Below are 71607 nucleotides of genomic sequence, written 5' to 3' on the forward strand. Positions count from 1 at the left end.
CTAGTTACACTTGATAACCATTTACTATTTCTAGTTGGAAAACAAAACAAAAACAAATTCTAAAACATTTAGTAAAACAGTGATTTTACGCTGATGTAGGCTGATGACCGAATATAAATGCTTCAGTTATTTGTCATGTCCTTAACCAGAGAGAAATAAAATGTTTAAGTTGTTTGATCCACAGGCTGTATTTGTGTAGAGCAGCCATTCTGACAGAGAGCCAGCAGAGGTCGCTGTTTATCTCTCAGCCAATTGAGTCAAAACAAAATGAGAAGAGATAGCTCTGACCTTCGCTGCCACAACTAATGCCCTACCTCCTTCCCTGCCAATGGACAAGAGGAATACGAGTTTAAAGGTCATTGCTATTCTAACAACAAAAATTAAACCAAAGCTAACTGTAAAAAAATATCATAATACTATTCCTTTCATTCGGCTGAATGAAACAATGATATGGCATTTTCACCTATTGTCCCTGAATCATGTGCTAGCATACTGTATTTTTCAAATCAGATATTTGCTGGAAATTCAATACCACCAATATAATACTGTCTGATGTATCAGAACTTTTTTTTTCATTAAATTATTGATTGTTGAGCAACATGCCTTGAAAGTCACTCAGGATTCCACTGTGAAGAGGAGGTCATGACGATGTTTTAGGCATAACAAAGATCCCACAGGACTATTTCCATAATAAACAGATATATATATATATATATATATATATATATATATATATATATATAAATAAAACACACACACACACAGTACCAGTCAAATGTTTGGACACACCTACTCATTCAAGGGTTTTTCTTTATTTTTACTATTTTCTACAGTGTAGAATAAAAGTGAAGACATAACTATGAAATAACACATATGGAATCATGTAGCAACCAAAAAAGTGTTAAACAAATCAAAATATATTTTATATTTGAGATCCTTCAAATAGCCAGCCTTGATGACAGCTTTGCACACTTTTGGCATTCTCTCAACCAGCTTCACCTGGAATGCTTTTCCAACAGTCTTGAAGGAGTTCCCACATATGCTGAGCACTTGTTGGCTGCTTTTCCTTCACTCTGCGGTCCGACTCATCCGAAAACATCTCAATTTAGCTGAGGTCGGGAGATTGTGGAGGCTGGGTCATCTGATGCAGCACTCCATCACTCTCCTTCTTGGTAAAATAACCCTTACACAGCCTGGAGGTGTGTTGGGTCATTGTACAGTTGAAAAAGAAATGATAGTCCCACTAAGCCCAAACCAGATGGGAAGGCGTATCGCTGCAGAATGCTGTGGTAGCCATGCTGGTGCCTTGAATTCTAAATAAATCACAGACAGTGTCACCAGCAAAGCACCCCCACACCATAACACCTTCTCCTCCATGCTTTACGGTGGAAAATACACATGCGGAGATCATCCGTTCACCCACACCGCATCTCAGAAAGACACGCCGGTTGGAACCAAAAATCTCAAATTTGGACTCCAGACCAAAGGACACATTTCCACCGGCCTAATGTCCATTGCTCGTGTTTCTTGGCCCAAGCAAGTCTCTTCTTATTATTGGTGTCCTTTAGTAGTGGTTTCTTTAAAGCAATTCGACCATGAAGGCCTGATTCACACAGTCTCCTCTGAACAGTTGATGTTGAGATGTGTCTGTTACTTGAACTCTGAAGCATTTATTTGGGCTGCAATTTCTGAAGCTGGTAACTCTAATGAACTTATCCTCTGCAGCAGAAGTAACTCTGGGTCTTCCATTCCTGTGGCGGTCCTCATGAGAGCCAGTTTCATCATAGCGCTTGATGGTTTTTGCAACTGCACTTGAAGAAACTTCCAAAGTTCTTGACATTTTCCAGATTGACTGACCTACATGTCTTAAAGTAATGATGAACTGACATTTCTCTTTGCTTATTTGAGCTGTTCTTGACATAATATGGACTTGGTCTTTTACCAAATAGGGCTATCTTCTGTATACCCCCCCCTACCTTGTCACAACACAAGTCATTGGCTCAAATCCATTCTTGTCAAATAAATATGCTTATTCATTCATGATTATGGATACATTTTGCAATGAGTTTATCTGGCTTTGAATCTGCAACAGAACATGTCAACAAGTTAGTTCTGAATTGCTTTAATACAGCGCATTCTGACACCATGAATTGAAATAGATTTCACCTCGTTCATATAGTTGGCCGAAATTCTAAGGGATTAAATATAGTCCTCCACCGGCTGAAGGAGAAGAGGATCTAGTAAAATAAGGGCATGTCACTAAATATCATCTAGGTAGGTAGCTTCTTTGCAAAAGCTAGCCTAGTATTAATGGCACATTGTCAATATCTGACTGCTACTATGATAGTACAAGACACAAGACCAAAAGCATAAATAAGTCAACAAGTATTAGTTAAAAAATATGGAACAGTAAATGAAAATGTTCAATATCTTTCGTTTTGGTTAAGGTAGCTAGTAGCTAGCTAGATAACAACAAAGGTGTCAGCTAGATATGACATGCAGGAGCATGCAGGGATCTTGCGTGTCTACGTTTATGCTAATTTGTATTTTCGAATCTGAGCGTAAATGGAGCCAAATATATTGATAAAAGTCACCAGGTCCGAGAGAGATTTACATAGTTATCAAAACGTCACGCCAGGGGAAAGTCTACATGAAACAAACGCCTTGTTTGAAGTGGTTCTAAAATCCCTAATGGAAAAAATAAATGGTGAAAAAATTATTGGAACCATTTCCGTGTTTGACCACTAGGTTTTATGGGTATTATGACACGTCCACTGTGGTGTAAAGAGGGGTTGGTTGTTTAGCAACAAAACCGGCTTAGATTGTTGACAAAATATAAACTATATTTTTTCTCCAATGTTTATTGAAAACATACATACATTTACACAATGAGCACTTGTTGACGCTCAAATACTGCTTACAGTTGTTGGTAGCTAACTACAGAATTGTAGCCATATTAGCATTGCTATGAAATCAGTCAAAACACCTCAAAACAAGACATTGTATCAAGAACAAATATGAAACTAACTGAGACGAGTCACTTACGATTCCCCACATGGCAGTTTCGTGTCATTGTTGGTAGCTAGCTATCTGGCCATCCAGAATCACAACTCAGAGACTTTTTCCCCATTGAAGCGTCCGTATCGTTTTCGTGACGTTGTCAGCTAACCCAGCTATGGGCTGTCTGATTGATCTCTACACTCATGAGTCAATGACAGAAAATGGGCGGTCCGAAAACTAGCGTAAAGCTCCTCCAATGTTGTCATTTTGAGATTGCAGCGCGGATTGTATGATTGATGTCCAGTTATTTCCAACCCACATTTTGAACAAAATCTCACTGTCTTCTTGATATTTTATTAGGCGTAACCGGATTTAAAGAACCTCTGGCATCATGAGTAAAGTGCAAGGTGGGATGAAATGCGTGAAATATATCCTTTTTGTTTTCAACTTCATATTCTGGGTAAGTGTTGGTCCTACTATCGATCAGTTAATATACAGTTATTAAATCATAAACATGGTTGCATGTGTGCATAATTGATCGTGATGTATAGTGACTCCTTATAAATTGCGGATGCATTTTGCAGCAAGTGAATCTCGCACGCTGGTCGTAGCCGATTAATTTATATTGTTATGTCGGTCTGCAGGGAAACTTAATTTCGTTTTAGGTCTATCTCAGCAATGTTCTCAGATTTTTATCAGTGTTATCAACATAACACGTTTCTTTTTTTTGCACGTATGTTGTTACCAATAGTAGTCTTATTCTGACGGCTGAGATAGGATTCTCTCACACACACACGCACGCACGCACACACATGCACACACACATACCCTCTCTCTATGGCATCCTTCTTTAACCATGGTGTGGCACATTGCACCATCTGAAGTTCATGTTTAATGTCAACAAAATGTGTGAATTAACCTCTAAGGGAAATGTTATTTAAATATTAATGAAATTGTTTACTATGTTAACAACTATTATATGTATGCAAAAAGTATGTTGCTGTAGACACTGTTATTCCCTGGTGTGAGTCAAACATAGCATAGGCCTATGAATTTGTTGCAGAACTGCAGTTTGTTGCTACATTTCCAACATAGCTATCTATGATCATAGAGATCCTATTAAATAACTAGATGGGCTTTGTCTTGAAACCTCACAGTTCCAGAATGGGGTGAAAATGGCAGCCATATTGGTCAGGGAGAAATCCAAACCTGTCTAATTGGAATGAATGGCAGTAGAGGCATAATCTTGATTATTCTTATGCAGGAAAATAAAAGTGAGGCATGTGATATATCAGACATTGTGTAATAGAATTATTGTCAACCTAAAATATTAATTAAAATATAGTTTCTACAGGTTTTATACACATTTTCCGATAAATAGCCAAAAATATGTAAGCAGACCATAAATGTCTCCATGTTTTGTTTAATTGGAAAGCTGTGAGTACTATTATGTAATACAATATCAGTACTTGTTGCATTTACAACTTGTCTAAGTCCTATCATCAACTGATTTCAGCCAGTGTATGGCTGTGGATGGACTGCATTGTTTGAATGGAATGTTGGCATATAGTCCCAGTCGGTATTAGAACGTCGCAGCCCTGCCCGCCTATGGGGAAACAACCAGTGGTTACCTAGGTTACCCCATTTGCTCACAGCAAAAACATTACCTTTTTCAAACACAGTTTTCTTGTTGTCTGCTTGTTTTAGTTAATTACCAAAACTACATTTAAGAAAAGTACAACATGTCTAAAGATCACTTTTCAACATTGCCTGCTCTCGGGCGTTCTCACTACTTAAACGTAATATTGTAGGGCTTCCCTCATGCCCCTTTTCATGACGGTGCTAGCAGCCATGTGAGTGAGTGAGTGCTAGCTAGCTACCAACCAGAACATTAAGCTAGCCAAGACCAACAACACAAACAAACTCACTATACAGCTACAAGTAGTGAGTGGAGTTACAAACAAACTATACTAAACAAGTTAAATGTCTTACCTTTGACTAAATGTTTTCCACACACATAGCTACGTGTAGCCTAATTGGACACCAGGTCCTCACATTTCCCACTCTCTGACGACGAATAGCCTGATGCCACAGGGCTCTTCTCGCAGGCTCCATTTCCCTACGTGGGCGCATTGCAAGCCGTAGGTCGGGATTTTTGACCTGGTTGAACGGCAGCTTTTCGGCACTTTTTGTTATTTCTGTATAACAAAAAATCGACTACGAAGTTGGCTCTTTTACACTGGGGGTCAATGTGAAAGAATGTTTGTTTCCCTCAATTTGTGGGTGTGGGCGAATATCGACTCAGACTATTAGCAGTGAATTTGAAACATTTATGGAATTATTCCTCTAAAGATGGCTAGCAAGCTATCAAACATACAGTGCAGATACATTCTTAAAATGCATTATTTTACACTATCTTATCACAGAACTGGCAAACCATGGTTGACCAACTCCCTGACCAAAATGTCTGACATTTAGGCCATCATAAGAAGGTTCATGTTCATTCTAGTATTCGAATTCCTCATTCTATGGCACCACATTTCCGATCCCCCTCCCACGAACAATTTGGCATTGTGATGTGAGTGATGTGACTTTTTTTGGGGGGGGGAGAGATGTGTTGAGTTTTGTCTCGAGGGGGGGGTGGGTGGGATCTGTTTTGGCCACATCTTAAAGTAGTTTGTTGTTATTTTAAAACGGATGGGCACAGGCACTGCTCATTCTCGGAATATCAAGGTTATATTTGTTTATTGCCTGTAAACCTGACGTTGAATTGCATTGAATTCTAGGGAAGAAATTACAGTTTGAATCAGGCAAGTTTCCTCTCACGACCTCTGCAAGCCAGAATGTTGAATAAAATGATATTTTAACATACTTTACCGGTTGTCCGTGCAGTTGGTCCTTTTGGCGGTGGGAATGTGAAACTATATCCACAGGAAAGTATAATTACATAAACTTTTCAAAGCGCTGGTAGTGTGTTCAGATTTCTATCACCTGAAGTGTGCGCACAAGATCAAAATACATGAACAAGACTCATGCATACTTGCCGAGCTCATGAACGTGTTAACATGGTTCTGCGCATGCTGAAGGTGATAGAAATCTGAACGCATTGCCAGCGCTTTAAAAAACGTTGGATATATTGTCTCATATTCCTACCAACTGTACGGACAACCTGTAAAGTATGTTAAAATATAATTGTATTCAACATTTTGGCTTGTAGAGGTCGTGAGAGGAAACTTGCCTGATTCAAACGGTAATTTCTGTCGGGTTTCCAGGTAAATTTGCTTCTATACATGTCAGCAGACTCAGCACACATTTAGGCCTTTTACACAAAGAATAAGGGAACAAGGCTGTCAGATGTTATCTAACAATTGCTAAGATATGTGTACTTATCAAAAGTTTTTTTTTTTACCTGTTTTCATATTGTTTTCTACAATTAGATTTTTTGACCAACGTGTCACATTTCTGAAACTGAAATACAAATACATTGTTCTTGATGGTATATGTAATATAATGGCTATTTGAGTATCTCTGTTCCCAACAGCTCTCTGTCCTCGGTAAGACAATTGGTCGTCCCCAGAGTGGTGTCACTTTGTCAGACAGCAGCCCTTTGTGCTCAGTTAAGAGACAAAAAGCAGCAGCCTTGTGAGCTGAGTCAATGAGGGCAGGGTGGTAGTGGTGAGGAGAAAGCCAATGAGGGCAGGGTGGTAGTGGTGAGGAGAAAACCAATGAGGGCAGGGTGGTAGTGGTAGCTGTAGGCACAGATTTAGGATCAGTTTACCCTCTGCCTATCCCTCTGCTTCTCCATCACCATTATGGCGTTAAAATGCAACACTGATCTTAGGTCAGAGTCTTGGGGCAGTGTCTACTCTGGCTGCCCCTCTACATGGTGCTCTGAAGGCCAAAGGCCCCAGACGTTAAAGGCAGACTAGTTAGCATTTATTACTTTTTTATTACAACATAATACCATTAGATTTCTACTATGTGCAGTAATGGTTGAAAACAACTGTTTATGGTGTATAGGTTTTTAATAGGACACAGAGGACACAAGGGCTATGGTTAGTTGTGAAGTCAATTATTTTCATACTGGATGTTCCTTTTAATGAAAACAGCTATTTTTGACAGTTGTTGTTTTCAGAGTAAAACATTTTATTGAAGAGTCTGCCCAAGAGTAGCTGCTCAGCCTCTATGTAAGGCCAGGCACCACATGGATGGAGTACCACCTTGTATTAGTGGGTTTCAATCAATCTGTTATTCTGGTAAAGCTCTCATGGGGATCAATGCTGTGCAGTGTCCTGATCTGTTCTCAAGGTCAACTCTAGACATTGCTATTATAAATAGACACCAATCAGTCTGTATCTCATCTATAGTATGCAACATCATGTTTTAATAAGGGTTAAGGTTCATGTATACAATATTGTGCTGAATGGGTTAATTGATTGCCAATGTGTTGCATTGTTATACAGTGAATATCTGTTGTATATTGTTGATTAATGAATACATGTATTTATTTATTTCCACTAAATGTTATGCAGTGAATATTGGTGTATGTTGTTGATTAATGAATACATGTATTTATTTATTTCCACTAAATGTTATGCAGTGAATATTGGTGTATGTTGGTGATTAATGAATACATGTATTTATTTATTTCCACTAAATGTTATACAGTGAATATTGGTGTATGTTGGTGATTAATGAATACATGTATTTATTTATTTCCACTAAATGTTATACAGTGAATATTGGTGTATGTTGGGGATTAATACTCCTGAATACTCCTGAGTGGCGCAGTGGTCTAAGGCACTGCATCGCAGTGCTAACTGTGCCACTAGAGATCCTGGTTCGAATCCAGGCTCTGTCGCCGCCGGCCGCGACCGGGAGACTCATGGGCGGCGCACAATTGGCCCAGCGTCGTCCAGGGTAGGGGAGGGAATGGCCGGCAGGGATGTAGCTCAGTTGATAGAGCATGGCGTTTGCAACGCCAGGGTTGTGGGTTCATTTCCCACGGGGGGCCAGTATAAAAAAAAATCTGTATTCACTAACTGTAAGTCGCTCTGGATAAGAGCGTCTGCTAAATGAAAAAATAAAAAATAAAATAAAATAATTAATGAATACATGTATTTATTTATTTATTTCCACTAAATGTTATGCAGTGAATATTGGTGTATGTTGGGGATTAATGAATACATGTATTTATTTATTTCCACTAAATGTTATGCAGTGAATATTGGTGTATGTTGGGGATTAATGAATACATGTATTTATTTATTTATTTCCACTAAATGTTATGCAGTGAATATTGGTGTATGTTGGGGATTAATGAATACATGTATTTATTTATTTCCACTAAATGTTATGCAGTGAATATTGGTGTGTGTTTATGCTTTTCTGCTCCCCAGCTGTGTGGCTCGTTGGTGTTGGCGGTGGGATTATGGCTGAGGTTTGACCCAGAGACAGTCCAGCTCCTGACTGGAGAGGAAGCCCCTGAGACCTTCTTCATAGGTGAGTCCAGTCCACAGTGAGACCAGGAGCCCAGACCAGCTGAACACCCTCCCCACTGTTCTATTGGAATTAGTTACCAGTCTTGTGTTTAGTATGGCACAACGTAACCATAGCGAAATGCTAACATCTCCTCTGTTTCAAAACATTTCCTCACATTTCCTTGTACAGAACACAGCCCAGCTACCTACAATGTTCACTAGGGTAGGAATACGTTAGAAGTACAGTATTTAATGGGTGGCTATCTTTGTGTTGTTGAAGCATTTCCCATCAATCTGTTCTTGTTCTTATCTCATATGAACATACACTGAGTGTACAAAACATTAGGAACACCTTCCTGATATTAAGTTGCACCCCCTTTTGCCCTCAGAACAGCCTCAATTCGACAGGGCATGGACTCTACAATGTGTCGAAAGCATTCCACAGGGATGCTGGCCCATGTTGACTCCAATGCTTCCCACAGTTGTGTCAAGTTGGCTGGATGTCCTTTGGGTGGTGGACCATTCTTGATACACATGGGAAACTGTTGAGTGTGAAACCCAGCAGCGTTGTGATTCTTGACACACTCAAATCAGTATGCCTGGCACCTACTACCATACCCCGTTCAAAGGCACTTAAATCTTTTGTGTTGCCCATTCACCCTCTGAATGGGACACATACACAATCCATGTCTCAATTGTCTCAGGGCTTCAAAATCCTTCTTTAACCTGTCTCCTCCCCTTCATCTACACTGATTGAAGTGGATTTAACAAGTGACATCAGTAAGGGATCATAGCTTTCACCTGGATTCACCTGGTCAGTCTATGTCACTCAGCTATGACAGGAACCGTACATTTTTGATGGATTATTCTATTAGAGAGTCAGCACTCCCTCCCTCTCTCCCCCCCTCCTTCTCTTCCCCCCTCCCTCCCTCCCTCCCTCTCTTCCCCCCTCCCTCTCTCCATCCTCCCTCTCTCCCCCCTCCTGCTCTTCCTCCTCCCTCCCTCTCTCCCCCTCCCTCTCCCCCTTCCCTCCCTCTCTCCCACTCTCCCTCTCTTCTCCCCTCTCTCCCCCTCCCTCCCTCTCTTCCCCCCTCCCTCCCTCCCTCTCTCCCCCTCCCTCTCTTCCCCCCTCCCCCCTCTCTCTCCCCCTCCCTTCCTCTCTTCCCCCCCTTCCCTCCCTCTCTCCCCCTCCCTCTCTTCCCCCTCCCTCTATCCCCCCCTTCCCCCCTCCCTCTCACCCCCCCTCCCTCTCTCCACCCTCCCTCTCTTCCTCCCTCCCTCTCTTCCTCCCTCCCTACCTCTCTTCCTCCCTCCCTCTCTTCCCCCCCTCCCTCCCTCTCTTCCCCCACTCTGTAGGACATAATCATAGGTTTATTCTTGCAACAACAAACATATTTCCCACAAGAGCTCTTTGAAGAGAAAGTGCATGGAGGGCATTTTCCTGAGCGTCCAATTAAATGAAAACTACACTTTTAAATAACATTCACACAATGTGTCATGTCACAATCAATATTAAACATTGTATATGTATTCAAATACTCTGTCTTGTGTTTCAAGGGACCTCTCAACGTTCAGTATTAAGTACACTTCAGTGTTCCATACAATAGCCTCTCTCTCAATGGGTCTCCACCATGGATATTAGTAGAATGCAGCCTATTCTTCTTACTCCCATTTAGAGCGTGACCTAAAATGGTGACTTCACTTTATCAGCTCTTCACCATGCCTTCACCCAGTTGGCTGCTGCCGTCAGGGTGCTCTGAGGCTACGGTCTCCTAGTGACCGCCACTCCCATCAGCCAGAAAATCATGATATCATCAAACATTGCGTCATTCATTGCACATTGTGATATCGACATCTGGTGCCAGCTTCTTGATTCAATCCTAGTTAAATGTTGTTCAAGGAGATCTGGCTAGATGCCCAAGCCTTGGGATGATGTATGCAATGTAGCTGGTTATAATAACACAATCAAGTTCATTTTGGCTTTCAATGCAAATGTCATACCAGCGCTTGCCTGGGCATCCAAACCATGTGGTACAAAGAGAGCTGCCTACCCAACATAGTGACTTCTAAGTTTGGTAATATATTTTAGAAAAAAAGGATTCCAAAAGGGTTCTTTGGCTATCCCCATAGGAGCACCCTTTTGGCTTCCATGTAGAAAGGGTTCTACATGGAACCCAAAAAGGTTCTACCTGGAACCAAAAAGGGATATCTTATGGGGACAGCCGAATAACCCTTTTAGGTTCTAGATAGGACCTTTTTTTTATTTTTTCTTACATTTACATTTTAGTCATTTAGCAGACGCTCTTATCCAGAGTGACTTACAGTTAGTGAGTGCATACATTTTCATACTGGCCCCCCGTGGGAAACGAACCCACAACCTTGGCGTTGCAAGCACCATGCTCTACCAACTGAGCTACACAGGGCTTCTTAAGAGTGGATTGGCTGTAGCCAACAATACATGCATAACCTTGTGTTCTTATCCATTTAATTTCACATTTAATGAGGAGACATTGCAAAAACATAGCACTACGATTGATCATGCTTTATCATATTGCCTTGGCAACACAAGATGCATATTACCTTGGGCTGCATAAGAACCACACCTTATTGCAGCTGTACCGACGAGACATGACCAGACTGAACAGACAGAGATACCATATAGGGGCAAGGTGGCAGCATTCTCTACGGATGATTCACTTTCCATTCTGTCACCTCTGTGTCTGTCTAAGCTGAGACAAGCCTATGGGGAGCAGCCACAGTAGATTTGCACACTGAATGCTCAAAGATTTGCATTTCCCATTGATAACCTCCACCAATGCTGGGCCAGCACAGAAGTGCAAATGCTTAGATATGGCAGATATTGATAAGGATGAGTGCTGTACATGTGTTGGAAAGGTCTCTCTTATCAACGTCGCTAGCTTTGTTTGTGTAAAGCAAGGTACCTGTCTTGTCTCATGGTGTTTTCCATTGCTAAGCAGGAGATCAGCTTTGAGCCCACCCTGCCCTCTTGTTCCCCGTTTCCTCCCCCAGCCACAGCGCAGCCACAGCGGACCACTTCGCTTCACCTCCTGCCTATTGTTCTTAAGCAACGAAAACACCTTGGCGCGCCACGGGCCCCCATGTGGTTTAATTAGGCAGCCATAGCAGTTCCTGCCTGTGTCGTTGATTAAGCCCTGAACACGGAGCATGGGGACCGCCCAGGTGTACCATTACTACCCTATCACAGGGCTGGTAGTGAGGGAGGGGGGGACATCACAGGGCTGGTGGTGAGGGGGGACATCACAGGGCTGGTGGTGAGGGGGACATCACAGGGCTGGTAGTGAGGGGGGTGGACATCACAGGGCTGGTGGTGAGGGGGGGACATCACAGGGCTGGTAGTGAGGGGGGGGGACATCACAGGGCTGGTGGTGAGGGGGGGACATCACAGGGCTGGTAGTGAGGGGGGTAGACATCACAGGGCTGGTAGTGAGGGGGGGACATCACAGGGCTGGTAGTGAGAGGGGGACATCACAGGGCTGGTAGTGGGGGGGACTTCACAGGGCTGGTAGTGGGGGGGGTGGACATCACAGGGCTGGTGGTGGGGGGGGGACATCACAGGGCTGGTGGTGAGGGGGGTGGACATCACAGGGGGCTGGTGGTGAGGGGGGGGACATCACAGGGCTGGTAGTGAGGGGGGACATCACAGGGCTGGTAGTGAGGGGGACATCACAGGGCTGGTAGTGAGAGGGGGGACATCACAGGGGCTGGTAGTGGGGGGGACTTCACAGGGCTGGTAGTGGGGGACATCACAGGGCTGGTGGTGAGGGGGGGGCATCACAGGGCTGGTAGTGAGGGGGGGACATCACAGGGCTGGTGGTGGGGGGGACATCACAGGGCTGGTAGTGGGGGGGGACATCACAGGGCTGGTAGTGAGGGGGGGGACATCACAGGGCTGGTAGTGAGGGGGACATCACAGGGCTGGTGGTGGGAGGGGGGACATCACAGGGCTGGTAGTGAGGGGAGGGGACATCACAGGGCTGGTAGTGAGGGGGGGGACATCACAGGGCTGGTAGTGAGGGGGGGGACATCACAGGGCTAGTGGTGGGGGGGACATCACAGGGCTGGTAGTGAGGGGGGGGGGACATCACAGGGCTGGTAGTGAGGGGGGGACATCACATGGCTGGTGGTGGGGGGGACATCACAGGGCTGGTGGTGGGGGGGACATCACAGGGCTGGTAGTGAGTGGGGGGACATCACTGGGCTGGTGGTGGGGGGTGGACATCACAGGGCTGGTAGTGGGGGGGACATCACAGGGCTGGTGGTGGGGGGGGACATCACAGGGCTGGTAGTGGGGGGACATCACAGGGCTGGTGGTGGGGGGGACATCACAGGGCTGGTAGTGGGGGGGACATCACAGGGCTGGTGGTGGGGGGGACATCACAGGGCTGGTGGTGAGGGGGGGACATCACAGGGCTGGTAGTGAGAGGGGGGGGCATCACAGGGATGGTAGTGAGGGGGGGGACATCACAGGGCTGGTAGTGAGAGGGGGGACATCACAGGGCTGGTAGTAAGGGGGGGGCATCACAGGGCTGGTAGTAAGGGGGGGGCATCACAGGGCTGGTGGTGGGGGGTGGACATCACAGGGCTGGTGGTGAGGGGGGACATCACAGGGCTGGTGGTGGGGGGGACATCACAGGGCTGGTGGTGAGGGGGGACATCACAGGGCTGGTAGTGAGAGGGGGGCATCACAGGGCTGGTAGTGAGGGGGGACATCACAGGGCTGGTGGTGGGGGGACATCACAGGGCTAGTAGTGAGTGGGGGAGACATCACAGGGCTGGTAGTGAGGGGGAGGGGGGCATCACAGGGCTGGTGGTGGGGGGGGCATCACAGGTCTGGTGGTGGGGGGGACATCACAGGGCTGGTAGTGAGGGGGGGGACATCACAGGGCTGGTGGTGGAGGGTGGACATCACAGGGCTGGTGGTGGGGGGGACATCACAGGGCTGGTAGTGAGTGGGGGGACATCACAGGGCTGGTGGTGGGGGGTGGACATCACAGGGCTGGTGGTGAGGGGGGACATCACAGGGCTGGTGGTGAGGGGGGGGGACAGCACAGGGCTGGTGGTGAGGGGGGGACATCACAGGGCTGGTGGTGAGGGGGGGACACACAGGGCTGGTGGTGGGGGGGACATCACAGGGCTGGTGTTGGGGGGGACATTACAGGGCTGGTAGTGAGGGGTGGTGATGATCTTTCCTGCTCCTTGTGTTGAGAGGGGTGTGTTGCTCAGGCATTGAAAGGGGAATACCTAGTCAGTCGAACAACTGAATGCATTCAACTGAAATGTTTCTTCCGCATTTAATCCAACCCCTCTGAATCAGAGAGGTGCGGGGGGCTGCCTTAATGGACATCCACGTCATCAGAGCAGCTAACGAGGACATCCACAGGCCTCTGAATATGAGTGTTGTGTTGATGAGAGACATTATAGAGAAATGTACTGCTGCAAATTCAGCAAAGTGGAGCATTGGATTACCTTAGCAACACCAGGATATTCAAGGTATGCAAAATATATTCAAATCAACCAAGAGGCACTTTGAATAATGTGCAATGAGCACTTTGAAGTGGGAAAGTACCTTGTTTTAATGACACTTTTCACCACTGTCAGGATTTTGCATCTCCTTTCAGCTCCTGTATTTTCCACATCTGACACTTCAGAATGTCAACATGTTAGCTGTCTTACATATGGGAAATTACTACACTTCAGTTTGCAGTTATCTAGTGTGTTGCTGCATGGTTTGGTCCATGTGCAACAATCTTGCTTAATGCTGCCACCATCTGTTGATTCACTGAACTCCCCCAGTCCCCTTCCCCAGTCCCCTCCCCCCTCCGCTCACTCTCTGTCTCTGTCTCTATCTCTCCCCAGCCGTGTACATACTGATTGGTGCAGGTGGGGGCATGACGCTGGTGGGATTCTTTGGTTGCTGTGGAGCTGTGAAGGAGTCACAGTGTCTCCTTGCGTCGGTGGGTAATTGGTGGGAGTTTTACCTTAGGCACCTAGCCTCAGGTTGTCTCTGTTCAGTGGAATGGAATTTTAACTAAGCTCTACCCAACCATCTTGACTCAACACAAGCCTCCCACTGGGCACAGACGTCAATTCAACATCTATTCCACGTTGGTTCAACGTCATTTCATTTAAATTACGTGGAAACAACATTGATTCAACCAGTATGTGCCCAGTGGGCTTCTCTTATGAGTATACTGTTAGCAGGCCCTGAGTTTTTACTGACCATATGTCCTGATCTGGGAAAACTCCTGGCCATATGTACAGGATACTGTATGGTAGGCTATGCATTAATATGAACTGGGTGGTTCAAGCCCTGAATGCTGATTGGCTGACAGTCGTGGTATGTCAGACCGTATACCACGGGTATGACAATATTTCTTTCTACTGCTTTAGTTATGTTGGTAACCAGTTTATATTAGCAATAAGGCACCTCGGGGATTTGTGGTATATGGCCAATATACCACGGCTAAGGGCTGTATCCAGGAACTCCGCGTTGCGTTGGCTTAAGAACAGCCCTTATCTGTGGTATATTGGCCATATACCACATTCCCTCAGGCCTTATTGGTTAAATATGCCACTGCCCTCTCTGTTTTGCAGTTCTTTGCCTGCCTTCTTGTAATCGTTGGTGCAGAGGTTGCTGCAGGTGTGTTTGGATTCATAAGCAAAGACAAGGTATATCCACTCCAATCAATGTTCTGATATTAAACTTGAATGAAAGACAACTTATTAATACTGCAATCTCGGACTAATTTTAATTCATCCTTGATCTATGTTTTAGATCATTGAAGATGTTCAAAAGTTCTACAGTGAATCTATTTCAGAAGGTTCTGAGAATTCCAACCGCACTGCTATAGCGGCCATTTACCACGATGTTGTGAGTTAAACTAAATGTTTCTTTATGCTCTCATTATGTACTTGATCATGTCACATTGTCAATGTTGTCCCTTTCTATGTTTTGATATGCTATATTTATTTGTTATATTCTGTTTTATTTCCATTTGTAGCTGAATTGCTGTGTGGACTCCGTGAGTAACCCGTCTCAGTGTCTTGACGCTGATGAAGACCGCAAGGTACAAACAACCCTTCTTTGTGCTCTTAAGCTGCAGTATCATACATTCCTCTAGGGAGCAGTATAACACCATTGAAAACAACATTGTTTTACCATAGGTCTACTAGCTATTACTGTAGGCCTGCTGTTGTCTATTTGACCTAATTTCACATTACATTATTAATATCTCAAATAAAATCAAATTGTATTTGTCACATGCGCCGAATACAACAGTGAAATGCTTACTTACAAGCCCTTAACCAACAATGCAGTTTTAAGAAAGAATACCAAAGAAAATCACACAAAAAAATACAATACAAAATAAAAGTAACAAATAATTAAAGAGCAGCAGTAAAAATAACAATAGCGAGGCTATATACAGGGGGTACCGGTACCGAGTCAATGTGCGGGGGAACCGGTTAGTCGAGGTAATATGTAAATGTACATGTAGGTAGAGTTATTAAAGTGACTATGCATTGTTTTATAGGCTAGTTATAGTACAGTAGTACCTATAGCTGTGCTTAGAGCATGGGTTTAAGAGATAATGTATGCTCTATATAGGCTAATGAATATACCCTCAATGTTCTCTTATTAAGAAAAAGTGAATAAAGGTATTGTGACATTAACCTATATGCTATGTCTGTTTCCAGGACTGTCGGAATGCAATAATGGACTTTTTCAATGAAAAGCTCTACATTATCGGATATGTGGGGATTGGTGTTGCAGGAGTAATGGTAAGAATCTTACTGACACTCGGGCACAAATTACATTATGTTACATATGGTAACTCGTTATATAATTATTTACAATATGTTACAATAAATCTGTATTACAAGCTTATAGCCTACTAATACAGATGTTTTTTTGTTCTCTTCTCAGGTCATTGGTATGATCTTCAGTATGGTCCTCTGCTGTGCAATTCGGAACAACAGGGAGGTGATATAAAAAGAGCCAGTAGCTTCTCCCACCCTGCAGGCTTAATACAGACTCACCAGCTCTTTATAATCACAATGCCTGAACAATGAGGGGACATCACATCTGGGACGGTGGACAGGGGGAGCCTTTTTTTTTTACACAAACGTTCTGAGTCCAGGGGTCAATTTAGTGGTGCGGGTGTGATATCACAACACTCAAATTATCACAGGGATTTCCCCTTCCCCTGGACAGAGGCAGTTAGACCAGACCACCTCTGTCTTCTCTGGCATCTCTGTAACCTGAATAACTGGCCTCTCACTGCACGCCTCTCCAAGCACAACGTGGCTCAGCATTTGGCACTACTCTGAGACATTCCCAATTTTTAGCATCCTCTAACACTGCTAGCATTCCATGTTCATGTAAACTCTTCCACTTTGACGCAGGAATGTGATGGGTGAAGAGCATTGCTGTAAATACAAACTCCTTTGTGTGCTGTTTTTAACGTTATTTATCCAATATCTTGTAACCTCAGTTTAAGGGTTAATTGTGTGTACAGAGCTACTGTAGTCATCCATCGCCTGCTTGTAAATCTGTATTTAGGTCAGTAATCTTAACTCCAGGCCTTGAGTTTTACATAACTGTTTTTGGGACTTGCGCCTATGCATCATACATTTCATTACTCACTAAATGCCTCAAATGTGCATCTTTGTACAGACAAGCCCAAGCAACCTATTCCTACCACAGCTGCATATTTTACTTTAACAACCTGTATGTTGTTGTCCTTTATTTGGCCCATCAGCAAAGTGTTGCTCTGCTAGAATTATTCCCTGTTGGAAAAGAGCAGGTTTCAGCTGGACCGACTTTCTGAATAACTATTGTCATCAATATTCTGTGTCAGGGAGGCAGCTACATTTTATGAAGTACTGTTCTGTCATTCTGTCAATGTCCAACCTCCTGATGTCTGGATGTTCAAGCTTTTTGCATTGTCCTGTGTGAGGTCTCAGAGAACACAACGTGTGAACTGTTCCAGTGAGTTAGTGTATATTTTGAGTGAATTCTACTGGGTGTTAATATTGTGTGCACATAGTCGGCTACACTGTTGTAGATCCAGGTTATGTATGCTAATAATGTCAAACAAAAAAGAAACCATTGAATGCTTTTATTTTATCAGCTTGTCCATTTTGTAGCTGTTGCCTGTAAAATACAGTGCTATGAAAAAGTATTTGCCCCCTTTCTAATTTTCTCTACTTTTGCATATTTGTGATACTGAATGTTATCAGATCTTCAACCAAAACCTAATATTAGATAAAGGGAACATAAGTGGACAAATAACACAACAATTACATATTTATTTCATTTATTTCATAAACAAAGTTATGCAACACCCAATTCCCCTGTGTGAAAAAGTAATTGCCCCCTTACACTCAATAACTGGTTGTGCCACCTTTAGCTGCAATGACTCCAACCAAATGCTTCCTGTAGTTGTTAATCAGTCTCTCACGTCGCTGTGGAGGAATTTTGGCCCACTCTTCCATGCAGAACTGCTTTAACTCAGTGACGTGTGGGTTTTCAAGCATGAACTGCCCGTTTCAAGTCCTGCCACAACATCTCAATTGGGATTAGGTCTGGACTTTGACTAGGCCATTCCAAAACTTCAAATAAGTTGCTTTTTAGCAGATGTTCATGTAGACTTGATTGTGTGTTTTGGATCATTGTCTTGCTGCATGACCCAGCTGCACTTCAGCTTCAGCTCACAGACGGATGGTCTGACATTCTCCTGTAGAATTCTCTGATACAGAGCAGAATTAATGGTTCCTTCTATTAAGGCAAGTCGTCCAGGTCCTGAGGCAGCAAAGCATCCCCAAACCATCACACCACCACCACCATGCTTGACCTTTGGTATGATGTTCTTACTGTGGAATGCAGAGTTTGGTTTTCGCCAGGCATTACTGGAACCATGTCGTCCAAAAAGTTATACTTTTGAATCATCTGTCCATAGAACGTTCTTCCAAGAGTCTTGATGAGCATCCAGGTGCTTTTTGGCAAACTTGAGTCAACTTTTTGGACTAGATGGGTCCCATTATGCCTGGTGAAAACCAAACACTGCATTCCACAGTAAGAACATCATACCAAAGGTCAAGCATGGTGGTGGGGGTCAGTTGTTTGTTCACCCGCAATTGATAATAACCCATCCGCAATCTCCCGACTATTTGTGATAATGGTCAAATCTGAGGCCCCACCCTAACCAGCAAATTTAGAAAATGCGCAGTTCTGTTTTTTTCTCTTGAACATTTATTTATTGAACAATTAGGTTTTCCATACAGTTAGGCCCTAAAGTTTAGGCTTACGCACTAATGCCAGATAAAAATGATGAAAAACCGGTAACACTTTACTTGACACCCAGCGTCATAACACATTATGAAACGGTCATAATAACCATGTCATAATATGTCATAACAGCTGACATAACTTGTCATGACACATATTTGAACCTTTTGTGACATATATTGCATTATTTTATGGCTGGTTATAACACCTACATAAGAGTGTCAAAACCCACAAAATCTACCACAGAAGGCAAAACATTCCATTACACCATAGCCTACTTGTCAACAGTATGTTTATGTTATATAACATTTTATGAAATTGACCATATTAAATTGTCATTGTAATTGCGCACACATTGCTGTCAAACATGCACCTACCCAAATGCTCTGTTGCTGATGACTGGAATGAATGCAGGAACAGATTTCAGGAGCAGGACAAGACACCCTCTTTTTGACTGATGACTGACATAAAGTCATGTACGTGATAGGCCTATCTGGCTCATATGACTAGGATGGTCATAATTCTTCTTGACAGTATCATAAAGTGTATTTTCTACAAGTTCTTTAAAATATGATGAAAAAAAACATGACTGTAAATAATTCATTACAACAACAAAGGACTTAAGAAACAAACTTTCAAAAGAAAGGAAACTTCTTGGCAGGGAAAGAACACATTTGAATAAGTGTGGGTTTTGACACTTCTGTAGGTGTCATTACCAGCCATAAAATAAGGCAGTATGGTGTTATGACCATATGTCCGCAGTTATGACATACACTACATGACCACAAGTATGTGGACACCTGCTCGTCCAACATCTCATTCCAAAATCATGGGCATTAATAGTTAACCCACTGTTCTCCAGGCGCCGATGACATGGATGTCGATTAAGGCCTTCCCCAAACTGTTCACACAAAGTTGGAAGCACAGAATTGTCTAGAATGTAATTGTATGCTGTAGCGTTAATATTTCCCTTCACTGGAACTAAGGGGCCAAGCCCGAACCATGAAAAACAGCCCCAGACCATTATTCCTCCTCCACCAAACTTTAGAGTTGGCACTGCATTGGTGCAGGTAGCGTTCTCCTGGCATCCGCCAAACCCAGATTCGTCCGTCGGACTGCCAGATGATTAATCAATCCGGAGAAAGTCCAATGGCTGCGAGCTTTACACCACTCCAGCCGACGCTTGGCATAGCGCATGGTGATCTTAGGCTTGTGTGCGGCTGCTCGGCTATGGAAACCCATTTCATGAAGCTCCCGACGAACAGTGCTGACGTTGCTTCCAGAGGCAGTTTGGAACTTGGTAGTGAGTGTTGCAACCGAGGAGACTATTTTTATGCGCTTCAGCACTCGGCCTTCCCGTTCGGTGAACTTGTGTGGCCTACCACTTCGAGGTTGAGCCGTTGTTGCTCCTAGACGTTTCCACTTCACAATAACAGCACTTACAGTTGACTGGGGCAGCTCTAGCAGGGCAGACATTTGACCAACTGACTTGTTGGAAAGGTGGCATCCTATGACGGTGCCACGTTGAAAGTCACTGAGCTCTTCAGTAAGGCCATTCTACTGCCAATGTTTGTCTATGGCGATTGCATGGCTGTGTGCTTGATTTTATACACCAGCAACAGTGTGGCCGAAATAGCCGAATCCACTAATTTGAAGGGGTGTCCACATACTTTTGTGCATATATAGTGTTATGACGCTGCATGCTAAGTAAAGTGTTAGTGAAAAAACTCAATGTAAACTATAGATATGACCGCACAAGAAGTATACATGTATTGATTTTTTTTAATTCATTGTTCTGTTTATTCAAACCGCCCTTCATCCACACATTTCATAACCCTAAACCTGCCCATCCCGTGGATATAACCGTCGGGACTGCAGGTTATGAGTCAACCCGGGCATCACTAAAACATATACAAAACAAAATTAGGACATACAACATACAAAGTGATGTAACAGTCATTTCCTCTGTTAGATGACCTGGTGCAGATAGTATCAGTGATGCTACTTGGCAGGCTCAGTCAGTCTCGATACGGTATCACTTACTTGGAGTGAGAAATGCCTATCCACTCGGTTAAGGCAAATACAAAACCAGTTGCGTTACATTTAGCGGCATGTCATTAATACAAAGAAACTAAAAGTGTTGAACTATTGTCTATAGCCTTGAAGTAACGTGGACCATACCAGAACACTTCACAACCCTACTGTATGAATTTTCATAAATATGCATAATATAAATACCATACGTAAAACTGTATGCACACATGACTAAGTCGCTTTGGATAAAAGCGTCTGCTAAATGGCATATTATTATAAAAACATAGAAAAAAGGTTAACAGTGCTAATAATTTAATATACTAAGATGTGAGTGTCTGTGGCAGCAAACTCTTAGGCGCTTGGTCCCTCTGTCTCAAACTAAACCTCAGTGAAATGTGAGTTGAGGTTTCTTTTTAAAAAAGGTTAAAAAGCTAATTCTATTGTATTTCTAGAGATGTTTCTTTGCCCTCAGTTGACCACAGTTAAATTAACAATTAAAATGTGTGAATCGGATTAATTGAAGGCTTGAAATCACATGACTGCAAATACATGACCAACGCTATGAAATACCTAAACCAGTGGAGGCTGACGGGAGCACGGCTCATAATAATGGCTGGAACGGAACATTTGGAATGGCATAAAACGCCTGGAAACCATGTTTGATGTAATGATACCATTCCACCGATTCCGCTCCAGCCATTACCACGAGCCCGTTCTCATTTTACATTTAAGTCATTTAGCAGACGCTCTTATCCAGAGCGACTTACAGTTAGTGAGTGCATACATTTTTCATAATGGCCCCCCATGGGAATCGAACCCACAACCCTGGCGTTGCAAGCGCCATGCTCTACCAACTGAGCTATAGGAGGCCTCCCCAATTAAGGTGCCACCAACCTCCTGTGACCTACACAAATCTTTACACCACACTATGGCATTCAACCAACAGCACAAAAGTAGAATTTTAAATTATCAAAAATATTTTTAGATAAACAATGAATAAAGAAAACAAAAAACTGTGAAAAATTCTTCAGTTGTGTTGAAGTGGCCCCTCACAGAGGGAGAGGAAACGGGGAAGACTCCCCGGCCAGCGCCACTGCTGCACTTCATGGTCCGCAGTTCAGCAAACTGACACCTTCAAGTGCAATCGTTGGTCACAGCCCATTAAATAAGCCAGGAAAACATTTGGAGGAAGTGCAGTACAGCCGTTAGACCATACAGGAAGTCAAGAACTACAGAATGGTTACATTTTTTCTCTTTTCTAGGTTCCAAAGCTCTGACAGACACCTCAACAGTCTTGGGTAGTTAATTTTTTCTGCACCATATACTTATTAAATATAGCTGCCAGTCTTTTGCTGAGATACTTCTTCATCCGACGTGTGAGAGAGTCCAATGCATAGCCAGGTAGTGTTGGTCTCATCTCATGCAGACAAGTAGTTGAAAGGTGACTGGTCCAGGATGAACTCTCCGATGCCAATAAAGTACATGACCTGTGCAATGCCGAAGAGAGGAGCGATGACCAGCGCCCTGCATCCTGCTCCCTTCAGAAAGGCAGAGGGACCCTCCTTACGCATGATCTTACTGCAGGGAGACCGAGAGGAAATAAACCATCAATGCTTGAATTTCAGGAAATTATGTAAATCAATTATTATAGACCTCACTGGTTGGAAAGTTGCAAAGAGACCAAAGTCAGGGAAAAGCATGATTAAAGAGTGACTGTACCTGACGCAGTCAACCACACCGTTGTAGCTCTCCTCGTTGGCCCCTTTGCTCAGAGATTGCAATCTCGTTTTGACAACTGAAATAAAGAGCGGGAACTTGTTAGAACAGGAAGTAGAGCAGTAAAAAATATATACATCCGCTAGCTTAATAAAAGTGGGTCACAAATGGAGACAGATTCCAGACTCACCATCACAAGGATTGACTGCCACAGCTGCAGTGGAGCCAGCCAGACAGCCAGAGAGGAAGGCCCAGTAGAAGGGTGCTGATTCATCTCGAGAGGGCTGGCCCAGCCGGTTAAGGTGGGCGAACAGTGGGAAGTAGACCATGGAGAAGGGAACATCTCTGAAATAGAAGACAAGTATTTTACTGGTTGGTAAATCTGTTTTCTAAAGCTATTCCTGTTTTTTCTAGCCCAGCAACCCCAATAAAAATGACTTTAGGCCTTTGACTTTATATGAATGTGTAAGAAGCCCTTACCTCATCAGGGTGGCCCCGAGGCCTTTGTAGAGGCCCTGGATGCCTTGTTTGTGCAGAAGCTCCCGGGCGATCTGGGTAGCAGACACCGCCCTGACTGCAGGGCTGGGCCCCACGTTGTAGGACCTGCTCAGCACTGTGTTGGTGGCAGCCAGCTTAGTGGGAGACATCGTGGCTGGCATTCTCTGCTGAGCCACTGGGAGGAAGAACAACAAAATACATGAATATATTTGCACAAATTGTATTTGCCACTGTAGGAATCACACGTAATATAACTTTCTTCAATCAATAATGTGTACTTGTTTACCTAGCCTTCCTGCGTCCTGAAGTTGAATCTTAAGCATTTCCATGGGAGTAGTAATGACAACCTGGCATATGCCTGCACCACAACCTGCCAGCATCTCCTTAAACACAGTCAAGCCCTTCCTGCAACAAGGAGTCAGAGGTTAGAAAGCATGCGTGGGATAGGATTGGTCTCTTCAATGACTAGTTGGACACTTCATTATATATCTATTAGCTACATCCATCTGTACTCTTAATCTACAGTCTTCAATGGCCGAAAAGTAAACAGTAATTTACCCATTTTTGCTAAGATGCTGGCGGAAGAAGTCATTTGCGGCTAGTTTGATGGCCTTCTCAGGGGTGACCAGGGTCAGATTCACAGCAGCACCTGAAGACAAAACAATTGACCTTTAGTCAAACCTTAAAAATCATATATCTAAAATGTTTTTACAAGAAAATGTTACAAACAAACACATTCCCAAAACATTCCCCACCATCATCAGTCCATTTAAGTATGCAATGCCATTGACTGTACAGTACTAGCTATCAATCTAACACACGCGTTTCAAAATGAAATAGACGAGAAGCGCTCAAGATGGCTGCTCTGGCACGATCATGGAGGGGGATTATTTCAAGCGTAAGTCAACCTAATGAGTTACATTAAAACATGAGAAACATGATGAGAAGCAAGCAGAACCGGAATGAGAAAAGAGATCAGAGAACACTAGAGAAGGGGATGCAGAGAAGACGGTAAATTCCAGGAGAAAATGAAAAAAAGTTACTACTGGAAGAAAGACCAACTTTTCTTTAGAAAACAATGTGGGAAGAAGACTTTACATTAAGATGTAGGCTAGCCGACATGCCAGTGGGAAATGGATAGATGAGAATGAAAGTCACCTTAGCCACTACTACGACATACATTTTCACAAGAACACTGTATGGCAACGGTCACAAGTGTTGGTGAAGAAACAGAAAGGGAGATGAGTCGACAGGAGAAAGAACAGGTTCACTGATATCAAGACATGAAGGAGCAAAATATTGAACAAATGGGAAATGTTTGCCTAGTTGATATAGAGCATTGTTGTAAGAACCATTAAATGATTTGCCTTCAGCGTGGCTGCGCCATATCGGCTAGCCGTTCAATATCCCAGGGTGACCCAAGCCTGTAATATGAAAAACAAGCATTCCTCACATAAATGGAGTCCCATAAAACGAGCTCCAACCTCCTCTCCACAATAGACACTAGGCTATGTACATCATAAATGTGTCAATGTGTTTCATACAGTATTTAGTTTCAGTACAGCTAAAGTAATGCATTTCACTGTGAACATTGCATCAATCATGTCATTAATTGAAAATTAGGCCATTCGCTTTTAAAAGGATTGATGGAGAATATTCCACCATTTGTCATTTATTCAAATCAAAATAAACGAGTACAAAGAAACAAGCCAATTTTTTATGATGCACATAAACATCACTACATCAGTACAATGCAGTGACAATCTATCAACTTTTGAGATCACATCAGAATATAATTTTTTCTATCAATAATGAGAAACTACTGCATTGATTGTGTTTGTACCGCAACTTGACTGCTTTCACTTTAAGCAAATAATTCAAACCAGATCAGGTATAGCTTAAAATAATGTTCTTGCAATCTGTCACAATTTCACTAATAACCCCCCTGTTGACTAGATATAGAACAAGTACTATAAAACTATGACTAAAAATGTAATGAGTCTTACCTCTATACATGCCAAAGTATCCTTCTGATCGAACAGTTTTTATGAGGCAGTCCATCCTAAGAGAGAAAACAAGTCAGAATGAGGGGAATGTATCAACTTCTATTAATCAATTAATGAACACTTGCCTTCATGACAAAAAGTTTAAAGAGACATCATTCAACAAATCATATGTAAATGCAAAGTACAGCTATTTCTACTCCTGTAGGTTGGGCTTTGACAGTAATGGAATTTTTGGTGAAGGTTATTTGTCAGCCAAATGACTGTAATCACCGCTGGATTCGTTACAATAGCAACAACAACAACGTTTCATCACGTTGTAAAGAGTCCATGTTATCGCGGAAGCTGACTCGACCGCAAGTGTCAATCTTTTTTAATGCCCAGCCGTCCCGTCTTCAGTCAGATGTCTGTTCCACAAATTCTAAAACTGCCTAGTTTTGCCTCCCCTCTGCTTATATAAACTGTTCGATGTAATCCAGGCTTACTTTAGTTTGCTGCTTTCAGGTAGTTTGTCGACTAGAATATGAAGTTGATTTCATTTTCATGACGGACTTAATCCACAATCGTCAGTTACACAATTATACAATTACCGCGCCAGCCCTACCCGTAGGTAAAACAGACAGTCAGAACTAAGGAACATCGAGGGGTTTAGGGTGGAGATGCCAGCTGAATGGGTGCACAGAGCAAAGGGAAATTTCCACTGCCCTCGCACATTCCTCAGGATTACTCAACGGGGAAGAATGGGACAATGACGGCAGTCTGTCGTCACGGACATGGGACTCAAAAGCCTGGCATGAGTCTATGCTTTCACAACAGCAGCCACATTCTCTGAAGTACATCTCAAGATATCCCATCCTATATTAGTGTCATTCCATGTCCTTTGTTGGGTTTTTAAAAACTGTCAAATAAACTGAACTATCAAGATTTAGCTATGCAACCACACAGCATGACATGAAAAGGGAGGACGGAGTGAAGGACTCACATGTTTTTGTAGATCTGCTGGCCTTGCCTCTGGTTCTGTAGCCTGGTCTTTACCAGGTCTATGGGAAACACACAGGTGACCCCCACAATGCCAGCAATACCACCATTGATCAGCTTGGCGGGAAGGCTGGAAAAAAAATCATACCGTTTGAAATGAGGTGGTACACACACACACACACACAACTTCAAGGCACTTGAAATAGATAAAACATAATGGATGCATGCCTTTATGAAAACTGTACTGAGGATACATTTTCCTGGGTTCCTAACACTAAACAAAAACAAAGCTACTATCTAGAAATTGCACATATTGAGTAAAAAAAAGTCAGAAAGAAGCTCAAGGCAGATGAGAGAAAGCCACAGTTACAGTACCTGATCTGCTGCTGGTGAGCCATGGTAACTTTCAGATAGATCGCAGATGTAGAAAGGAGCTGTGAGATCTTAGTTAGTCGTAAGTCGATCGTAGTGGTCAGTAGATCAGGTGCTGATTAGCTGCTGCTAGAGTCTGGAGAGGAAAAGCCATGGAGGTTATATATAGACAAGCCTGTCAGAGTCCTGAGCGTGAGAGTACACACACAAAATTAAACCTACTACACACAAAGCCTGTCCCATGCACATACAGTAACACCCCTTTTGGATAATCTCCACCCACTCACACCTCAAAGGATCACGAGGGTTTACAACCTGCCTCCTACTCATCAGTAAAATGGGCGTGTAGCTCAACACACGCTCAATAACCGGAGGTCTATATTTGGGCATCCGTTTGCATGGCTCTGAGGCATCAACGCCAGTATCTTTGGCTCAGTTGCTAACGTAAAAGACATTCCAGGTCAGGATGTGAACAAGATTCAACTCGAGTCTAACTTGTAATTTTCCTACACCCCAAACCGGTTGAATAATTAACGTTAGTTAGATAGCTATTTCACTTTTATTTAAAAGCTAGAATCTTTATTTGCTACATCAATTTTTGGACATACATATATATTACACACACACACACACACACATATTTCCCCATTGGTTCTTGAAGAATATTACTTATGAGCTTAGTTCAACTGTCATAACCCATCATAACCCAAAATATAAGTTTGTCTTACTCCAATGTTTGCAAAGAACTTAAATACTAACAATATTAGTTATAGCCTCAAAACATGGTTAAAACTAGATCTGATATAATGTATGGTCAGTCCTTGCACACCATACTAGATCATTTGGTAGAGCATGGCACTTGCAACAACAGGGTTGTGGGTTCGAGCTACACGCCCATTTTTATACCATTAGAACAAGTATAAATATGTATGTACTTACTACTGTAAATCGCTCTGGATTAGAGTGTTTGCTAAATGCCTAAAACGTCAAATGAGTGGTTAGTAGTTACATTTTTGCCAGCCCCATCCATTAGCTAACTTGCTATTTAACGAAAGAGGGGCGGGTAAACGCTTTGTTATTGTTTCAACTAAGGATTCTAGATTTAACAAATACCATTATATTATAATTTTCCCTAAGTAATCTTATTAAATAACAGCAACAATATGTTTCATTACGATTGCGCCTAATTTACTTAGCTAACTACCAAGGCTAGTTAGCTAACTAGCTTTTATTTATCCGGAAATGGCTAGCTAGGTAATTCAGTAACTTCCGTAACTATATAACGTTGCTGAAACATTATTAATCAAGTTCCTCTATATAAAAATATAAAAAACGGACTTAAAATTCGAATAGATAGTTTAATTGCACTATCTGAGCAAGCTAGTGTTAACTTGCTAACGTTACCTAACTTTAACTACCTAGCCGCGGCAGTTCCTCTTTCAATAATACATTATAAGAAATTAAGCAAAGATGACATAAAAAGTGTCAATCGAATTATGATACATTAGCTAATAGTTGTATTTGATAACGTAAAAGACACTCACCTGAAATAAATGTCAGATTGAGATATTTATTTCTAGTACGTAAAATTGTCGTATATCTGGTCACTAGTTGTAAAACTTGCTGAATGAGATACTGGAAAATTCCACTCGTTCAGTAAACGTGAAGGAGTGGTCAACTCTTCGAAACGAGAGTTTCAATTTATCCAATCGTGGTTCGTAGATTTACATATTGACCGTTTATTGGTCCTTTTATTTCGTTAGTCGTAAGAAGAGGCGGCGATTAAAGGCTGAAGTTGCCCCAGGGTGCCGATCTAAGGTCAGTTTGGAATTTTCGTGAAGATTTGAGAATGGTAACCTCAACAACATTCTTCATCCTAGATCAGTTTCTACTTACATCTTCGCAGAGCCAGAGAGTATAGGCACAGAGGGTTAGTTAAAAGTATCTTTCGTATAGGCAGCAGTGGAAAAGTACCCAATTGTCATACTTGAGTAAAAGTAAAGATACCTTAATAGAAAATAACTCACATAAAAGTGAAAGTCACCCAGAAAAAAAACGACTTCAGTAAAACTCTAAAAGTATTTGGTTTTAAATATACTTAAGTATCAAAAGTAAATGTAATTGCTAAAATATCCTTAAGTATCAAAAGTAAAAGTATACATTATTTCAAATTCCTTATATTAAGCAAACCAGAAGGTACAATTTTCTTGTTTTTTAAATTAATGGATAGCCAGGGGCACACTCCAACACTCAGACATAATTTACAAATGAAGCATGTATGTTTAGTGAGTCTGTCAGATCAGAGGCAGTAGGGTTGACCAGGGATGTTCCCTTGATAAAGGTACCGGAACGCCAAGTCTAGGTCCAAGAGGTTTCTAAACAGCTTCTACCCCCAAGCCATAAGACTCCTGAACATCTAATCAAATGGCTACCCAGACTATTTGCATTTTTCTTTTTAAAACAAGTCATAACCCAGTCCTTAAATCACAAAACAACATCACAATCTTTAAAACATTAACAGTGAATCCAATCTTTTAGTTAGCTTCACTGCTGTAAGTGAGATTCATTGCATGTTCTCTGAAATCCATATATGGAATGAATCTCAGGCAAGTCACATGAACATCCCATCAGGTTTACAGGTGTCTACATTATTAACATATCTAAACAATCAGTCATGGGTTTTAGTCATATGTTGCTTTAAACCAATGAGATGTCAAACAAGTTCGAAAAATGTTTTGTTTCTTTCTCCACAATAAAAACATGAAATTATGTCATATGAATGCACACACTACTGTAAGTCACAACTCGCTTTGGATAAATATGGCTGCTAAATGGCATATACACTGAGTGCACAAAACATTAAGAACACATTCCTAACATTGAGTTTGCCCTCAGAACAGCCTCAATTCGTCGGGGCATGGACTCTACAAGGTGTCGAAAGCATTCCACAGGGATACTGGCCCATGTTGACTCCAATGCTTCCCACAGTTGTGTCAAGTTGGCTGGTAGTGGATCCCTATTCCGAATAGCTTGTTCCATCTCATCCCACAGATGCTCATTTGGATTGAGATCTGGTGATTGGGCAGGCCACTGCAGTAAGCTGAATTCACTGTCATGTTTGTGAAACCATTCCTGGACAATCCTAGCATTGTGAAATGGAGCATTATCCTGTTGAAAAAATCAATTTGCAGATGGATACACTGCTGCCATGAAGGGATGCACCTGATTGGCAATGATGTTCAGATATCCTGTGGCATTCAAACGTTGCTCACTTTTATCAAGGGGCCCAATAGAGAGAAATAGTAATGGTGTCCTTTTGGAGGGACTAACTAACTCTGCCATGGTTCGTTGTATAAAGCCTGGCTTTCATGTAGGGTTTGAATGAATGGCGTTCTTATAGGGTTTTTGGATAAACACAGACAATAAGGTCTGTGGTAAACACAGGCTTAGGAGATCATATACAGTGCCTTCGGAAAGTATTCAGACCGCTTGACTTTTTCCACATTTTGTTAGGTTATTCTAAAATTGATTAAATAGTTTTTTTTCCCTCATCAATCTACACACAATACCCCATAATGACAAAGCAAAAACACGTTTTTTGAAAATATTGCTAATTTATCAAAAATAAAAACTGAAATATGACATTTACATAAGTATTCAGACCCTTTACTCAGTACTTTGTTGAAGCCCCTTTGGCAGAGACTACAGCCTTGAGTCTTCTTGGGTATGACGCTACAAGCTTTGCACACCTGTATGAAAAAAATAAATATGTATGCACTCACTAACTGTAAGTCGCTCTGGATAAGAGCGTCTGCTAAATGACTAAAATGTAAAATATGTATTTGGGGAGTTTCTCCCATTATTCTCTGCAGATCCTCTAAAAATCTGTCAGGATGGATGGGGAGCGTCGCTGCACAACTATTTTCAGGTCTCTCCAGAGATGTTCGATCAGGTTCAAGTCCAGGCTCTGGCTGGGCCACTTAAGGACATTCAGACACTTGTCCCGAAGCCACTCCTGCATTGTCTTGATTGTGTGTTTAGGGTCGTTATCCAGTTGGAAGGTGAACCTTCGCCCCAGTCTGAGGTCCTGAGCATTCTGGAGCAGGTTTTCGTCAAGGATCTCTCTGTACTTTGCTCCGTTCATCTTTCCCTCAATCCTGACTAGTCTCCCAGTCCCTCCCGCTGAAAAACATCCCCACAGCATGATGCTGCCGCCACCATGCTTCACCGTAGGGATGGTGCCAGAATTTCTCCAGATGTGACGCTTCATCAGACCGGAGAACCTTGTTTCTCATGGTCTGAGAGTCTTTAGGTGCCTTTTGGCAAACTCCAAGCGGGCTGTCATGTGCCTTTTACTGAGGAGTGGCTTCCGTCTGGCCACTCTACCATAAAGGCCTGATTGGTGGAGTGCTGCAGAGATGGTTGTAATTCTGGAAGGTTCTCCCATCTCCACAGATGAACTCTAGAGCTCTGTCAGAGTGACCATCGGGTTCTTGGTCACCTCCCTGACCAAGGCCCTTCTCCCCCGATTACTGTTTGGCCGGGCAGCCAGCTCTAGGAAGAGTCTTGGTGGTTCCAAACTTCTTCCATTTAAGAATGATGGAGGCCCCTGTGTTCTTGGGGACCTTCAATGCTGCAGAAAGTTTTTGGTACCCTTCCCCAGATCTGTGCCTCAACACAATCCTGTCTCGGAGCTCTACGAACAATTCCTTTGACATCATGGCTTGGTTTTTGCTCTGACATGCACTGTCAACTGTGGGACCTTATGTAGACAGGTGTGTGCCTTTCCAAATCATGTCCAATCAATTGAATTTACCACAGGTGGACTCCAATCAAGTTGTAGAAACATCTCAAGGATGATAAATGGAAACAGGATGCACCTGAGCTCAATTTCGAGTCTCATAGCAAAGGGTCTGAATACTTATGTAAATAAGGTATTTCAGTTTTTTATTTTTAATAAATTAGCACAAATTTCAAAAAACCTGTTTTCGCTTTGTCATTATGGGGTAGATTGCTGAGGAATTGTTTTAATTCAATCCATTTTAGAATAAGGCTGTAACGTAACTAAGTGTGGAAAAAGTCAAGGGGTCTGAATACTTTCCAAAGGCACTGTACGTTTTGTTCTATGAGATAATCTTCATCAGCTAACGTCACTTTTTGTGAATTTTGAAGAATTTATGTAATCAAAAAAAGCACATGAAGCACATAATGTGGCACAGTGGCATTGACAAACTTCCCAAAGGGAAAAGGGAAAGAAGCCTAAAGAGCGACCAGACCAGAGACGGAGTCATTGAACTTGTTGATATGGCCGCTCGTGTTCAGACAATTCATCCTCTGTTGTGATTGGTTTCCTCCCATTTGAAAAAGGGGAACACAACAAAAACAAAACTACAGAGATTTGTTTGAATGGAACTGTGAACGGTATGTGCCCTACATACAGTAGCTAACTCAATTCTGTCCAAAAGAATGCTGAGGGGGCAAATTCTATTTTGATGATTGCTTTATTCATTACGGTATCAGGGCTTTTCTCTTCAAAACACAGCTTGATCTGGTATGTCAGCTGGACAATTGACACCATTGTCATGTGTTTAGTCTGATTGTTTCAGAGTAAATTCAGGTCAACAGTATTTTATTCCATTTTAAACCAATTGCATTTAATATAAATGGAAAAGCAACACACTTATAATCACCTGTCTAATCTGATTTAATAGCCTTCATTGTAAAACACAGTAGAATGGTCACTGTGTGACTGCATACTGATATAAAAGTCAATCGGTCATCAATCTTAAATCAATAAGTCTTTCATGAGGTCAATTCTAGTTATGTAGTATTGACAAGGCAGTTTTAAGGTGGGGTGACAATATAACAATCATGTTTATTAGGGTGCTGAGTGAAATATGCAACTTTGTGGTGTTTAAATCATTTCTGATGAATGCTATCTGATATAGAATATCCATGTCATTTTCCATCTATTATAGTCCTGAGCGATCAACCAACTTTAAGGTTATTTTCGGTTTTTAAACAACTAATTGACCGACATCGCACAGTTTCTCAGGTGGGTCGCGACGCGTCAGAGTAAATGTATAAATATTTCATGAATTACTTGAATTTATTTGGCCAAGTGCAACCGCGCTCTCTGTTCAGTGAGCTCTCTGCTTAGCAGCGGTGCCTCTGCTCAGTTTGGCAGCTGCGCGAGGGGAGGGAGATGTGCGTGTGCCTCGTGGTTTACCGAATCTTGTTTCGGCCGTTTTCTTGAAGATCACTCCGCGACCCACACGCTACAGCGCTGTCGTTCAGCAGCAGATGATGTGATATCAGCCACTGACTTGTCATTCCCACTCGCAGTCACTCACCGCTGTCATCGAATTGACTCAAGCTAGCCACAAGTTCTGACTGAGCTCAATCGTCATGAAACGCAAATACAGCGATGAGTTTATCTCTCTCGGTTTCATACAAACTTTGAGAAATAACGAGGAGCGCCCACAATGTGTTTTGTGCGGGGAAGTGCCTAGTAATGAGTCTCTCAAAACGAACAAATTAAAACGATACGTCCTGACCAAACATCCACAGCATGACGGTTAACCCAGGGACTTCTTTCAGAACAGGGCAGAATGCTTCAGGAAAACAGTGCTTCGACACTGGAAGTGGAAGTCAGCTAGCAAGGCATTGTTATCATTTTATAACAGGTGATGATGACACTGTAAGCAGAAATAAGGGATTACTATCTCTCATAGTAGTCGATGTGAGTTTCTCTTTCAAACAATCCCATTGTACACAGCTAATAGCTAGCTAACGTTAACGTTAGCCAAAGCAAGCTAGCTAGCTTCTGATACTGCAACCCTAAGTAACAGTACAGATGAAAAATGATCAGGCCTACAGTACATTTTACTGTAGAAATTATTGTTGTTTATTCCAGTTCAGAATGGAAATGATTTATTGTATTATAACAGCAACAGTTCCAACCTAGACAGATATCTAAGAGTGTTTTTAATGGGGAACAATACATATGAATAGCTATTTATATGGGTATTTCATTGTTATTTGTTTTTGTCTATATTGCATTTGTTTTAGGCATAAGGGCAATGTAATGTACCCATATTTACATATAGTTGCATGTTTTTATAAGCTTGGGTCCCAGGAAAACACAGAATTTCTAATTTGGGTCCCAGGCTGAAAAAGTGTAAGAACCCCTGATATAGAGACCAGCTGTTGTTTCGCAAGGTATCTACTTGATAATACATTATCCAAGTTATTGATATTTGGTATTGGTATTCAGCAGTCATAAAATGATTCCTTATTTAGTTTGAAGAACTATAAAATAGTGATTTGGAATGAAATAATAAAGTATCAAATAAAACAAATGTAATATATACAACGAAAATATTTTATTAAAGTAAAGTAATGTGAATAAATCATGGGACTTTTATTAATTGTTTAATTCTGTGTTGTTAGCATTCAACCCACATAATGCACAATGCATTTAATGTAAAACTGTTTTTATGGAAACAGAAATCGAAAACATTGATACATTTTTTGATAGTCAAACCGAAACCGAACTGACCTCAAAAAGCACTAATCGCTCAGCACTACCATCTAAGCCTCCTTACCTCTCTCCCTGCCCCGTGGTTTCCCTCTGTGAGCCATCATCATATGATGACCCTGGTCACATTGACACAGACTGGATCACAACATAAGGTATGGAAAATTCATAATATCAGATTAAGCATAGATTGAGATAGAAGGGAGTCCAAATGACAGGCGTATAACACATGTCCCCCTCTGAGCTGGTGACTTATATATAGACCACCAGCTGTCTCCCCAAGTGTCCTTTGTGTATTTCCGATCACACATGCCCCCTGTGATACACTCCCACGAGACTAAAGTTATAACCAGGAGCACTTTGGATAAGAATGCCACAGAGGACAATTTATGAAATTCCATTCAATGATATGTGTTAGTAATGTCTGTTCATCGAATGCACTTGGTGAAATAAAACAGTAATTCACTATACTATTGCATATTCATTTTTAGACTAAACTACTACCACATTTTAGAATTTAGAATGTTTTTTTTATTTAATAGTACAGAGGCAAATATCTATGATTCTTTCGCACAGAAATAATTTAATATCAGATTATCAAGCCAACTGAGGGGAAGTCAGGGAGTCATTGTCAAGGTCTTGTTAGTCACTATGTTGTTGCCATCAGTGTGTCTGTGTTGTGTGTTGAGTGTGACAGCAAGGTGTTCCTACACAGGATGTGATTAATTAAGATTACTGACAACTATTTGCAGACTTCAGCTTTAATCTAATCACATTCATGGTATTGGTTCACCGTAATCAAAATAGCTCAGTTAGTCAATGGACAGGACAGACAGAGAAGGACAAACCCAGGAGGCAGACAAAAATACCAGGGTCAGCCTCCATTGCGGTAAACAAAAAAGCACATCCAGATACCAAACACAACAGCAACGATACATGTCACAATACATGGGATCCACAACCCTGTAGCTACAGATATGTATCCTTACTGTATCCACCACAAACACATAAACACAACGTTAAGCACAATTATGTTATGTTATGATAATGAGTAGGAGGCTATTCACCATAAACTTTATTTGAACTGATAATTCTCATTGCCTCCGCTGTTGGTAATATGGTCATTACAGCCAATCTACAGCTGCAGGATCTTAATTTGATCACTTTTGTTGCTGAGAATTTTTCCTGCACGGTGTATTTGAAGTTTAAAATGGCTTCTAAAGTTTGTAATTTCCACTTTAACATGTCAGACTTGATTTCCCCAAACAAAAAATGTATCAACCCCTATATTAACTATAATCCACATACTAATTAGCATTTCCTGTTGCTGCAGGATTATTTTCCTGCTGTAGCAAACTGGCTCAAATTAAGATCCTACATCTGTATCCACGGAAGGGAGATAATTTAGTTGGGGTGGATGTAGTTGTGCAGGCCAGGGTATGGGTAGATGTGTCTGAGTGGCTTGGTACACCTGGAGCTGTCTCCACTGCTGACCCTGTGGGCACACTCATCACTGTCTGTGTTGCAGGTGCCACAGTGGCAGCTGAGGGCTACGGGGTAGGTGAAGAGAGGGTTGGCATGGAGTGGGCAACCAGGCAGTATGACTGTACGGTACCCCACCTGGTCATAGGTACAGCCTCTCTGGATCAGGAAACGTGGTCCGGCCAGCTCCTTCATATTACTGTCCTGGTTATCACACACAGACACACATGCTAAACATACAGACATTACATGCATGCAATGTAGGTCAAATATGCCTCACGGTCAGCCTGCCAATTGGAATTTTACATAGTTCAAGTTTCAATACATACACTACCGGTCAAGTTTTAGAACACCTACTCATTCAAGGGTTTTTCTTTATTTTTACTATTTTTACTATTTTCTTTACATTGTAGAATAGTAGGGAAGACATCAAAACTATGAAATAACACATATGGATTCATGTAGTAACCAAAAAAGTGTTAAACAAATCAAAATATATTTTATATTTGAAATTCTTCAAATAGCCACCTTGATGACAGCTTTGCACACTTGGCATTCTCTCAACCAGCTTCACCTGGAATGCTTTTCAAACAGTCTTGAAGGAGTTCCCACATATGCTGAGCACTTGTTGGCTGCTTTTGGTTCACTCTGCGGTCCGACTCATCCTAAACCATCTCAATTTGGTTGAGGTCGGGGGATTGTGGAGGCCAGGTCATCTGATGCAGCACTCCATCACTCTCCTTCTTGGTAAAATAGCTCTTACACGGCCTGGAGGTGTGTTGGGTCATTGTCCTGTTGAAAAACAAATGATAGTCCCACTAAGCCCAAACCAGATGGGATGGCGTATCGCTGCAGAATGCTGTGGTAGCCATGCTGGTAAAGTGTGCCTTGAATTCTAAATAAATCACAGACAGTGTCACCAGCAAAGCACCCCTGCACCATAACACCTCCTCCTCCATGCTTTACGGTGGGAAAGACACATGCGGAGATCATCCGTTCACCCACACTGCATCTCACAAAGACACGGCGGTTGGAACAAAAAATCTCCAATTTGGACTCCAGACCAAAGGACACATTTCCACCGGTCTAATGTCTATTGCTCATGTTTCGTGGCCCAAGCAAGTCTCTTCTTCTTATTGGTGTCCTTTAGTAGTGGTTTCTTTGCTGCAATTCGACCATGAAGGCCTGATTCACGCAGTCTCCTCTGAACAGTTGATGTTGAGATGTGTCTGTTACTTGAACTCTGTGAAGCATTTATTTGGGCTGCAATTTCTGAGGCTGGTAACTCTAATGAACATATCCTCTGCAGCAGAGGTAACTCTGGGTCTTCCATTCCTGTGGTGGTCCTCATAGCGCTTGATGGTTTTTGCGACTGCACTTGATGGAACTTTCAAAGTTCTTGAAATGTTTCGTATTGACTGACCTTCATGTCTTAACGTAATGATGGACTGTCATTTCTCTTTGCTTATTTGAGCTGTTCTTGCCATAATATGGACTTGGTCTTTTACCAAATTGGGCTATCTTCTGTATACAAACCCTACCTTGTCACAACACAACTGATTGGCTGAAATGCATTAAGAAGAAAATAAATTCCACAAATTAACTTTTAAGAAAGCACACCTGTTAATTTAAATGAATTCCAGGTGACTACCTCATGAAGCTGGTTGAGAGAATGCCAAGAGTGTGCAAAGCTGTCATCAAGGCAAAGGGTGGTGTGGTGTATTAACATTATGACTGTTTTAGAGGAACAGAAGAGGGAATGTTTATGATCTTATTTCAAATGTAGCGTTTGGAGGGTGACGCCCCAGGGGAGACTGGTGATTGGCCAGAAGAGGGAGCATCTTTTTGCATTGTTTATAAATAGGGGGCTAGACTACAGAAAGGGCAGAGCAGCCATTCTGAGGCGTCGCTCTCCGGGTGTCATGTCACCTGTCACTTATGCTAAAGCTTGTGATCTGAATAAACCTTATGATCAACTTTCAGTATGAGCGGACTCCTTTGTTCATCAGCAATAATTGTCACCACTCATCCGATACGACAAATGGCGCCCAACGTGGGGCTGGTCTGCAGTTCTCCTTTGTTCATTTGTAGCCGCCAAGCTAACTCAAGCTAACTCGGTCTGAAGTCATGACCAGGCAAGGGTGAGTTTTTTCCTCACAAGCTTTGTGAGATTGTTAGTTTTGGTACTGCTTGTGTACACTGGAGAGGTGTACCATACGACCGTGCCTCGTGGAGTTATTGCTGATTACTGGGGGTCTGGCTAATCATTATCAATTGTTGCACTGGTAGACAGGGCAACAAGGGGGAGGGTAGGCTTGGAATTTTAGAGCAATCGATGGTAGAGATATTAACGGCAGATATTGGCAGAATGAAGTCAGGAATACGTATGCATATTTAGGGCACCGTGGGATAACCTCTCTATGATTATCCAGAACTTACGGCAGCATAAAGTTAGGCGGAGATATGGATAATGATGGATAATGATTTGGCCACGGTGCAGGTTACTTAGGGCTGGGTAGGCCGCAGTTAGCTAAAGGCTAAGGCTAATGTTAATGCTAAATGCTAATTGTGTTGTGTGCTACATGCTAACGTATCCTTAGAGACCCCATTGCGATGGATTAAAGTCTCTTAAAATATGTCTGTGTGTGTGGAAGTCAAAGTTCTACGCAAATGTGAGCTCTGTTATGTGTAATTGTGTGAGTATAAGGTATAAAATAGTGAAGCTGTAGCGTAATGCTATCGTTCTATGGTGTGGTAAGCATGGGGTTAAGTGGATGTGCGCATGCGCTTGATTTTACGGGGCTAAAACTACGACATGCGGTTATGTGCTAAGACTACAAAACTGCATTGTGGGTAAAGGTCATAGGTCCCATCTGGGGTTACCCTGCAGGGAGACGGAGAAACACAAAGATGAGAGATTTTAACACGAATCTTATAGTTTTAAAGTGGCTGCTGTTTGAACATGAAACTATTTGTTGAGATGTAGTGAATTTATAAATTAGATATATGGTAACGGATTATAATAAATTGAATTAAATAATTAAAAGACGATTAAAATTAAATAAAATGTTTTTGAGCGATCTATTTAGTTCTGAGTTTAGTCTTAGAGTGAATAATGGGTGAACGAAGGAATGTTGAATATGGTTGGAAATACTCAGTGATTGCATTAACTACTAAAGTCTTTTTCTGTGTATGTTCTTCTGTCATATGAGAGGAGCAATAGGACTAGACGACAGACGAGAGAGAGAGGAGATACAGGAAGTGCTGACGTGACATCACTTGACGCGGCAGAGGATCGGATCAGATATCAGGCTAGTTCACAAAATCATCCCTTACAAGATATGTGATGTTATGACAATTTTACATAGGCTTGGCAAATACTATTTCATTAAAAATTGCATTTTGGAGGCTCTGTGCATCACTGGGGTTTGATTGGAATTGTGTTGGGAATCAAGGACTGACATTATTCTGTGAATTTAAGATAATTAGGTGTTTATAGAGCAAGGGGTTTATGGGAAGTGTAGTGTTGTAGGGTTACAGGCTTTGTTTATGGGTATTTTAGTCTGAAGTTCACTACTTGCATTTGATGGGTTGTGGTAAGATAGCCAACACTAATTGATAAATTGGTGATATAGGAATAAAAATTGGTTTTAATTTTTCATGATTTTTAATTGATTTATTAAAAAAAATTTTTTTGGAGTTGTTAGGTTTATAAAAATAATTACAGGGGGGAAGCCATAGGCTATACAGTCTAAAATAAGATAATTCATAATAAAGGAATATAAAAGAGTAGTTACAATGGGGAGAAAGGACAGCAAGGCTATATGAAGGTGATTACACCGATTGATATAGTACAAAATAGTGACCCTTTAACTAAAGGATTGCGAGGTTATCCGGCAAGTGAAACAAAAGTTGCCCTTCATTCTCAAACAAAAACTGATAAAAGATTCCAGCGATAACATAAACAAAGCTATAGAGATAAGGCTAAGGGAGTAGAGTTTAGGGATGTTTATTCTCAGCTTCCAGTGATCATCCAGGAGGGTGATTATTGCATCAGAGACGGAGATGAACGAATAATAGATAGAGGACAAGCAGAAACGACGATCACAGAAGAAAAGTAAGAAGATGATGGAAGATGATATTTTGAGGACAGAACTTAGAATATAAGCTTTTGAAGAATACTGATATGTCAACAGCAAGAAAGAACAGGACGAAGAAACTCTGAGAAAACTCAATCATACAACTGGTGGAGAAGAGAAGCTTTGGTTATGAAGAATCAGAGTGAACCAAATCAACAATCACTGTTACAGCTTCAACTGAACAATATCAAATGCAATTGTACCAGCCAAGGGGGGTACCAAATGTTCCATATCCACAGCCAGTTTCTGGACAGACACAGAATTGGAGAGGAAGAGGACGAGAAGGCTTAGAAGGAGGAGGAAGATTTCAGCTACACTTCCAGCAACTTTCAGAAGACTGTTATAATGATGGACAGGTTGGTTACTTTACCTGTGAGTGCAACAAGTCAGGAGGAAAAAACAGAGAACATTTTTAAGGAAGATACAGGGGCAATTCAAGATCACCTGTTCTCCAGGTGAACCCTAAAGATTCTAGAGTGCCTAGAAGATCCGGAAGGGGGGTGCCAGTTCATAGCACCGATTAGAGAAGAAGAGAAAATAGCTAACAATTGAAGTAAAACCAGAGGACTATGAGAAATAATGGTGAATAGTGGAAAAACTTATCTGTGTTCAGCCTAAAGAGGTTAAACATCTCACTATGTAAAATTGACTAATTAGGATAGGGATTGGAGGTAGTAAAACAGTTAATTACTCTTAGGGAACCAATTGATCTCTGCTATAGAACTCAAAGAGAAATCAAAATAGACATACTAATATTAGAAGATACTGTTATTGCATTGTTGGGAAGAGATGCATTGTTTAAATTGAACTGTACAATAGGATGTACACTAAACGGCTGTCTGGTAGAAGATTTTAAAAAGTAGGTTTTTGGGAATCATATTGGCTTAAAAAGATAATATCATAGGAAGGATGATAATCTATTGTTCTGTCTATTAGACAATCTGTCTGAAAAGTTAAAAGGGGTGACTGTTATTCTGGGTTACATTCTTACACCAAGAGATTTCAGGCTAGGCTAAAAGGGTTTAGTCGTTTTGCCAAGTCTGTGTGTAAAAAAAAAAGTCAGAAACAGGTGGGGACTTATGAGAGAAAAGATTAGATTAAAAAAGTTAGGAGAACTAGGTTGAAGGAACTCTAAGACAGTAAGCTAAGTTTCAAAGTTAGTAGTAAGAGAGAGAGAACAGTGGTGAAGGACATCTTAGAGTAGGGAGATCAAGGTAATTATAGGTGTATTTTTATAATCAAAAGTTTGAAAGTCAGGGATTAGAGATAGGACTGATAGTTGGGAAAAAGTGACACTAGTGGTGATAGATGGAAGTACAAGCAAAGACAACTTTTAAAGGGAGTTCAGGAGGAGTAGATTACAGTAGCCACTCCAACAGTAGATAATACACAGAGGATATTGGTAACTGTGCCACTAGAAATAATTAAGGTTAATACATACTTTAATGGTAACTTTGGAAGGGATTAATGATACGATGGCAATAAGCAAATGTAGGAAGTATGACACCGACAACAACTTTTCTGAAATTAAAGGGGGTAGCAAGACGAATAGGGTTAAAATAGGAGAACAGATAGTAGTAGAGAGAATATAGATTCATCATGGAGGTACAGGATGAGGTCTTTGATTTTAATGTAGGGAGGAGAAAAACTAAATGCATGTAGTTTGATTCTTCTGTTGTGAAAATTAGGGATAGATGGGCAGGTTCCAGCAGCTCATTCTGTAATATCAGTGAGGAATCTTGAGGGTCCATGTCTGGTGAGAATTCCAGAACCAAACATGTTAGAGACGGTCGTTCGACCTCTATCAAGTATGTGTCAATCTTATGCTTTGTCATGACTGTGGTAGCAACAACAATCAGTAACAGATAAAATAATGTCGTTGTCAAAACATTTGTTTAAGCCTAGGGGTTAGGTGTTATTGGGTTAAGTGAATTAACTTGGGTGCATTTGTTAGATGGAAAGTAAAATCAGGTAACAGCGTAACTGAAGTATTGGAGGTGAAACCAGTGAGGGCTAAAAGTTGTTTGTTCTAATAAAACATATGATATAAGGGGTATGTTTATGGGAATATCAGATTGTGATGGTTATATGATAACTTTGGGTTTGCATGACCTTAAGGGTAGTAATGACAAATATAATGTAACTTTTTATGTACCAGGTAGTAAGAAAAGCAGGACTTTGATGGTTAAAATATTAGCTTTTGCCTGACAATGTGACTATGGGGAATTTTAGAGATTTGGAGGGTTTGTGGTGATAAAGCGTATATATTCTTACCCTATGGATAGACAGGATGTTGTTACATGTCAACGTTGAAGCTTCCATATGAGGTTTCTACCATTATAAGTGGGGTAGCACCGGACACAGGAATCTGAAGCTAGGTTTGAAATTGGATGAAAAGAGACATGGCTACATGTCATAGTCTTCAAGCCTATCATTGAAGTATAAATCTAAGGGAGAAGGGGGGACTTTTTCCATGGTATGGTGTAACATTTGGGAAGATCATATTGATAATATTAGGTATACTTTGACTCCAGATAGTTCCGATAATATCACGAGTGTTATAGATGTGTTGAAGAATATAAGGGATGCGTTTGGGAGATCTGAGAAGACTTGGTTGCAAGATCAGTTAGGCCAGTAGGGGCAGTGATGGGTTACATTTTAATGGCAGCTTTGATAACACTGTGTGATGTTTCTAATATGTTACTGACCTTTGAGAAAGCTATGATATTGAGATAGGTTGGAGAGTGATGCCTGGAGACAACACTCAGATGCCGGTGTTGACTGTTCCTGATCTGGATGAAGATGAACAAGTGGAACTGAATGGATAAATATCATTCTTTTTGATATTTTGATCATTTTTCAACAAAAAAAATAATAATAATTTTTTTCCAATATTAGTGTGATTTGTAGTATGATTTATGAATCAAAGGGGGGAATGGGTTTATGTGATTCATACATCATTTATATATCATTTCTATATTCTTAGTTGATATTGATGGTCAATTTGAAAGTGTTGTTTTGCAAAGGATACTGTTTGGTTTTTCCTTTTCTTCCAGAAGCATTTGGGGGAACATATGGAGATTGACATACTCAAACAGGGACAATATGAAGGGACAATATGACTGGAGGAGATGAAACAAGGAGGGTGTGGCCGATTCCATCATCAACAAATCCATTGGAAGTCGAGACTACGGGGAGATGAAGTGTAGTGGACTACATTCCAGTGTCTGCAATGAAATATAGACATGTGTAATACATAATTTGTGTCATATTCTTAGGTATTAATTTTTGTAGAATGATGTTTGATGTTATTGGATACATGTGAGGATCTTAGATGTTTTTGTTTATTTCGGTGATGCTTAGGGACAGAGAAAGTCTAGGCAGGGAGAGGTTCACTGTAGGGTCCAATGGGTTGACCAGCCTTACAAGTGGATGTTTTTGGATAGGATTTTGTTTGCAGGGGCTTACATGTGTATTTAATTGCATCATAGTTTCAAATGCATTTACATGGGTTATGAGTTTATCTGGAGTACCGAAGGTGGTTGCCTGGGGCAGAGGGACCGTGAGAGAATTTTACTGTCTTGATTGATGGATGGAAGGTTGCCGGACAGTTTTTCGCTCTTACACTCCATAAAGATTTGTTCATATGTCATAGTAATGTATTCACACTTCATAAACAGTTGTTCATATTTCATAGAAAGGTATTTACACTCTAGAGGAGAATGTTTTTGGTTTAAGGTTAAAGATACTCAATAAGATAAATTGTTACTGGTCATAATCCTGTTTGTTTTCGAGACTTTTAATTTGTCTCGAAGGGGGGAATATGTGGTGTATTAACATTATGACTGTTTTAGAGGAACAGAAGAGGGAATGTTTATGATCTTATTTCAAATGTAGCGTTTGGAGGGTGACGCCCCAGGGGAGACTGGTGATTGGCCAGAAGAGGGAGCATCTTTTTGCATTGTTTATAAATAGGGGGCTAGACTACAGAAAGGGCAGAGCAGCCATTCTGAGGCGTCGCTCTCCGGGTGTCATGTCACCTGTCACTTATGCTAAAGCTTGTGATCTGAATAAACCTTATGATCAACTTTCAGTATGAGCGGACTCCTTTGTTCATCAGCAATAATTGTCACCACTCATCCGATACGACAGTGGCTATTTGAAGAATTTGTTTAAAACTTTTTTGGTTACTACATGAGTCCATATGTGTTATTTCATAGTTTGGATGTCTTCACTATTATTCTACAATGTAGGAAATAGTAAAAATAAAGAAAAACCCTTGAATGAGTAGGTGTTCTAAAGGTTTTGACCGGTAGTGTATATTTTATAATCTCTTCTCCAATGCAAAACATATAATTCATACATGGTATGTTGTAAAATTGACCTTGTGTGACGCGTACTCAGTATACGAAGAGGCAGGACTCAGATGCAGGAATTAACAAGGTCAAGGTTTACTCAACAATGAGCAAGAGAAATAACAAAGAATAGAGTAAATGACACAAAGCTTAACAATCACACACAACATCATCCAGAACAGTCCAGGGCTAAATAGGGGTGGTGATGAGATGATGAGATGATGAGGTGCAGGTGCGCTGGAGGTGATTAAGGTGCGTTGGGTTTCCATTCCAGTGTTGCCAAGGTGGTGCGCTCAGAACGGTGGCTCAGTAGACCGGCGAATCAGAGCACCGGAGGGGAGCAACGGGAGGAGACGTGACACCTTGTATGTAACTACTAGTGTCCTGCTATTATGGCCAGGTCTGTCTTGTAAAAGAGTATGCTAAATCTCAATGAGACTACGCTGATAAAATAAAGGTAAAACAAAACATGTTTTTGTGGGAGGATAAACGTTTATAACTCAGTGAATTTTACAGATCCACTTTTTTTGGGGAAAACTTAGAATGTCAAGTTCAGCTTGTAGCCTGCTTATCCTTGAGTAGCAGAAACCCATGCAAATGGTAGTATTGATGGCCATGCAGAAGTCACATTCATGTCTCTCCTCATACAGAGTGTAGTCCGTGGGCACACACATGGGGACAGCTTGGCTGAACAGCAGGCAAAGGAGACCACAAATGGCCACAGGCGATTCCATTTGACAAGCAGCGACAACTTTCCGTCACACAATCAAGAACCTGCGTGGAATTAAAGTAAATGGCAAGAAGAAAATATGAACAAATCTATAGTTTTATAGTTGGAAATATGAACAAATATATATATAGTTAGTAAATCTATCAAATCAATAGAGGTTTGTACATTTGATAAGCCATTTAAATGAAATAAAACTTGTTCCTGCAGCAAGGCTGCACCAATAGCAGGACAAAAGTAGCAGATCAGCTCTGCTCACTCACCTGGTAGAGCTGGGCACCTGCAGGCCTGATGATGCTGTCTGATGATGCTGCCTGATGATGCTGGCTGATGATGCTGTCTGATGCTGCCTGATGGTCTTTATACAGGCATTCTAATCCACCGTGATCCTACTGGACCATTATCTCTATCTCTGACAGAGTGGAATCAGGAGTCTCCAGGTCCATTATCAGGATGACATGCATAAGGACATTTTCATTTACATTTTTGTCATTTAGCAGACGTTCTTATCCAGAGCGACTTACAGTTACATTCATCTTAAGATAGCTAGGTGGGACAACCACAAACCACAGTCATAGTAAGTACATTTTTCCTCAATAAAGTGGCTATCAGCAAGTCAGAGCTAGAAAGCGGGAAAAAAAGTCAAGTTAGTTCATGAAAGGCTAAATAGTTTTTTTATATAATAGGCATCCTCCGTAACTACAAACTTCCATTACCAGTACACTGATGTGTGGGGTTAACCTGTAATAACCTCATAATGACCCCGTTTTTTGGCAGTCACATCCTGTACTGCAGTATGTGGCAATCTCACTGGGTGGCACAATAGAAAAGGATGTGGTGAAGTCCGATTGGCCCGGTCCAGAAACAACCCCAAACCCAACTCCTAGATAAGAGTGTCTGCTAAATGACTCAAATGTAAATGTTCTTCTGATCTAGGAATGTGATCTGTTAAGTATAGGGTCTACAATATGGTGGAAATTCCACCAAACCTGTCAGAGGGCAAAGTGGAGATGCAACCATAAGCTTGTCCAATTATTTCTGATCTACATGTTCCTATACGTCATGTGGGGCCGGCATTATGACCTTAGGGGGCCTGGCCCGCCCTACCATACCTTGCGTGTAAAAACGTGCCCCCCTATGGAAATCAAATGCCCGTCCAACTGATTCGTTCTGGTGCCAAGGGGCTAGGTGTTATTTCTAGATATAGGCCTACTTTTGTTGTTTTGTTACACTTTCAGTTGGTTAGAAAAATATGTGACGGTGTGTTTTAAAATAACAAAATAACAATCTACAAGCTATCATGTGTTCTCAAATAGGGTCAAAGTTCATTCAATGCCATAAATATGTGTAGCCTGATATATTATCACTATGCTTTCAAACATTTAAAAGCACAACAAAGTTCAAATGGGAATACAATGTCAGATATTTTGTTTATTTATACAACAACTTAATGTGTTATCACTGTGCTTCATCTAATACCACAACCAAATTTCCTGGATTGCAGTTGAGATTACCTTAAAGTACATGGTGCAAGTGATCAATGCCATTTAAGATTCTGTGCAGATTATTATAGCAATAAAGATTTCCACAGACCTGCGATCCTGAACATGCACGCATTCAATGATTACATAAAAATACATTTGTTACAGTAGCCTCAAAATGTCGCCATGGATGTGTTACTCATTTTAAGGTTGAATAAAAAATACTGTTACCTTAATTTGTAAAATAGCCTAAGAATTAGGCTATTTACTGTCTTACAAAATTAAGATTGAATTGAACCAAACACCAACATTTAAAGGAGCTGTATCTACTGCTTGTACAGTTAGATCTTAGCCACTGACTTAATCCTATTCTTTTATTTCTTTAACTTTTATTTTTGGTTGAGATGGAGACGTGAATCCAACATATAATTTGTTAACTTGTCGACAAGTTGCAAAAGTGATATTGAATTGTGTTTGGTTGTCAACGCAACCAAATATCAACATTTGAAGATGTTTCTTCTGCTTGGATAGCTCCATCTGTGACACTGAGTCTGGCTTTAATTCCAGTTTGTCTACAAATTAATAATCGATATGTTGGATTCGTGTCTCCATTGCAACCAAAAATTGAAGTTAAAGAATAGGACTTAATAAAATCTAATCAAACTTTAAATGCACTTATCCTATTTAACCTTGATTTTTAGTTGAGATGGCGACGTGAATCCAACAGATTTATTATTAACTTGTAGATTCCATTTGAAATGAACCAAAGCTTGAAACCCTAGGCCTATATGTATTGTCTATTTTGACGGGAGTGGATCCTAAAAATCTGTCCATGCTACAATTCAGCAATAAGCAGACCAAGTGGGGATTTTTTGTATGGAGGTCTACAGAGAGCAATACTAATGACATATTTTTGTAGGCACTAACTTTGCCATGGCTCGTTGGTCAAAACCTATTGGGAAATTAATTGAGTTTTTGGAGGGTTTTTGGATAAACGCTGAAAAGGTCTGTGGTAAACACAGGCTTAGGTGATCTTATACGTTTTGTTCTATAACATAATCTTCACCAGCTAACTGTCACGATCGTCGTAGGAGTGAGTAGACCAAGGCGCAGCGTGTGAAACAAACATGACTTTAATTAGTTAAAGTATACCAAAACACGACTCGTGAAGTCCACGGTAAACAAATACCGACACGGAACAAAAACCCACAAACCCAAAGTGAAACACAGACAGTTAAATATGGCTCCCAATCAGAGACAACCCACAACAGCTGACACTCGTTGCCTCTGATTGGGAGCCACTCTGGCCAACATAGAATACACAACCTAGAACACCCAACATAGAAAATGAACACATAGAATGAACACACCCTGGCTCAACATATAGAGTCCCAGAGCCAGGGTGTGACAGTACCCCCCCCTAAAGGCGCGGACTGCGACCGCGCCTCAACAAAACCCCAAACAGGGGAGGGCTGGGTGGGCATTCCTCCTCGGAGGCGGCTCCGGCTCCGGCCTTGATCACCACCCTTCCATAATTCCCCCGTAGCGCCCCTGGTCCGGTCTGACCCCGCTGGCTGGATCTGGACTGGACATTGACGGAGCGGATTGCTTACGCTCCGTTGTGGAGCAGCTGACCGGTCTTACCAGGCTGACGACTCGCACCCCGGGCTTGGTGCGAGTAGCAGGAACGGGCTGAACCAGGCTGACGACTCGCACCCCTGGCTTGGTGCGAGTGGCAGGAACGGGCTGGACCAGGCTGACGACGCACACCGTAGGCTTGGTGCGTGGAGCAGGGACAGGCCGGACAGGGCTGGCGACGCACCCCGTAGGCTTGGTGCGTGGAGCAGGGACAGGCCGGGCTGGGCTGGCGACGCACACCGTAGGCTTGGTGCGTGGAGCAGGGACAGGCCGGACAGGGCTGGCGACGCACACCGTAGGCTTGGTGCGTGGAGCAGGGACAGGCCGGACAGGGCTGGCGACGCACACCGTAGGCTTGGTGCGTGGAGCAGGGACAGGCCGGACAGGGCTGGCGACGCACACCGTAGGCTTGGTGCGTGGAGCAGGAACATGCCGGGCAGGGCTGACGACGCACACCGTAGGCTTGGTGCGTGGAGCAGGGACAGGCCGGACAGGGCTGGCGACGCACACCGTAGGTTTGGTGCGTGGAGCAGGAACAGGCCGGGCTGGGCTGTCGACGCACACCGTAGGCTTGGTGCGTGGAGCGGGAACAGGCCGGGCTGGGCTGTCGACGCGCACCGTAGGTTTGGTGCGAGTGGCAGGAACAGGCCGGGTCGGGCTGGCGACGCGCACCGTAGACTTGGTGCGGGTGGCAGGAACAGGCCGGACCGGGCTGGCGACGCACACCGTAGGCTTGGTGCGTGGAGCAGGGACAGGCCGGGCTGGGCTGTCGACGCACACCGTAGGCTTGGTGCGTGGAGCAGGGACAGGCCGGACCGTACTGGGAACACACACCACTGGCTTTAAACGGGGATCAGGAACGGGCCGGACCGGACTGGCAATACACCTCAGTACCTCTCGCCGTGCCTCTACGACTTCCTTCCCTCCTCTCGCCAATGGCTCCCGTAACCCGGTGGCCTTCTCTCCTCGTCTCCTATTTCGCCCTGTGGCAGCCTCCTGCTGCCCAGTCGCCCAAGCCGTGTGCCCCCCCCTAAAAAATTATTGGGGGTGCCTCTCGTCCGTCCGACGATGGCACTGCTGACGCCGCTGCTCCTCTCCTGCCTGGGTCTCCCCCTTCATAGCCCTCCGGTACCGGACGGCCTCCTCCTCGGTAATCTGCCCCCAACCGAGGAGGACATCCACCAGCGTCACCTCCTGCGTGTGTTCCTGGACACGCTGCTTGGTCGTTGTATGGTGGGTTTTTCTGTCACGATCGTCGTAGGAGTGAGTAGACCAAGGCGCAGCGTGTGAAACAAACATGACTTTAATTAGTTAAAGTATACCAAAACACGACTCGTGAAGTCCACGGTAAACAAATACCGACACGGAACAAAAACCCACAAACCCAAAGTGAAACACAGACAGTTAAATATGGCTCCCAATCAGAGACAACCCACAACAGCTGACACTCGTTGCCTCTGATTGGGAGCCACTCTGGCCAACATAGAATACACAACCTAGAACACCCAACATAGAAAATGAACACATAGAATGAACACACCCTGGCTCAACATATAGAGTCCCAGAGCCAGGGTGTGACACTAACGCCACTTTTTGTGAATTTTGAAGCATTTTCGTAATTAAAACAAGCACATAAAGGCTTCATAATTCATGAAGTTCATGTTAACTTACGCTTGGTCCCTTCTAGCCATGACCCTCTCGCTTCGCCTCTTCCTCTCTTCCTGAGCTATGCTCTTCTTACCATGCATGTGCTTTATGCTTCCCGCCAATTCGGGCACATTCATTGTTTCATTATGTGAATAATTTTGCTTTTGTTTGTTACATTTGTGTAAATTCCTGGCTAAATATATCACAGTTGTGAATTTTCCATTCATCATGTAATTTCCCATTAGCCTAATGTAGAATGTTTGCTTATGGTAATTCGGTTCATTAGGCTACATTTTAGTTAGCTACCGTTCTCATTCTTAGTTGTTTGCAGGGCCCACAAACATGATACACTTGAGCAAGATGTTTAGGTTTATTTATTTCCATTTGAGAGTTTTCTGTCAATTCCTTCAATGTTTTTCATTTGGAGTGCTCCATGTGTACTGTACATGTGTCTGCTTCTTCAGCTATTCAGTGAGCGTGTTTGCGCCTGAGCGCTCATAGAAATACATTTGGGAGTCAGTAGGCCTACTGAGTTGAGATAAAATAATAGTGTTCAGTTTGTGAAGTTCTATGAACTGTGATGATATGTTATGAAGTCTGGTGTAGACTCAAATTTAGCAGGTTTTCGTCATGAATCTTGTTCTGGAGGCAGCTCAGCAGAGTATTCACTAGCTGGTACAGCCACAAAGTCATACAATCTGATTTTTTCACCCAACCTTTAACCTAAATCCAATGACAGGGTCACATTTTTGGTTGATTTCACGTTGAATTCACGTTAGCTGACAACTCAACCAAATGTAAATCAAAACCTAAAAGGTTATCCGTCTGTCCCCAGAGGAGAACCCTTTGGAGAACCCTTTTTGGTTCCAGAGGGTTCTACATGAAAGCCAAAATGGTTCTTCCTGGAACCAAAAAGTGTTATCCTATGGGGACAGCCGAAGAACCCTTTTGGAACTTTTTTTCTTTCTAAGAGTGTAGATGTTGACTTGACGTGTGCCCTGTTCTATCAGGCTTATTTTCATCTGAAATCTTTATTATTATACCCAGTCCTCTTGTCTGTCCCAATGTCCAAATGCCATGTTGGCTTTCTCCTTGTTTTTTTGGACACAATCTTAAATAAACTTAACCCAACTGTAAAATCTATGTGCTTGATTGGCATGTAGTAAGCCCTCAATGCTGCCGTCCACAACATGTAATAATCTACTGCATTGATGGGAACAGATAGCCAATATCCAGCCGTCAACAGTTTTACACCAATCCTGGATTGTCCCTTATCTCCAAGTGTTTTCATTTTAAGTTAATGATTGTGGAGAGGATTATCCCTGTCTCTCAGATTCGTGTAAGGTTGTAACTGAGAGGACTTTGTTTTTGATGGTGGCTTATCTACCATTTCACACTAAAACAAATGTTACTGAAATGAATGCAATCTGTGGATAGGAGCATTACAGTTTGAGTCCTTGAGTGATTCAGTATCCATATTTTCCTAAAGACTGGACATTGTCTTCTCTTTCAACAAGTGCTTATATCTATCTATATGTACTAGAGTTGTTTTTCCAACATACTGACTCAAGCAATGGGATGGAATGGCTTATCTATGGCTGATCTATGACTGCATGTTTTGTTCTATCTCAAAGCTGACTTTCTGGAAAGTCTAATCAGTCAAATGTTGAACAATCTGGTCTTGGAGTCCATATGTACTGGAGGATTTATTGTTGCAGAACCCTTCTCATTCTTCGACAGTCACAACCGTGTCAGGCTGACCATGCATGGTGTTCTACCATTAAAACTATAACAATCGTTCTATTGGACGGTAGATCAGCCGGCGGGTCAAACACACTTCATGAAGTCAGATATAAGGATCATTCCGTTTTACAATCTTGGAAGGCAGTGCAGTGAATTCTGTATATTTTGTCCTTGGGTGATGATTAACTAAAGCTGTGTTTATGGTTAGCCGACACCAAGAGTGTGTTCTTCCATGCTTCTGTTAGGACAAGGGGACCACACAAGGAAGTCTTGCTCAACAGGAGGATGCATTGCTAGTAGTTCTCAACTTTATTCAACCTCAACAAGTAAGAAAGACTTAACAAATAGGAATATTGGACATTTGTTCTTCGGATTCTAGGACGTTTGTATAAGGACGTTTCTTTCCATTGTGGATGTCTATTGTAAATGTCAAAGAACTGCAATCCCAACATTTTCTCCATATTAATACATTCCTGAGGTGCTTATCTAGTTGACTGAGAATTGATTTGCTATTTTGTTTTCTTGGAAGACTGAAAAAAGGTTGGCCTCAATTTTAACTAAATTGATTTATTTTGACATTCTTGATCAAATCAAATATTCCTTTTCTACTTAGTGAAAGTTAAATATCAATACTACACCTGTTCTGTAATTCACATACCATTCATCTGATTGAATTGTAAATAGGAAAAATAGTGTGCATTGGAAAGAAAGGAAATTAAACATTAGCAACATTGCCTAACATTCAACCAGTAAGATCTAACTGGCGACCAGTGGGTGAAAGCGGTTAGATAGTAAAGATAAAATAAGTGTTGGTCTCTGCCTGAGGGATCTCTTCTGGACTCATTAACCATGACGACGGGTACAGGGGGCCCAGTGGCCTCGTTCTCTGTGTGGGACTATGTGGTGTTTGTGGGCACAGTCCTGGGGGCGGCCGGAATCGGCCTGTTCCAAGCCATCCGGGGCCGCAAGAACACCAGCAGCGATGAGTTCCTGCTGGGGGGCCGTCAGATGACAGCGGTGCCCGTCGCCATGTCCCTCACTGCCAGCTTCATGTCTGGCATCACTGTGATCGGCACGCCAGCAGAGGCCTATCGGTTTGGGGCGGCCTTCTGGACCTTTGGCATCTCCTATGCCATCATGTCTATCATCACCGCCGAGATCTTCGTCCCTCTCTTCTACCGCCTGGGCATCACCAGCACCTACGAGGTACTGTAAGGAGATATACCAGGCTGGGTCAGACCCAACTGTGTCAAATACATATACAGTATGTCAAACACTTTAAAACATTTGAGGTGCAAATTGCTTGGCGATTCCTTTGGGTCCATTGTATCGTGGATGGAGATAAAGGGGAACTTGGGTAAGAGGTGCATGAATTAAGATGAATCAGCAGGGAGTGGTGAAGATGAGAGGGTGTGCTCTAAAATGTCCAGCAGTTGTAATTTAATAATTCATCACTGAACCGTGAAAACAATCTAATCCAGGAGGGGTGTCAAGCTGTTACATCTGTTACATTCAGCATCTATGAGGAAATATGTGACTAGTTTCCATTAAAGTAAATAAAAGTATTTCATTTGTTTTGAGCACAAAGCAACCATTTAGCAGGTTGGCATTTATTGGGATGAGTCATGTACAGAAGGCAGCTCTCAGGGTAGTCACAAAGTCATAAAATCTGATTTTAAACCTAACAATAATCTTAACCCTAACCTTAACCACACTGCTAACCTTATGCCTACTGCTAACCTTAACCCTAACCTTAACCACACTGCTAACCTTATGCCTAATGCTAACCTTAACCCTAACCTTAACCACACTGCTAACCTTATGCCAATTGCTAACCTTAACCCTAACCCTAACCTTAACCACATTGCTAACCTTATGCCTAATGCTAACCTTAACCCTAACCTTAACCACACTGCTAATCTTATGCCTAATGCTAACCTTAACTACACTGCTAACCTTATGCCTAATGCTAACCTTAAATTAAGACCAAAAAAGGTCATTTTTGTTTTCATATTTTTTTACAATATAGAGCCAATTTTGACTGCAGCTGGCAAATCTAGTGGAAATCACTCATTTCTGCCTCCAGGACAAGATTAATCCCAATAAACATCAACCTGCAACCATTTATGACTTGAACAAAACAGCTGTAGACCTGCAGATAGACAGACTACTGAAAGTCTATGGGTCTTTCTTCATCATCACTTCTTGACCAGGAAGTGTAAAAAGACAATGAAATCAGGCCAGGTTTGACTGAAATGTTTATTTTCTCTGTAGTATCTGGAGATGCGTTTCAACAAGTTGATTCGGATGATCGGGACCACCATGTACATCATACAAACGGTGAATATTCAGTAAACATCATGAAAATGGGACAACAGGGTACATCTTAATGAAGCTAATGTTTTCCTAAGGATATGGTTGAAACAAAAATCTCAATAATACATTAACTACAAAAAATTGCAACATCTGCCCTTGTCCTTTTTTCCACTGCCTGATTTCAGGAAGCCATCTGGGCATCTAAGGTAAACATTCCACTTTATGAATGTGCATCAAGCATATGTCAACTAATGACTGAGTTTGTTTCAGGCCCTGTACACTGGTATGGTCATCTACGCCCCAGCTCTTGCGCTCAATCAAAGTAAGTCATATGCAAAGTATCTCTGTAATGTCCCTTAAATGAATCAAAACAATATTATTATCTGAGTGTTGACTGAAGGTCAATCTCTGGACCAGACTGATGATACATCTTTAGCTAATTAAATTGGTCTGTGATCTGCCAATAAAGGTATTGTCTAATTGCTAATCAATTGATGCTAACAGCAGCACGAAAGAGGATATGCAGATGTTGTTAGGCTAAGTGATAATATCACAGAGAATTCATATGTATCTATGCTGAACAAAAATATAAATGCAACATGCAATAATTTAAAAGATTTTACTGAGTTACAGTTCATATAAGGAAAACAGTCAATTGAAATAACTTAATTAAGCCTTAATCTATGGATTTGACATGACTGGGAATACAGATATGCATCTGTTGGTCACAGATACCTTAAAAAAAATGGGCCTCCCATCAATAAAATGCAATTGTGTTCGTTGTCCGTAGCTTATGACTGCCCATACCATAACCCCACCGCCACCATGGGGCACTCTGTTCACAATGTTGACATTAGCAAACCGCTCGGCCACACGACACCATACACGTGGCCTGTGGTTGTGAGGCCGGTTGGACGTAAAGCCAAATTCTCTTAAATGATGTTGAAGGTGGCTTATGGTAGAAAAATGAACATTCAATTATCTGGCAACAGCTCTGGTGGACATTCCTGCAGTCACCATGCCAATTGCACGCTCCCTCAAAACTTGAGACATCTGTGGTATTGTGTTGTGTGACAAAACTGCACATTTTAGAGTGCCCTTTTATTGTCCCCAGCACAAGGTGCACCTGTTTAATGATCATGCTGTTTAATCAGCTTCTTGATATGTCACACCTGTCAGTTGGATGGATTATCTTGGGAAAGAAGAAATGCTCACTAACAGGGATGTAAACACATTTGTGCACAACATTTGTGAGAAATAAGCTTTTTTGTGCGTATGGAAAATGTCTGGGATATTTCATTTCAGCTCATGAAACATAGGACCAACACTTTACATGTTGCGTTTATATTTTTGTTCAGTGTAGTTTCAGCTCATGGAAACACTTGTATTATTTGGAAAAGTTGTGTAAACGGGTCTGTGCCTCTGTGTGTTTCAGTCACAGGGCTGAACCTCTGGGGAGTGCTGGTGGCAACTGGGGTCGTGTGTATCATTTACTGCACCCTGGTCAGTGGCTCATCTGATCTCACACACTCACAATCAGCAATCAACTTCACGCTATAACAATATACATTTGAATATTGCATTTTTATTTTTATTAGGATCCAAATTAGCTGACGCCATAATGTCAGCTAGTCTTCCTGGCGTCCAACACAGAACTTAAAAGACATTACAAACAATTACATTTACATTAAGACATTACCAACATTTAACAAGTATACATTACAGACCAAAGCCAGGAGTTTTTCCTGACCCCGTGACATGACCATGTAGGGAAAACTCTCAGCCCCAGTTATGGGCAATTACTACTGTAGGGTCCAGGCTTTTTCCTGGTCAGGTCACTGGGTCAGGAAACACACTTAAACCTACACATGAACATACCTCTGGTGCACATGAGGTTGCAGCATACCTTCCTTCCTCTGACTCCATGTTGTATTGTGGTTCTCAGGGAGGTCTGAAGGCGGTTATATGGACAGACGTGTTCCAGATGGTGATCATGTTAGCAGGCTTCGTGGCCGTCATCGCCAGAGGGGCTGTCATCCAGGGAGGTCTGGGGAAGATCTGGGATGACTGCTACCAAGGAGGCAGGCTCAACATGTTTGAGTAAGTAAAATGTCCACACGTCATGCAGGGATTAAATAACTACACTGATCAAATGAATTACCACCGCAGTATGACTCCTCATAGTTAGCTGAGGATTTTCTCTTTAATACCTTCTAATGCAGTTTTGATCCAGACCCTTTGAAGCGTCACACGTTCTGGACGATCGTGGTTGGTGGCAGTGTGATGTGGGCATCCATCTACTCCATCAACCAGTCCCAGGTGCAGCGTTACATCTCCTGCAAAACCCTAACCCAAGCCAAACTGTGAGTGGCACTCTTACCTTCCACAATCATAACATACAGGAAAAGCTGTGCGTGAAGAATAGCAATATGAGTGTTTGTTCCATGTTGGCTTTTCTTTAAAACCCACAGGTCACTGTATGTGAATATGATTGGTCTCTGGGTGACTGTGAGCTTAGCAGTGTTCTCCGGCCTCACCATGTACTCCATTTACAAGAACTGTGATCCACTCACTAATGGTGATGTAGGGGCACTTGATCAGGTCAGTAAGACAGCTATGACTCTTACACAGGCATGGACAGTGCTGTACTATGGCAGTGTAATCAAATGTTAGTGGGTGGGGTCTTATAGTTGTCTTATTTCACACATGTACAAGTGTGTATTGTGTGAGGGATTAATAGTGTGTGTGTGTGTATGTGTGTGTGTGTGTGTTTGTGTGTGTGTGTGTGTGTGTGTGTGTGTGTGTGTGTGTGTGTGTGTGTGTGTGTGTGTGTGTGTGTGTGTGTGTGTGTGTGTGTGTGTGTGTGTGTGTGTGTGTGTGTGTGTGTGTGTGTGTGTGCGTGTGCGTGTGTTTGTAAACAAGCTGCTTCCATACCTGGTGATGGACATCCTGGCAGCCTATCCTGGAGTCCCTGGGTTGTTTGTTGCGGCAGCATACAGTGGTACCCTGAGGTGAGTATACTCCAGGGGAACCCAAATAGAGAATGTCCGCTGACACAAATCTTGCAGGTCCGGACAGTTATAGTCATTTATCGGCGTAGTAACAAACCCCTACCTCGCAACCACTCCCCTGCTCTGGGTCCGGAACCGGATTACGGACCGTCTATTGCGTATGGCTGGTATACACTAACAAACACACGCAATCTTCCACTACTTTTACGACTGACCTGTCAATTAATGTGTTTAACCATTACTTCCTTCTCTGTCTCTTCTCCTCATCTATTGTCATTGCGTCTGTTTCAGTACTGTGTCGTCCAGCATCAATGCGCTGGTGGCTGTCACTGTGGAGGACTTCATCAGGCCAGTGTACAAAAACCTGACAGATAAACAGGTGACCTGGATGAACATGGGCCTCAGTGAGTTTCACACAAAACACTGTATGTAAGACTAGCAAAATTATATGTTGGTTAGTTCAAATGGCAATGTCACACAAATAATGGTCAGTTTGACATTTTTTGAGGTATGTACATTATATGTAATTACTTTAAATGAAAATATATTTGTAATCATGATATGTATATGGAATATTAAATGACCTTTGCACCTATTCCAGGTGTTTTCTTTGGATTTCTGTGCATTGGGATGGCTGCAGTAGCTTCACTGATGGGGAGCATTCTGCAGGTAGGAAAACTATAATCAGAAGTGGCTCCGTAGCGCCACCTGCTGTCTGGTATTGGTCACTTCTACTTTATGTATCTAACGGTTGTCTCTTTTCAGGCAGCCCTGTCCATATTTGGAATGATCAGTGGCCCTCTTCTTGGGCTTTACCTCTTAGGCATGTTCTGGCGTACAGCAAACTCAACAGTAGGTATCCCCAATCGTATTCATATCACTGTCATCATTCATACTCAAAGAATGATTTACTCATTTATTCAAATTTATATTAATAACCAGAAACACTATAAATGTCCTGACATACAAAGATTTTGGTAGTTGAATACAAAACAACGCTAAAGTTTAGATAATATAATGGCATAGAAATGTAATGTATCTTTATGAGTAAGACTGAGACTGAGACTGCTTCCTTGTTCGTTGCAGGGGGGACTCACAGGGCTGATTGTGGGCCTTGTGATTACCCTGTGGGTGGGGATTGGGGCGCAAATATACCCACCCTTAGCTGATAAAACCAACCCCCTGCCAATCAGTGTGGCAGGCTGTAACCGCACACAGGACCTGAACTACACCACCCTGGCCCCATGGACCAGCGCAGTAACACTGACCCCTCTGCCTGAGTGAGTTACTCACGGTCACTTTATAATCACTGTCTCCAAAGTCACCCTATTCCACATATAGTGCACAACTTTTGACCAGAGTCCTATGGTGCTTATAGCACAAGGCTAATGTGTTAGTGGGGGCTCAGGTATGACGCTTCCTCTTGTTACAGTGACCGGCCAGCTCTGGCAGACTCGTGGTACTCCCTCTCCTACTTGTACTTCTGCCTTCTGGGCACTCTGTTGACTGTGATCGTGGGCTTGGTGGTAAGCGCTATCACAGGTGAGGCTACCTCCTTTAGCTCCAACCCTAACAGCATAGTGTATGATAAGAGTTATTTTGACCGCGTGACCTGACCAGGACAAACTTTACATTTGACATTTAGGTCATTCAGCAGACTCTCTTATCCAGAGCCACTAGGGTTAAGTGCCTTGCTCAAGGGCAAAGACAGATTTTTCACCTAGTCAGCTCGGGGATTTGAACCAGCGACCTTTTGGTTACTGGCCCAACGCTCTTAACCGCTAGGCTACCTGCTAAACTCTAGTGCTAGTTGTTCCTGGTCAGGTCTGTTAAAGGAAAGATTCCTGGCCCTAGGCATAATGACATCGGCTGGTTCATTAAAAAAAAACATTTTAGTCATTTAGCAGACGCTCTTATCCAGAGCGACTTACAATTAGTGAGTGCATAGATTTTTCATACTGGCCCCCCATGGGAATAATATTGTATGCAGTTAGTTAAACGCGACGTCTCCCTGTGTTGTGTCTGTCCAGGTGGCTGCAAGCAGGAGAAGCTAAGCTCAGATCTCTTTGTAAGGAGAAGTGATATATTCTGTGCTGGCTGTGGCAAGGACTCAGAGGTAAAGCTTCTCCCCCCCACACCACCGCACTTCTCTCTCTCATACTGTAGGCCTACATCTGTATTAAATGTTCTGTGTGTTACAGTTTCGCGATTGCTAAGACACATTTCTTGAAACCTTCACCCATTTTCTCAAAACTTTAAACACAAAACCAAATCTTCAAACTACATTCACAAAACCCCTGACTCTTCTGGCAAAATCAAACAATCGCCTCAAAACCATTTAATCTGTGCTCAAAATCAAACAATGCTTTCAGATCATACACACAGCCAGTCAATATATAAACACTACATCAAAAAAAGGGAGAACACAGCGTCCAGGGCATGTAGTTACAGATTTTATTTATTTATTGTATATAGGAAACGTATTTTGCAATTAAAACAAAAAAGTATAATAATCACAACTTAGTACAGTGAATATATTGTATACTGTAAGTACTGCAAGTAATACAGTATTGAATGTCTGTATATTCAGCACTTGCATAAAAATACAGTAGTCCAACTGCAAAAGCCCAAAGAACAAAGAAAACTCTAAATGAAAAGCACATTACAGTACACTCAAAAATGTTGTGCAACTGCGAAATCAAAGTCAATGAGAGATTCATTCTGCCTCAGCATCACGTCTTTGTGCTGGTTCCGGCCAGAGGACTTCGTCCACGTCACAGGCAACGTTGTCCCTTGCCAGACAACGGGGGAAAAACCCTCTGGTGTGCCGGATCCAGCCTTGACAACACTCCACACCTATGTCACCACAGGCCAATTACATTGCCTGTAAGAGATTTTCCCTGGTATATGGGTTTCGGTCATAGACCTTCCACCGCCACACAGAGAAAAACTATTCCATTGGGTTGTGGAAAGGGCTGTATGGTGGAAGGCAAACATTTATGAATCGCTGGTTGATGTTGAACCACTCGTGTATCCGGACACCACGGTGAAAGCTGACATTGTCCCAAACCATGACATAGACAGGATGCACTGCCTGCTGATGATCCTGCTGCTCACGCTAAAACAAAACATCCCGAAGACCACCCAGAAATGTAGGAAGATGTTCAGTGTTATATGGCCCCAGGGTTGCATGACGGTGGAGAACCCCACGATTACTTATGGCTGCACAAAGGGGGACTTTGCCACCACGCTGGCCAGGGACTTCCACAATGGCACATTGGCCAATCATGTTCCTGCCTCTCCTTCTCCTCGTCGCCAGATTGAACCCTGCTTCATCTACAAAAATGTATTCATGGAGACTTTCCATGGAATCCAATTCAAACACTCTCTCTATATAAAAATAGATAAATAAGTAGTTTAGTAAGTGATACAGAAAGACAGACTTCTGCAATAGTGCATTTGTATGCACTCCTGATTTACATACACTACAATATAGTGCAGTTTACAGTAACAGTAGGCTAGTAGCATAGCACTGTAAGCATCAGTGCTGAAAGTGTCTGAGTGTACACTTACTTGCACATACTGAAATCGTAGATCTTTGACCCTTTCTGAGTTGCGCTCAAAGTGTACTCTGTACACTTGCTTCATGCGTACCCTGTTGCGCTGGAGGACACGGTCAATGGTAGAAAGGCTGACACTGTTGATTCCTTCAAAGTTTACATTGTGTTCAACAACTCTTTGCTGTATTTCACGCAGTCGGATGGCATTGTTTTGAAGGACCATATCAACAATGAGAGCCTCTTGCTGTTGGGAGAACATAGCAGGCCTTCCACCCTCATGTGGTAGTCTTGCAATTCTACAAAACGGGAAAATGCACTTACAAACGTATGCATACAGTAAAAATAGTTATGGACATTACTTCTATACGTAAAATATTGTATGGTAAGAAAATTATTCTTTTTTTCCCCCAGTCCCCTTTCTATTGACAAAGTGATGTACTGAATCAAATGTATACAGTAAACTTTCAATGACCCAAATAAAAATAAACAATGACCTGTTCTCTTCTCTGAATGTCCTGATTATGGTGGCCACAGAGAATCTGCTCAAATTGGGTTGTACTCTTTGTCCTGCTTCCCTCATTGTCATTCCATGAACAACAACATGGTCTATCACAGTTGCTCGAATTTCTTCTGAAATTACTGTTCTTGGTCTTGCTCTTCCTTGTACTCTTCCACCACCTCTTACACGTACTCTTCCTCCTCTGCCTCTCAGATTGTTTCCATCCATTGTTGGTATCAACATTCAACGCACCTGTGCCACCTGTGCACTCTGAACTGGCTTATATTCTGTACAATTGGTTTGATCACATCATTAGAAACAAGTGTGAACAATTTGGAGTCGATGTGTGTAAACGATGACAACTGTGTTGTAGTTGTGTTTAACTTTTGCCGCCTGTGTTTACCATTTTGTAACACAAGTGCATCACAGTGCGAAATGTGTTTTAGTGAGTGAGAATGTGTTTAGAGTTTTGCAAAAAGAGTGATTGATTTGACAAATGGGTTTAGGCCACTGAGCATTTGGTTCAGAGAATGGGGTTTAGTGTTTTAGCAATTCAGAAAAACTAACTGGATCCCGGTGTGGTCTTTCGTATCTACTGTATCTTAGTCCATGCCGCTCTGTCATTGCTTGTCGATATATGTATATATTCTTAAATTCCATTCCTTACTAGATGTGTGTGTATTGGGTATATGTTGTGAAATTGTGAGATATTACTTGTTAGGTATTACTGCACTGTCGGAGCTAGAAGCACAAGCATTTCACTACACCCGCAATAACATCTGCTAAACACGTGTAGGTGACAAAGAACATTTGATTTGATTTGATTTGTGTGTCTTCTGCAGGCATCAGAACCTGAGGTAAATGAAAAGGCTGGGTCAGAGCTGAAGAAGGGATCAAACAATGCTGGATTCCAAGACTCTCAGTTTAACATTATGGAGAAGGATGTGGAGAAGGTCACTAAAATGTGATGCTGCCACCAAGCTAAATACACTCTGTCAGCTGGAGTGCTCCAAGAGAACGATTTTTCCTCTCACATTTAGATTCTAGTTTTATTGTAATTAAATTAATTGCTAAGAGAAGGAACCTCAAGTGTGTAATAATGCAGTTTGATCCAGTTGATCAACTAGCTAGTCCATGTTAGCTAGGTAGACCTGTATGTTAGGCTAACCAGCTATCTAAATCTTATAGTTATCATGGCCAGATTACTTGCCCAGGTGCCTCGATCCCCAGGGGGCCTCCACTGATTTTGTAGAGTCACTAAAGTATCATATGAACACACATAGGACATGGCAAAATGTGTATAATTGCAGGAAATTAGCTTTAAAACTGCAAAATGTTCTCTAAACCAACAAGAGGGGTGTGAACAGTTTAGGGCCCCATGGGTTGTGAGGTGGGGGTTTGTTACTATCCTGATAAATGACAACATTCATCCTGACCTTTGCCACCTAGGAAATGTGTGACCTTCTCAAATAGTAGTTGAGTATCCCTGACCTAGGCCATGGGAAGGGTACTGCAATGTAAAGCAATATTTTAATGTATACAGCACTTGTTGTAAGGTAGGACTTTTCAACAATGTGTTAAGATTTAAAATTAAATTATTTAAATAAATACATAAATTAAAATGTAAATCTAACTTAATTGTCACTACAAATAAGCATATGCAGTTCATATGTAATCATTGATTTTGTATTTACAGCACTTTAGGCTGACATGACATTTTACTGTATATAATTTTAATTTTGTGGATAGAAAGATTGTGCTGAAATGTATACCTGTTTGCTTGCTTGATTTGGCTGTGATTGTACTTTTTGGGATTTGTTTTTTAAATTATCATGTTGTTTTCATAAACATGCTTGGTTCAATGCAATGAGCTAGACAAGGCAAATGCATACTTATTTCTAAACAGGTTAGGAGTGCAAGTTATGTAACTGTATCTTGTATGCATCACATGCATCTTTACAAAGGTGACTATATTAATTGTGTAAGGACAGACGCTTGGAGACGAGAAGCAAGTACAGGGAGTGAACATTTAATGAAAAAACTGACAGGAACAAAACACCGACAGCGTCTGCACAACTGAAACGAAACAACATTAACGCAGACACAGGGATCCAATTGAGGAACAGACAGATATAGGTGAGGTAATTAAACAGTGATGAAGTCCAGGTGAGTCCAATGAAGCACTGACGCGCGTAACGATGGTGACAGGTGTGCGTAATGATGGGCGCGAGGGGGAGCGGAAGTTGTACTACATTAGCCAAAATTCGAAGTATAAAAGTAGTGGACACTATTTTCATGCTTTTATGGCCCTCAATGCAATTCTTCACAACATTTTCAGATTTTAAGAAAATGTCGGAAAATATGCAGCCGATGTCCAACGAGAACGGATAGAAATGTAAGTACAAAAAGTTAATATTCATTGCTTGTAATATAAAAGCAATGACTTTTAAAATAAGTTACATTATGCGCTATGTTGGCTGACAATTTGTTGGCTACGCTAGCCTTACGAACCACATAGCATATTATGTATGTACCGGTATGTTAGCTAGCTAACGTTAGTTGGCTGCTAATACATGGAATTTGCTAGTTTATTAACTATATGCTATCTAACTAACTACTCAACGTTTGGCCTAATATGCGGTTTGTAGCTAATCCTTTTAAACACGATTTATGTAACGTTAAATTGCCACAGGTTTATCTAAAAAGTGTGTCTATTTAACCGTAGGGATTGATGACAACACCGCAAAGTTGATCAACTGGCGGGCCAGAAACTAATTCCGGTTCACAGGAAAGAGGCATGCGGCTGTGAAGGGGTTTGCGTAAGCAGCTGAATTGCACAGCATCCTTGCCAACCAACAGACAATTAAGAAAGTGAACACAGAAGACTACCGCTCACTTCACTGCTTTCTCGTGGGCAAAACATTTTAGTGGCCCCCCTCTTGATGGCGGAGAAACATGTTAACGTTTTAAAGTGAATTTCCTGCAATTCTACACATTTTGCCATGGGGTGAAGAAGAGAAAGTGTTTCAGTTTTAAAGCAAGTTTCCTGCAGTTCTACACATTTTGCCATGGGTCGGAGAGAAAATGTTGCAATTTTGTAACAAATTTCATGCAATTCTACACATTTTGCCAACATTTTGTTGTTGCAGTTTTACAGCAAATTTTCTGCAATTCTACACAGTTTGACATGACTAATGCCATGTTAATGCATAAATGTTGTGGGTGGCGGTCGTCGAAGGAGGAGGTCGTCGGGTAAGCTTGGCGTCGGGTAAGCTTGTCTTTATACATAGCTTGGGCTTTGTCGAGTAAGGCTTAAACTATGTATTTAGATTGTAGTTAGGTGTTGTAGGTAGTTATCGTGGGTTGTTGTATGTAATTATTGTAGGTTAGTATTGTATTCGGCTGTGCCGGGTGTAGCACAAAGCTAGCTAGCTAACCCACCACCTGGACTAGCTGGCGAGTAGCTACTAGCAACGGTATAGTTGTTTCACGCCTGAGAGTGCCTGTAATTACGCCAGCTGGCTGCCTACAATAATTACATACAATAATTGCCTACCATTCAGCTGTTTTCTAACCTCATTGTCTGAACCATTAACGTTAGGTAGCAAGTGGCTACTGTGCTTGAAATTTAGCTAGCTTGTTTCTACCTGGATAGCTACTAGTAAACAATAGCTGGAACGACCGAGCGAACAGACGCGAACTGGCTGAGTCAATTCAGTGGCTAGCTTTGCACTTGGCTAGCTAACAGTAGCTGCTAGGGGTAAGTCATAACCTACATTTGTGTTTTTTTTTGTTTTTTTTACATATTGATAGCCCGAGTCGTTCAAGGAATTCGGGACATGGGTGACTAGTTAACGTTAGTTTGGCTCTCTCTGTGTGTTCGTGCCGTGAAAGGAGGGGTTCTTCTTTGTCTGAAAGCAATGTCTAGCTAGTTTGCTAACTATTCTAGCTAACTAACTGGCTGAATAAGTTGACGACGGACTCGCTCAAGCTGTCGGGACTAACCCACAACGTTAGACACGGACACGAACGATCTGCTTGCGTGTTGATACACTGGTGGTTTGTTGTGGCCGGCATGCTAGCTGGCTGTGGCGTCTTATGACGAGGTGCCCGGACGATTTTCACAGAATAATACTGCACCTAGTTAGCTAGCTGAATAAACTAAGTTAGTCTATTCCTAGAAAACATTGAACTGCTGTAGTTTACAACAATTATAGTTTCTGAGGTGGAAGTTGGGAGAGTTATATTTGGGGGTTGTGGTGAGGGAGGCCCCACTCTCTCCTTTCCCAGATGTTTAGTTCATTTCATTCCGATCTCCTCTGCATTATTGTAGCCATCTGCTGCAGCCTGTCAACTATGCCTCTGCCTATCCCTGTTCTCTCCTCTCCGCACAGGCTACACAAACGCCTCACAACGCGTGGCTGCTGCCTCTCTAACCTGGTGGTCCCTGCACGCACCTCCCACATGGAGTTCCAGGTCTCAGGCAGCCTCTGGAACTGCCGTTCTGCTGCCAACAAGGCAGAGTTCATCTCAGCCTATGCTACCCTCCAGTCCCTCGACTTCTTGGCGCCGACGGAAACATGGATTACCACTGAAAACACTGCTACTCCTGCTGCTCTCTCCTCGTCTGACCATGTGTTCTCGCATACCCCGAGAGCATCTGGTCAGCGGGGTGGTGGCACAGGAATCCTCATCTCTCCCAAGTGGACATTCTCAATTTTTCCCCTGACCCATCTGTCTATCTCCTCATTTGAATTCCATGCTGTCACAGTCACTAGCCCATTTAAGCTTAATATCCTTGTCATCTATCGCCCTCCAGGTTCCCTTGGAGAGTTCATCAATGAGCTTGACGCCTTGATAAGTTCCTTTCCTGAGGATGGCTCACCCCTCACAGTTCTGGGGGATTTCAACCTCCCTACGTCTACATTTGACTCATTTCTCTCTGCCTCCTTCTTTCCACTCCTCTCCTCTTTTGACCTCACCCTCTCACCGCCCCCCCCTACTCACAAGGCAGGCAATACGCTTGACCTCATCTTTACTAGATGCTGTTGTTCTACTAATCTCACTGCAACTCCCCTCCAAGTCTCCGACCACTACTTTGTATCCTTTTCTCTCTCCCTCTCCTCCAACACTACTCACTCTGCCCCTACACAGATGGTAATGCGCCGTCGCAACCTTCGCTCTCTCTCTCCCGCTACTCTCTCCTCTTCCATCCTATCATCTCTTCCCTCTGCTCAAACCTTCTCCCTCCAATCTCCTGATTCTGCCTCCTCAACCCTCCTCTCCTCCCTTTCTGCATCCTTTGACTCTCTATGTCCCCTATCCTCCTGGCCGGCTCGGTCCACCCCTCCAGCTCCGTGGCTTGATGACTCATTGCGAGCTCACAGAACAGAGCTCCGGGCAGCTGAGCGGAAATGGAAGAAAACTAGACTCCCTGCGGACCTGACATCTTTTCACTCCCTCCTCTCTACATTTTCTTCATCTGTCTTGTGACTTGTGACGGTAGGCCGCCCAACAACCTGCCCGCTTGACCCTATCCCCTCCTCTCTTCTCCAGACCATCTCCGGTGACCTTCTCCCTTACCTCACCTCGCTGATCAACTCATCCTTGACCGCTGGCTATGTCCCTTCCGTCTTCAAGAGAGCAAGAGTTGCACCCCTTCTCAAAAAACCAACACTCGATCCCTCTGATGTCAACAACTACAGACCAGTATCCCTTCTCTCTTTTCTCTCCAAAACTATTGAGCGTGCCGTCTTTAGCCAACTCTCTTGCTATCTCTCTCAGAATGACCTTCTTGATCCAAACCAGTCAGGTTTCAAGACTGGTCATTCAACTGAGACTGCTCTTCTCTGTGTCACGGAGGCTCTCCGCACTGCTAAAGCTAACTCTCTCTCCTCTGCTCTTGTCCTTCTAGACCTGTCTGCTGCCTTTGATACTGTGAACCATCAGATCCTCCTATCCACCCTCTCCGAGCTGGGCATCTCCGGCGCGGCTCACTCTTGGATTGCATCCTACCTGACCGGTCGCTCCTATCAAGTGGCGTGGCGAGAAGCTGTCTCCGCACCACGTGCTCTCACCACTGGTGTCCCCAGGGCTCAGTTCTAGGCCCTCTCCTATTCTCGCTATACACCAAGTCACTTGGCTCTGTCATATCCTCACATGGCCTCTCCTATCATTGCTACGCTGACGACACACAACTATTCTTCTCCTTTCCCTTCTGATAACCAGGTGGCGAATCGCATCTCTGCATGTCTGGCAGACATATCAGTATGGATGACGGATCACCACCTCAAGCTGAACCTTGGTAAGACGGAGCTGCTCTTCCTCCCGGGGAAGGACTGCCTGTTCCATGATCTTGCCATCACGGTTGACAACTCCGTTGTGTCCTCCTCCCAGAGTGCGAAGAGCCTTGGCGTGACCCTGGACAACACCCTGTCGTTCTCCGCTAACATCAAGGCGGTGACCCGATCCTGTAGGTTCATGCTCTACAACATTCGGAGAGTACGACCCTGCCTTACACAGGAAGCGGCACAGGTCCTAATCCAGGCACTTGTCATCTCCCGTCTGGATTACTGCAACTCACTGTTGGCTGGGCTCCCTGCCTGTGCCATTAAACCCCTACAACTCATCCAGAATGCCGCAGCCCATCTGGTGTTCAACCTTCCCAAGTTCTCTCACGTCACCCCGCTTCTCCGCACACTCCACTGGCTTCCAGTTGAAGCTCGCATCTGCTACAAGACCATGGTGCTTGCCTACGGAGCTGTGAGGGGAACGGCACCGCCGTACCTTCAGGCTCTGATCAGTCTCTACACCCAAACGAGGGCATTGGTTCATCCACCTCTTGCCTGCTGGCTCCCCTACCTCTGCGGAAGCATAGTTCCCGCTCAGCCCAGTCAAAACTGTTCGCTGCTCTGGCACCGCAATGGTGGAACAAGCTCCCTCACGATGCCAGGACAGCGGAGTCACTCACCACCTTCCGGAGACATTTGAAACCCCACCTCTTTAAGGAATACCTGGGATAGGATAAAGTAATCCTTCTATCCCCCCCTTACCCCAACCCCCCCCCCCCCCAAAAAAAAAACAAAAACAAACAAACAAACAAAAAAATGTGTAAAGTGGTTATCCCACTGGCTATAAGGTGAATGCACCTATTTGTAAGTCGCTCTGGATAAGAGCGTCTGCTAAATGACGTAAATGTAAATGTAAATGTTAATGACATCTGAGTGAGAGTGACTCACAAAATCAATGGGGACCCCTTGGAGGTCAGGGGGTGACTGTCAGTGACTGACACAACAGAGACATTGTTAATGCACAATCAAATTTCGAACTTGCAGCTTGTGTATTCTACTATTTTAACTCTCAACAGTACGTTGAGACCCTGACTGAGTTCCAAAAAATATATAAAGAAAATCGTCAGGGCCCAGGGGCCGATTATGTCGCTTATGCCTGGAGCCGGCCCTGGTAGGGAGTGGAGAACAGCAGTTTGATCTATGGGATGGGAAAACAAATGACTGCTAAAGCCATAGACCAAGTTCCTGGTTTTACTCTCTTGGGTGCCGGCTGTGTAAGGTGATTTACATTTATTTTCTGAATGTTGGCTGTGAAAATGAAATGGTAGGGTATCAGTGGCGGTCGTGACGTTTAAGATGAGAGAGGAAAAAAATCGTTTTTCATGAGCATGGCCTTGTTTCTATTACAGCATGTTGGATGACTGTCATTCATTTTCCATTCACCTAGTTCAATGTAACAGCGATAAGTTTGGCTACTACATGATACTCAAATGTTCCCTATACCCATCATGAGGTTGCTACAACCTAGCCTATGAATGAAAGTTTACAACGTAGGTACAAACAGGTCGAATTTTTTTTTGAGGCGATAGACAGTGACACATTCAATACCGCCTTGCACACTCTTGCCTGCATCTAGCTGATCTAGGGTGTAATCATTAGTAAAACAATTGCAAACAAGAGTTTCTATTGGACAAATTCAGGTATGTTTATTCCCCGTTTCGTTCTGTTTGCTTCCGTTTAAGAAACGTTTTTCAACAGAATCGGCGGAATTAATACACCCCTAATCACGCGTAAACACAGTTCACTTTCATAGAAGCCACGTTGTATTCCTTCTCACATCTATGCACTCTCCTCCACTCACCTTTGCCCTTCGCTAGTGGACTTCAAATGCACAACACATCAGCTGTATGTGACCAGGCGAAAAAACCTTTCCAAGGCAAACCATGTCATAACCGCTACACACAGCCTACATCGTTGTCACCATATTAGCTAAAGTAACGTCATAGTCAACATAGCTAATAAAACTAACACATTAGTAAGCCCTCTACAATCATGCAGTAACATTACAGTGTACAGTCAGTCAGTAAGCAGTTTAGCACTTACACCGTGTCACGGTTTCGGCCGAGGCTGCCTCTCTCCCTTGTTCGGGCAGGCTTCGGCGTTCGTCGTCTCCGGAATTCTAGCTGCCACCGCTAGATGTTTCATGTTCGTTTGCTTTTGTCTGTTTGTTTACACACCTGTTTCTGTTTTGACGTAATTAGTGTCCTATAAGTTTCTCGTTGTGTTTGTCTAATGTTGTGTGTGATTGTTTCCGTCAGTGTTGTGTTTTGCTCGGTTGAGCGTATTTGTCTCCACTGTGCTGGAGCTTATTTTTGCACTTGTGTGTGCACCGTTACATTTTGTCGCACCTGTTAGTGCGCATTTACCTTCGCCTTCGATGCGGGTTTTGCTGTCGGGCTTAGTTGTCCTGTTGCCTGTGTTGGGCCAGTAATACAGCCTTTGGAACATTCAGTCTGCGTCCTGCGTTTGATTCCTACACTACACCTACAACACGCCCTGACAGAATCACACACCACAACAATGGAATCAGCAGGAGCCGAAGCAGCCCAGACGAGACTGGAAGCCCAGGTTCGGGACCAGCAAGAGCAGCTCCTGCAGATGGGGACCGCCCTGCAGGAGGTGATTACCACACTCCGAGGCTGGGGTTCGCCTCCACCGCCGCCCGCCCTGCCAGCACCATCGGCCAGCCCGCCCATTCCAGCGCCGGAACCTCGAGGAGTCCGACTATCTCTCCCGAGGGCCTACGACGGGACCGCGGCTGGGTGTCAGGGATTCCTGCTCCAGGTAGAGCTATACCTGGCCACAGTGCACCCGGCACCTTCAGGGCATGAGAGCGTGTCCGCCCTGATCTCCTGCCTGGCCGGAAAAGCGTTGGAGTGGGCCAACGCGGAGTGGAGGAAGATCGACGCCACGACGATTACGTACACCTAGTTCTCCCGCCGCTTCAGGGCGGTGTTTGACTCATCCCCCGAGGGGAAAGCGGCGGGGAGCGTCTGGTCTTCCTCCGGCAGGGGAGGAGAAGTGCCCAGGAATTCGCGCTCGAATTCCGTACTCTAGCGGCAGATGCAGGGTGGAATGATCGGGCCCTCATCGATCTATACCGATGCAGCCTACGAGAGGACGTCCGTCGGGAGCTGGCTTGTAGGGACACCAGCCTCACTTTCGACCAGCTGGTTGATATGTCCATCAGGCTGGATACCTTGCTGGCTACCCGCGGACGTCCTGCGGAGGGTCCGTCCATTCCACCCTCCAGCGTCTCCGAGCCTTGTCCTATGGAGCTCGGGGCGCTGGCGCTAGAGAGAGGAGGAGTCGGCAGGCTAGGGGGTCCATCCACTGCACCAACTGTGGTCGGGGAGGACACACCGCGGCTAGGTGCTGGGGATGGCCTCCTAGGGGAGATGACGACAGGTCCCGCACTGGGGATTCCCTCCAGGTGAGTAGGCGCCCCACTCACCCAGAGCTCACTGTTGCCCATTTTTGTATGCCTGTACGTTTTCCACAGGTAGCACCTCATTCCCAGCATAAGGCGCTGGTAGATTCAGGCGCAGCTGGGAATTTTATTGATAAAAAGTTTTGTTTAGCGTTAGGGATTCCCCTCATTCCTGTTGATGTTCCTTTTCCCGTTCACGCCCTAGATAGTCGTCCGTTGGGTACGGGCTTAATCAGGGAGGTCACGGCGCCACTTAGGATGTGTGCGCAGGGGGGATCATCAGGAGATGATTCAGCTGTTCCTGATTGACTCTCCTGCGTATCCGGTGGTGCTGGGCATGCCCTGGTTGAGTACCCATAACCCAGCGATTTCGTGGCAGGAGAGGGCTCTGATGGAGTGGTCTGCTCAGTGTGTGGGTAGGTGTTTGGGCGTTTCCGTAGGGGCTACCTCGGTGGAGAGTCCAAACCAGGTGCCCGCATTGCACGTTCCACCTGAGTATGGGGATTTGGCTATTGCGTTTAGTAAGGCGAGGGCGACGCGGTTGCCACCCCATAGGCAGGGGGATTGTGCGATAAACCTCCAGGCAGGAGCTGCGCTCCCACGGAGTCATGTGTATCCTCTGTCTCAGGAGGAGAAGAAAGCTATGGAGATTTACATAGACGAATCGCTGAGACAAGGATACATACGGCCGTCCACTTCCCCCGCGTCATCGAGTTTCTTTTTCGTGAAGAAAAAGGATGGTGGTTTGCGTCCGTGCATCGATTACCGTGGTCTCAATCAGATTACGGTGAAGTATAGTTATCCACTCCCGCTGATTGCGACCATGACTGAGTCGTTGCATGGGGCGCGTTTCTTCATGAAATTAGATCTCAGGAGCGCGTACAACTTGGTGCGCATCAGGGAGGGTGATGAATGGAAAACAGCCTTTAGTACCACCTCGGGCCATTACGAGTATCTGGTCATGCCATACGGGTTGATGAACGCTCCATCAGTTTTCCAATCATTTGTGGATGAGATCTTCAGGGACATGCAGGGGCAGGGGGTGGTGGTGTACATTGATGACATTCTCGTGTACTCACCTACCCGTGTCGAGCATGTGGCCCTGGTGCGCAGGGTGTTGCGGAGGCTGGTGGAGCACGACCTGTATGTGAAGGCAGAGAAGTGTCTGTTTTTCCAGGAGTCGGTCTCCTTTTTGGGTTATCAGTTGTCTGCGTCAGGGGTGAGGATGGAGGTAGACCGGGTGTCGGCCGTGCGTAATTGGCAAACACCAACCACTGT

General features: G+C 43.0%; 4 protein-coding genes across 4 annotated transcripts; 2 read left to right on the forward strand and 2 right to left on the reverse strand.

Moving 5' to 3' along the window:
* Window positions 1-2899: 2899 nt before the first annotated feature.
* On the forward strand, window positions 2900-17704 carry LOC121575823 (CD9 antigen). Its single transcript, XM_041889114.2, has 8 exons — window positions 2900-3460; window positions 8400-8502; window positions 14379-14476; window positions 15117-15191; window positions 15298-15393; window positions 15524-15589; window positions 16218-16301; window positions 16447-17704. Exons 1-8 carry the CDS (start codon window positions 3392-3394, stop codon window positions 16510-16512), a joined length of 657 nt encoding a protein of 218 aa, XP_041745048.1. The 5' UTR covers window positions 2900-3391; the 3' UTR covers window positions 16513-17704.
* Window positions 17705-21672: 3968 nt separating this feature from the next.
* LOC121574903 (mitochondrial glutamate carrier 1) lies at window positions 21673-28063 on the reverse strand. Its single transcript, XM_041887570.2, has 10 exons — window positions 27956-28063; window positions 26415-26547; window positions 26044-26169; window positions 25065-25120; window positions 23617-23707; window positions 23345-23463; window positions 23041-23233; window positions 22751-22905; window positions 22564-22639; window positions 21673-22422 (listed from the first exon to the last, which is right to left on the reverse strand). The coding sequence occupies exons 2-10, from the start codon at window positions 26435-26437 to the stop codon at window positions 22263-22265; spliced, it is 999 nt and encodes a 332-aa protein (XP_041743504.1). The 5' UTR covers window positions 26438-26547; window positions 27956-28063; the 3' UTR covers window positions 21673-22262.
* Window positions 28064-35355: 7292 nt separating this feature from the next.
* LOC121575822 (thyrotropin subunit beta-like) lies at window positions 35356-44661 on the reverse strand. The gene is made up of 2 exons (XM_041889113.1): window positions 44501-44661; window positions 35356-35638 (listed from the first exon to the last, which is right to left on the reverse strand). The coding sequence occupies exons 1-2, from the start codon at window positions 44659-44661 to the stop codon at window positions 35356-35358; spliced, it is 444 nt and encodes a 147-aa protein (XP_041745047.1).
* Window positions 44662-51422: 6761 nt separating this feature from the next.
* LOC121574902 (sodium-coupled monocarboxylate transporter 1) lies at window positions 51423-62409 on the forward strand. Its single transcript, XM_041887569.1, has 15 exons — window positions 51423-52369; window positions 53438-53503; window positions 53750-53801; window positions 54915-54982; window positions 55425-55579; window positions 55702-55842; window positions 55951-56080; window positions 56402-56490; window positions 56782-56894; window positions 57092-57159; window positions 57256-57342; window positions 57577-57770; window positions 57923-58032; window positions 58521-58606; window positions 61392-62409. Exons 1-15 carry the CDS (start codon window positions 52013-52015, stop codon window positions 61515-61517), a joined length of 1842 nt encoding a protein of 613 aa, XP_041743503.1. The 5' UTR covers window positions 51423-52012; the 3' UTR covers window positions 61518-62409.
* Window positions 62410-71607: the final 9198 nt, after the last annotated feature.

Source organism: Coregonus clupeaformis, chromosome 10 (genome assembly GCF_020615455.1).
Source record: "Coregonus clupeaformis isolate EN_2021a chromosome 10, ASM2061545v1, whole genome shotgun sequence".
NCBI classification, from domain to species: Eukaryota; Metazoa; Chordata; class Actinopteri; order Salmoniformes; family Salmonidae; genus Coregonus; species Coregonus clupeaformis.

What these genes read in the sequence shown, in the direction of transcription:
- LOC121575822 (XM_041889113.1), bottom strand. Translation starts at nt 44,661, where the DNA reads ATGGAATCGCCTGTGGCCATTTGTGGTCTCCTTTGCCTGCTGTTCAGC. An exon ending in ATGGGTTTCTGCTACTCAAG is followed by an intron (nt 35,639 to 44,500) that starts GATAAGCAGGCT and finishes GTGTGATAACCA; the next exon opens with GGACAGTAATATGAAGGAGC.
- LOC121574903 (XM_041887570.2), bottom strand. Translation starts at nt 26,437, where the DNA reads ATGGCTCACCAGCAGCAGATCAG. An exon ending in GCTCACCAGCAGCAGATCAG is followed by an intron (nt 26,170 to 26,414) that starts GTACTGTAACTG and finishes TTTTTTTTCCAG; the next exon opens with CCTTCCCGCCAAGCTGATCA. An exon ending in CAGCATCTTAGCAAAAATGG is followed by an intron (nt 23,464 to 23,616) that starts GTAAATTACTGT and finishes TCCTTGTTGCAG; the next exon opens with GAAGGGCTTGACTGTGTTTA.
- LOC121574902 (XM_041887569.1), top strand. Translation starts at nt 52,013, where the DNA reads ATGACGACGGGTACAGGGGGCCCAGTGGCCTCGTTCTCTGTGTGGGAC. An exon ending in GGCAGGCTCAACATGTTTGA is followed by an intron (nt 55,580 to 55,701) that starts GTAAGTAAAATG and finishes CTTCTAATGCAG; the next exon opens with TTTTGATCCAGACCCTTTGA. An exon ending in GGTGGTAAGCGCTATCACAG is followed by an intron (nt 58,033 to 58,520) that starts GTGAGGCTACCT and finishes GTGTCTGTCCAG; the next exon opens with GTGGCTGCAAGCAGGAGAAG.
- LOC121575823 (XM_041889114.2), top strand. Translation starts at nt 3,392, where the DNA reads ATGAGTAAAGTGCAAGGTGGGATGAAATGCGTGAAATATATCCTTTTT. An exon ending in CCCTGAGACCTTCTTCATAG is followed by an intron (nt 8,503 to 14,378) that starts GTGAGTCCAGTC and finishes ATCTCTCCCCAG; the next exon opens with CCGTGTACATACTGATTGGT. An exon ending in GATTCATAAGCAAAGACAAG is followed by an intron (nt 15,192 to 15,297) that starts GTATATCCACTC and finishes TCTATGTTTTAG; the next exon opens with ATCATTGAAGATGTTCAAAA.